This window comes from Oncorhynchus masou, chromosome 12 (genome assembly GCF_036934945.1).
Source record: "Oncorhynchus masou masou isolate Uvic2021 chromosome 12, UVic_Omas_1.1, whole genome shotgun sequence".
NCBI classification, from domain to species: Eukaryota; Metazoa; Chordata; class Actinopteri; order Salmoniformes; family Salmonidae; genus Oncorhynchus; species Oncorhynchus masou.
This window is the reverse complement of record NC_088223.1, coordinates 10,930,832-11,002,920: the sequence shown is the minus strand read 5'-3', so window position 1 is coordinate 11,002,920 and position 72,089 is coordinate 10,930,832. Positions and strand designations below refer to the sequence as shown.

General features: G+C 46.1%; 1 protein-coding gene across 1 annotated transcript; it reads left to right on the top strand.

Moving 5' to 3' along the window:
* Window positions 1-43,673: 43,673 nt before the first annotated feature.
* On the top strand, window positions 43,674-54,014 carry LOC135549535 (transcription factor Gibbin-like). The gene is given in 6 exon segments (XM_064979563.1): window positions 43,674-45,142; window positions 45,302-45,428; window positions 45,431-46,065; window positions 46,067-47,043; window positions 47,270-49,633; window positions 52,475-54,014. Coding segments are annotated over 5 exon segments (5,289 nt in total). The 5' UTR covers window positions 43,674-43,909; the 3' UTR covers window positions 49,587-49,633; window positions 52,475-54,014.
* Window positions 54,015-72,089: the final 18,075 nt, after the last annotated feature.

Sequence of the window (72,089 nt, the reverse complement as noted above, 5' to 3'; positions counted from 1 at the left end):
TCACTAGATATCACTAGCTATCACTAGCTATCACTAGCTATTACTAGCTATCACTAGCTATCATTAGCTATCACTAGCTATCGTTAGCTATTACTAGCTATCACTAGCTATCACTAGCTATCATTAGCTATTACTAGCTATCACTAGCTATCACTAGTTATTACTAGCTATTGCTAGCTATCACTAGCTATCATTAGCTATCACTAGCTATCACTTGCTATCACTGGCTATCACTTGCTATCACTAGCTATCACTAGCTATCACTAGCTATTACTAGCTATCATTAGCTATCACTAGCTATCACTAGCTATCACTAGCTATTACTAGCTATCACTAGCTATCACTAGCTATCATTTGCTATTACTAGCTATCACTAGCTATTACAAGCTATCACTAGCTATTACTAGCTATTACTAGCTATCACCAGCTATCACTTGCTATCACTAGCTATCACTAGCTATTACTAGCTATTACTAGCTGTCACTAGCTATCATTAGATATCAGTAGCTATCACTAGCTATTACTAGCTATCACTAGCTATCACTAGCTATCACTAGCTATCTCTAGCTATTACTAGCTATCACTAGCTATCATTACCTATCACTAGCTATCACTAGCTATTACTAGCTATCACTAGCTATTACTAGCTATCACTAGCTATTACTAGCTATCATTAGCTATTACTAGCTATCACTAGCTATCACTAGCTATTACTAGCTATCACTAGCTATCACTTGCTATCACTAGCTATTACCAGCTATTACTAGCTGTCACTAGCTATCACTAGCTATCATTAGCTATCACTAGCTATTACTAGCTATCACTAGCTATCACTAGCTATTACTAGCTATCACTAGATATCACTAGCTATCACTAGCTATTACTAGCTATCACTAGCTATCATTAGCTATTACTAGCTATCACTAGCTATCACCAGCTATTACTAGCTATCACTAGCTATCACTAGCTATTACTAGCTATCACTAGCTATTACTAGCTATCACTAGCTATTACTAGCTATTACTAGCTGTCACTAGCTATCACTAGCTATCATTAGCTATCACTAGCTATTACTAGCTATTACTAGCTATCATTAACTATTGCTAGCTATCACAAGCTATCACTAGCTATCACTAGCTATCTCTAGCTATTACTAGCTATCACTAGCTATCACTAGTTATTACTAGCTATCACTAGCTATCACTAGCTATCATTAGCTATTACTAGCTATCACTAGCTATCACTAGTTATTACTAGCTATCACTAGCTATTACTAGCTATCACTAGCTATCACTAGTTATCACTAGCTATTACTAGCTATCACTAGATATCACTAGCTATTACTAGCTATCACTAGCTATTACTAGCTATCACTAGCTATCATTAGCTATCACTAGCTATCGTTAGCTATTACTAGCTATCACTAGCTATCACTAGCTATCATTAGCTATTACTAGCTATCACTAGCTATCACTAGTTATTACTAGCTATTGCTAGCTATCACTAGCTATCATTAGCTATCACTAGCTATAACTTGCTATCACTGGCTATCACTTGCTATCACTAGCTATCACTAGCTATCACTAGCTATCACTAGCTATTACTAGCTATCATTAGCTATTACTAGCTATCACTAGCTATCACTAGCTATCACTAGCTATTACTAGCTATCACTAGCTATTACTAGCTATCATTTGCTATTACCAGCTATCACTAGCTATTACTAGCTATCATTAGCTATTACTAGCTATTACTAGCTATCACCAGCTATCACTTGCTATCACTAGCTATCACTAGCTATTACTAGCTATTACTAGCTGTCACTAGCTATCATTAGATATCAGTAGCTATCACTAGCTATTACTAGCTATCACTAGCTATCACTAGCTATCATTAGCTATTACTAGCTATCACTAGCTATCACTAGTTATTACTAGCTATCACTAGCTATTACTAGCTATCACTAGCTATCACTAGTTATCACTAGCTATTACTAGCTATCACTAGATATCACTAGCTATTACTAGCTATCACTAGCTATTACTAGCTATCACTAGCTATCATTAGCTATCACTAGCTATCGTTAGCTATTACTAGCTATCACTAGCTATCACTAGCTATCATTAGCTATTACTAGCTATCACTAGCTATCACTAGTTATTACTAGCTATTGCTAGCTATCACTAGCTATCATTAGCTATCACTAGCTATAACTTGCTATCACTGGCTATCACTTGCTATCACTAGCTATCACTAGCTATCACTAGCTATCACTAGCTATTACTAGCTATCATTAGCTATTACTAGCTATCACTAGCTATCACTAGCTATCACTAGCTATTACTAGCTATCACTAGCTATTACTAGCTATCATTTGCTATTACTAGCTATCACTAGCTATTACTAGCTATCATTAGCTATTACTAGCTATTACTAGCTATCACCAGCTATCACTTGCTATCACTAGCTATCACTAGCTATTACTAGCTATTACTAGCTGTCACTAGCTATCATTAGATATCAGTAGCTATCACTAGCTATTACTAGCTATCACTAGCTATCACTAGCTATCTCTAGCTATTACTAGCTATCACTAGCTATCATTAGCTATCACTAGCTATCACTAGCTATTACTAGCTATCACTAGCTATTACTAGCTATCACTAGCTATTACTAGCTATCATTAGCTATTACTAGCTATCACTAACTATCACTAGCTATTACTAGCTATCACTAGCTATCACTTGCTATCACTAGCTATTACCAGCTATTACTAGCTGTCACTAGCTATCACTAGCTATCATTAGCTATCACTAGCTATTACTAGCTATTACTAGCTATCATTAGCTATCACTAGCTATCTCTAGCTATTACTAGCTATCACTAGCTATCATTAGCTATCACTAGCTATCACTAGCTATTACTAGCTATCACTAGCTATTACTAGCTATCATTAGCTATCACTAGCTATCACTAGCTATTACTAGATATCACTAGCTATCACTAGCTATCTCTAGCTATCACTAGCTATCACTAGCTATCACTAGTTATTGCTAGCTATCACTAGCTATCACTAGCTATTACTAGCTATCACTAGCTATCACTAGCTATCACTAGCTATTACTAGCTATCACTAGCTATCACTAGCTATCACTAGCTATTACTAGCTATCACTAGCTATCACTAGCTATTACTAGCTATCACTAGCTATTACTAGCTATCACTAGCTATTACTAGCTATCACTAGTTATCACTAGCTATCACTAGCTATCACTAGCTATCACTAGCTATTACTAGCTATCACTTGCTATCACTAGCTATTGCTAGCTATCGCTAGCTATCGCTAGCTATCACTAGCTATCACTAGCTATTACTAGCTATCACTAGCTATTACTAGCTATCACTAGCTATCACTAGCTATTACTAGCTATCACTAGCTATTACTAGCTATCACTAGCTATCACTAGCTATCACTAGCTATTACTAGCTATCACTAGCTATTACTAGCTATCACTAGCTATCACTAGCTACCACTAACTAACAGGGAAGAAATCTGAGGTGCGAGCACGGAGCGTGACTGGGCCAAGCTGGAGCAGCTTGTGAAATTGTTGGAGCCGTTCGCAATCCACACCGACTTCAAACTGACAGCCGGTCACTGTCTGATGTGGTAGCGTGTCGTCTCAACCTCGAGACACACTTGCAGTCAACTACTGTTGCAAAACAGTTGGCACTGGTCCTCCTGAAGTCATTGCGTGAGCGCTTTGCATGCATACTGAATCCTCTGGCAGCCAACTTCCTTCCTCACTCTACAGCAGCTTGCTCAACATAGATGAAGCCACTGACAAGGGAAGCAGAGTCTTTTGTACTTCAGCAAATCAGAGAGTAGCGCCATGGAGCAGTAGGACCCCCAGCAAGATGTCAGCACGTTGAATCCAGCAAGCATCTCGACCACAGTTCTTCAGAAATATAGTTTCCTTGCAACGAGGATAGTCCAGCCGGAGGGTCAACCTGTCAGGGTATTCAGTACCCTGTGTGAGCTATGGAAATACCTGGAAGAGGTCAAGGTGGGCATGTCACATGACTTCCTTTGTTGTTTCTGTCACATAAAGGTACTTGATTCTTCTTCCATCTACTAGTAAAGTTATAAAATCATTAGATTGGTGTAAACATGGACAAGATAGTTTCCTTCCACCATATTTCTTGCACCAGTCTTAGGCACTTATCCTTTAAATCCAAGTCTAATTAGGATGGATTTATAATTTAAACTTTACCAAACATATTTCCTGGCCAGGGAGTTGTATAGAGTCCTCTAGTGACCAAAAGCCTGTGGCGGCGCCATTGAGGACATTAGCCATTTTGATTTAGTCTACTGGGTGGGATTTCCAATGTCATTGGCTGATCTCTCCTGATGACCCGGTTAGCATGACCTGATGACCCGGTTGGAGTCGTGACAAAATGTATTATTTCAAGATGGAGATGTCCTCAACGGTGCTGCCCATGTTTTCACAGACACCATCATGACACAGATACAAATCAAATCTAAGATTTGCTGTCTATCCAAGTCTATGGTCCTATCTCCTTATGTATTACTGCCCCCCAGTGGCAAGATGTGAAATCCCCTCAAAACGAACTATAGGCCTAAAACACATACAGTGGGGCAAAAAAAAGACAGAAAACGTTTGACCTCTGTCATTGCCAACAAAGGGTATATAACAAAGTATTGAGATAAACTTTTGTTATTGACCAAATACTTATTTTCCACCATAATTTGCAAATAACTAAATAAAAAATCCTACATTGTGATTTTCTGGATTTTTTTTCTTCTAATTTTGTTTGTCATAGTTGAAGTGTACCTATGATGAAAATTACAGGCCTCATCTTTTTAAGTGGGAGAACTTGCACAATTGGTGGCTGACTAAATACTTTTTTGCCCCACTGTACATGACTGCTCCCGCATAGGCTGCTTTCGTTTGATTTTTGTACAGTTTGTTTTGATGATTGTAACCTTCTGTTGTTTCAGATGTTTCTGACCTTCTGTTGTTTCAAATGTTTCTGACCTTCTGTTGTTTCAAATGTTTCTGACCTTCTCTCGTTTCAAATGTTTCTGACCTTCTGTTGTTTCAAATGTTTCTGACCTTCTGTTGTTTCAAATGTTTCTGACCTTCTGTTGTTTCAAATGTTTCTGACCTTCTGTTGTTTCAAATGTTTCTGACCTTCTGTTGTTTCAAATGTTTTTGACCTTCACTTGTTTCAAACGTTTTTGACCTTCTCTTGTTTCAGATGCTTATGGTAAAAGGCTATTCCACAATACCTGTGTGTCTCGATTCCATTGTTTCTAAGTGTAGCCTCCACACAGATTTGTATTTCTATACTCATAATCACACACACATTTTGACTGGTGTGGCCAGTCTACTACAAACTGGGTTCCTTCTGTGGTTTGGTCAGTTTGTCTGCAGTTTTATCTATGCCATCACTGTCCCTCATAACCATAGGGTTACAACTGGATAAGAGGTTTTAAGGGGTCTATTGGCATGGGAACCATATGTTAACATAGCCAAAGCAAGTGAAGTAGTTATCTCTCTCTCCCTCGCTGTCTCTTTCTCCATCTCAGTTCTTTCTCTGACGACTCTATCTACCCCCACCCCCATCGGCATTGCGTAACCCAGACAACAGGTTCTGATATAAGAAAAAAAAAGAAAAAAAAGAAATACACTTCCCAGAGTACTTATCGGTAGTACCGAGGCCAAATACGGGTCCCCGGATGGGACTGACAGCCAGGCACGTCTGGCGAGAAACGAGAGGCGAGATTGCAGTGTGAGAGACAGAGATAGAAAGGGGGATATCATATCGCGGGGAGAGAGAGAAACGGACGAAATATTTGGTTCTTTCCTCTGTTTTCTTCCAGGAACATCTGTCCCGCTACTGTCTGCCACAGGATCGTTCTAGCAGGGTTTGAGGAGTGTTCCTGTGTGTGCGTGTATGCAGAAGGGGTATCCGCCCCCCCCTGTCCGTTTCCCCTTCTCTCCAAATATTCTCATTTTTTTGTATTTTTCTCCGTTTTCTGGTCTCTACTGTTGATGTACACCAGCTTGTTTTTAGAGAAACGTTTTTTTTGTTGTGTCGGAGCCCTGTACACACACAGACAGATAGAAGTGCGAGGCACGGAGAGGAGACAGACAGACAACGACGTTAACTGGAGGAATGAACGGAAAATGCTGTGCGCCAGCGGTGGCAGCCGTGATATTACCGATACATTCGTGACCCGCGAGACGAGAGAGAGAAGACCCGCTGCAGCACCAAGCCTCTCCGGGTGAGTGCGCATGCATCGTCTGTCTGTATACACAACCCATATTTGCATACTGGGCTGTTCTAGCGCCGCTGCCAGAATCGCGCGGCACCGCTGCATTTTTTTTTATTGAAGGAATTTGTATTAACCTCGGCGGTGCCGTTATAACTCGCGCTGGGTCAGTCTGTCACTGATGTGGTGGACTTCCCTCTAATTACTGATGGCGATCACGCACGCACGCACGCACGCACGCACACACACACACACACACACACACACACACACACACACACACACACACACACACACACACACACACACACACAGATCCGTTACTGAGACAGACTGTCTCTCATCTGCATTCGCCGTGAATGGACGTGGTCGGTCTCGGAGCTCAATGGAACATTCGGTGCTGTGGCGCGCGCACCGACAGATGTTTACTCTAATTTACTTGGAGATAGAGAAAGCCCAGCTAGCACGTACCATTCTGAGAACAATATGTTTCTTCCAGCTCGGTGAGAGTGTGCTTGTCCTGCGTTTATCTTGTATACAACCTTCCTAGAACTTTCTGGGAATGGTGCAGGATCGTTGCTCGGTTTTGGAACATTCTCAGCACATTTAAGGAACTTGGCAAAAAAAAGCATTATTTTCTTGTCATTTCATTACTTTACATTTAATTGACATTTTGGTATTGTTCTAGGAACAATCTCTCCAACTGGTTTGACAATGGGAACATTCACAAATAGTTCAGAGAACGTTAAGAAAGCAACTTCTTCTGTGGGGATTTCAGTACTTCAGCATAACGTTTCCTACGTTTCCTCATGGTTCTATTTAAAACCATGTTTTCAAATGGTTCTGAGAACTTTCCATAAAAAAATGTACTTTAAGTAACGTTCAGAGAACGTTCTAAGGATATTATTTAAAAACATATACATTCTGTTCTCACCATCAATAAAACTCTATCTTGTAAAGTGTGTTCAGGTGTGTTGGCCTCGCCCACTAATTGGCCTCACCTGGTTTTATTGAGCGCTTGTTTCCTTTGAAATTGGGTCTGTTTGAATAGACGAAAAGGAACTGTTTTGTATGTGTAAACGAACAAAGCGTTTACGTTCCGTCCTGGTGGCGCAGTGGACGACTACCATGGATAAATAACAGATGATTGTAAATTCAAATCCCACTGTATCATTAATTCCTCTTTGTACTTGGAGTTCCAAATGAAGCTAGCAGTCTTAGTGAAAGTGTTAAGGAAGTCATTCAAAAACCTCCAAATAACCTTAATAAAACCTTTCAAGGAACCAGAGCAAAACGTTCTCAGGACCTCCCTGGAACCAGAGTAAAACATTCTCAGGACCTCCCTGGAACCAGAGTAAAACGCTCTCAGGACCTCCCTGGAACCGAAGTAAAACATTCTCAGGACCTCCCTGGAACCAGAGTAAAACGTTCTAAGGACCTCCCTGGAACCAGAGTAAAACGTTCTGAGGACCTCCCTGGAACTGAAGTAAAACGTTCTAAGGACCTCCCTGGAACTGAAGTAAAACGTTCTAAGGACCTCTCTGGAACCAGACTAAAATGTTCTCAGGACCTCCCTGGAACCGAAATAAAACGTTCTCAGGACCTCCCTGGAACCGAAGTAAAACATTCGCAGGACCTCCCTGGAACCAGAGTAAAACGTTCTGAAGACCTCCCTGGAACCGAAGTAAAACGTTCTCAGGACCTCCCTGGAGCCAAAGTAAAACATTCTCAGGACCTCCCTGGAACCAGAGTAAAACGTTCTCAGGACCTCCCTGGAACCAGAGTAAAACGTTCTCAGGACCTCCCTGGAACCGAAGTAAAACGTTCTCAGGACCCCCCTGGAACATAAAAATAAACTTTCCCAGAACAGACAACATTTTCACTTCTGTTCTTAGAAGTCAGGAAAGGTATGGCTCCTGAGTGGCGCAGCGGTCTAAGGCACTGCATCCCAGTGCTAGAGGCATCACTACAGACCCTGGTTTGATTCCTGGCTGTATTACAACCCGCCGTGATTGGGAGTACCATAGGGGGGACGGCGCACAATTGGCCCAGCGTCATCCGGGTAGGGTTAGGTCGTCATTGTAAATGAGAGAAAGAGAAAGATAGCCTAGGGGCCAGTGTAGGTGTGTCCTGACGGTGTATTTTATTTAGGGCCCTTATTGACATGCACAACTCGTGCACGTGATGCAGAATGATATGTCTTAAAGGGAGAGTCGTCTCGGTGTGGGTATGTACGTCTCTATGGGTGTGGGTTTGTACGTCTGTATGGGTGTGGGTATGTACGTCTGTATGGGTGTGGGTTTGTACGTCTGTATGGGTGTGGGTATGTACGTCTGTATGGGTGTGGGTTTGTACGTCTGTATGGGTGTGGGTATGTACGTCTGTATGGGTGTGGGTTTGTACGTCTGTATGGGTGTGGGTATGTACGTCTGTATGGGTGTGGGTTTGTACGTCTGTATGGGTGTGGGTATGTACGTCTGTATGGGTGTGGGTATGTACGTCTGTATGGGTGTGGGTTTGTACGTCTGTATGGGTGTGGGTATGTACGTCTGTATGGGTGTGGGTATGTACGTCTGTATGGGTGTGGGTATGTACGTCTGTATGGGTGTGGGTATGTACGTCTGTATTTGCGGTGGTGTGTGTAGGCGTGTATAGGTGTGTGTGTGTGTGTGTAGGTTTGTGCCATTTGAGGATATATAATAGCGTAGACCTATTGTGTACCTGTGTGCTCGGTGGTGGTAGTCATAGAAACAGCCTTGTATCGCCACGGATGTTCTCGCTGTCCTTATCGGCCAGGTCAGCAGTCAACATACACATCTATACAGAAACGTTGAGTGTTTGTCCTGGATTGCTTCATGTATGTATTTGTTTGGCTGGAGTTTGTGTCTCTCTCTCTCTCTCTGTGTGTGTGTGTGTGTGTATCGGGGTGTCACACACCCTTTCTAACTGAAGGTCATGACCCTGACACTTAGAGTTGTGGTTACAGTTTTATTTCAGCTAGTTTTGGTTCTAGTTCAGTTCTGGTTCTAGTCCAGTTATTTCTAGTTCTGGTTCTAGTCCAGTTATTTCTAGTTCTGGTTCTAGTCCAGTTATTTCTAGTTCTGGTTCTAGTCCAGTTATTTCTAGTTCTGGTTCTAGTCCAGTTATTTTTAGTTCTGGTTCGAGGCCAGTTATTTCTAGTTCTGGTTCTAGTCCAGTTATTTTTAGTTCTGGTTCTAGTCCAGTTATTTCTAGTTCTGGTTCTAGTCCTGTTATTTCTAGTTCTGGTTCTAGTCCAGTTATTTCTAGTTCTGGTTCAAGTCCAGTTATTTCTAGTTCTGGTTCTAGTCCAGTTATTTCTAGTTCTGGTTCTAGTCCAGTTATTTCTAGTTCTGGTTCAAGTCCAGTTATTTCTAGTTCTGGTTCTAGTCCAGTTATTTCTGGTTCTAGTCCAGTTCTTTCTGGTTCTCTGGTTCTAGTCCAGCTAGTTCTGGTTCTATTACAACTTGTCCAGGTTCTAGTTCTGGTTCTATTCCAGTTATTTCTGGTTCTATTCCGGCTAGTTCTGGTTCTAGTTCTATTCCAGTTAGTGTCTGTGTGTGTGTGTATATTCCAACACAATGCATTCACATTGGCACAGCAACACAATGAGACCCAACCCGAAACATGAGAAAACAAAAAGAATTACTTGAATCATTGGAAAGAATTTACAAAAAAACAGAGCAAACTAGAATGCTATTTTGCCCTAAACAGAGAGTACACCGTGGCAGAATACCTGACCACTGTGACTGACCCAAACTTAAGGAAAGCTTTGACTATGTACAGACTCAGCGAGCATAGCCTTGCTATTGAGAAAGGCCGCCGTAGGCAGACATGGCTCTCAAGAGAAGGCAGGCTATGTGCTCACTGCCCACAAAATGAGGTGGAAACTGAGCTGCACTTCCTAACCTCCTGCCAAATGCATGACCATATTAGAGACACATATTTCCCTCAGATTACACAGACCCACAAATAATTTGAAAACAAAACCAATTTTGATAAACTCCCATAGCTACTGGGTGAAATATCAGTGTGACATCACCGCAAGATTTATGACCTGTTGCCACAAGAAAAAGGCAACCAGTGAAGAGCAAACACTTTTGTAAATACAACCCATATTTATGCTTATTTATTTTCCTTTTTGTACTTATTTGCACATCATTACAACACTGTATATTTACATAATATGACATTTGAAATGTCTTAATTCTTTTGAAATTTTGTGAGAATTTCTCTCTCTCTCTCTCTCTCTCTCTCTCTCTCCAGTATACATGTCTGTCTGTCTGTCTGTCTGTCTGTCTGTCTGTCTGTCTGTCTGTCTGTCTGTCTGTCTGTCTGTCTGCCTGCCTGCCTGCCTGTTTGTCTGTCTGCCTGTCTGTCTGCCTGCCTGTCTGTCTGTCTGTCTGCCTGCCTGCCTGTCTCTCTCACAGCAGCTGGTTTAACATAACCTCTGACTAGAGGGGAGGAGGCGGTGGAGAGAGAACATGATGGAGAGAGGAGAGAGAAACGATAGAGGGAGAGAACGTTTGTGTCTAGCTCACTAACAAGCTGGAAAGAATCAGCTCAATTATTAAAGAGGAGAGAGAGGAGAAACTCTCTCCCATACCTACACACACACACACACACACACACACACACACACACACGCATTCTCTTGCCCTCTCTCATACACACACCTGCACACATAACTCTTCTCTCTCTCTCGCGCTCTCTCAATACACACACATACACACACACACTCTAACAGTGTCTCATTTGCGTATTGATTAGACACTGGAAGTCTGAAAAGAGATGTGTTACAGTGTTTGTGTGTGGGTGTGTGTGTGTGTGTGTGTGTGTGTGTGTGTGTGTGTGTGTGTGTGTGTGTGTGTGTGGGTGTGGGTGTGTGTGTGTGTGTTCACAGAGCAAAAGATGACGCAGATGATCAGACAGGTGACAGATTCTAAAACATTTATAAGTGGTTTATAAGATGTTCATTTGCCATTCCTCTAACATTGTCGCATCATTAACAGAACAGTTAAAGGTTCTGATCCTCGTTAACACAACAGTTAAAGATTCTGCTCATGAATTAACACAACAGTTAAAGGTTCTGCTCATGAATTAACACAACAGTTAAAGGTTCTGATCATGAATTAACACAACAGTTAAAGGTTCTGCTCCTCGTTAACATGACAGTTAAAGGTTCTGCTCCTCCTTAACACAACAGTTAAAGGTTCTGCTCCTCATTAACACAACAGTTAAAGGTTCTGCTCCTTAACACAACAGTTAAAGGTTCTGCTCCTTAACACAACAGTTAAAGGTTCTGCTCCTCATTAACACAACAGTTAAAGGTTCTGCTCCTCGTTAACATGACAGTTAAAGGTTCTGCTCCTCCTTAACACAACAGTTAAAGGTTCTGCTCCTCATTAACACAACAGTTAAAGGTTCTGCTCCTTAACACAACAGTTAAAGGTTCTGCTCCTTAACACAACAGTTAAAGGTTCTGCTCATGAATTAACACAACAGTTAAAGGTTCTGCTCCTCGTTAACACAACAGTTAAAGGTTCTGCTCCTCGTTAACACAACAGTTAAAGGTTCTGCTCCTCGTTAACATGACAGTTAAAGGTTCTGCTCCTCCTTAACACAACAGTTAAAGGTTCTGCTCCTTAACACAACAGTTAAAGGTTCTGCTCCTTAACACAACAGTTAAAGGTTCTGCTCATTAATTAACACAACAGTTAAAGGTTCTGCTCATCGTTAACATGACAGTTAAAGGTTCTGCTCCTCATTAACACAACAGTTAAAGGTTCTGCTCCTCGTTAACATGACAGTTAAAGGTTCTGCTCCTCCTTAACACAACAGTTAAAGGTTCTGCTCCTTAACACAACAGTTAAAGGTTCTGCTCCTTAACACAACAGTTAAAGGTACTGCTCATGAATTAACACAACAGTTAAAGGTTCTGCTCCTCGTTAACACAACAGTTAAAGGTTCTGCTCCTCGTTAACACAACAGTTAAAGGTTCTGCTCCTCGTTAACACAACAGTTAAAGGTTCTGCTCCTCCTTAACACAACAGTTAAAGGTTCTGCTCCTCCTTAACACAACAGTTAAAGGTTCTGCTCCTCCTTAACACAACAGTTAAAGGTTCTGTTCTAGGAGTTGTAATGATGAATAGTTTTTCTTTTCTCTCCCACTCCTTCTCTTCCTCCCTCTCTTTATTCCTTTCTCTCCCCTGCCTCTTCACCCCCTCTTCCTCATGTCTCTCACCCCCTCTTCCTCATGTCTATCACCCCCTCTTCCTCATGTCTCTCACTCCCTCTTCCTCTCCGCTGGAAGGTAGTGTCTGCTGGATCACACATTTCATGAGAGGGAGAGAGAAAGAGAGAGAGAAAGAGAGAGAGAAAGGGAGAAAGGGAGCGAGAGAAAGAGAGAGAGAAAAAGAGAGAAAGGGAGAGAAAGAGAAAGGGAGAAAAAAGAGAGAAAGAGAGAGAGAGAAAGCATTTCCTCAGCGTGAGCTATAGTGAGATAAGACTGTGAGGGGAGAGATAAGGGCGGAAGACGGGAGGAGGAGAGGGGGAATGGGGGAAGATTGATGAATGCACTGCACACTCAGGCACCTGGAGCGAGGGGGAGGGGGGGGGGCAGACAGGGAGGAGGACGGGTGGAGAAAGAGAAGAGAGAGAGAGACGGGAGAAAGAGAGAGAGAGACAGTAGAGAGAGAGAGAGAGAGAGAGAGACAGTAGAGAGAGAGAGAGAGAGAGAGAGAGAGACAGTAGAGAGAGAGAGAGAGAGAGACAGTAGAGAGAGAGAGAGAGAGAGAGAGAGAGACAGTAGAGAGAGAGAGAGAGACAGTAGAGAGAGAGAGAGAGAGAGAGAGAGAGACAGTAGAGAGAGAGAGAGACAGTAGAGAGAGAGAGAGAGAGAGAGAGAGAGAGAGTAGAGAGAGAGAGAGAGAGAGAGACAGTAGAGAGAGAGAGAGAGAGAGACAGTAGAGAGAGAGAGAGAGAGACAGTAGAGAGAGAGAGTGAGAGACAGTAGAGAGAGAGAGAGAGAGAGAGAGAGAGAGACAGTAGAGAGAGAGAGACAGTAGAGAGAGAGAGAGAGAGAGAGAGACAGTAGAGAGAGAGAGAGAGAGAGAGAGAGAGATAGAGAGAGAGACAGTAGAGAGAGAGAGAGAGAGAGAGAGAGAGAGAGATATAGAGAGAGAGAGAGAGAGAGAGAGAGATAGAGAGAGAGACAGTAGAGAGAGAGAGAGAGAGACAGTAGAGAGAGAGAGAGAGAGACAGTAGAGAGCGAGAGATAGAGAGAGAGGTAGAGAGAGAGAGAGAGAGAGAGAGAGAGAGACAGTAGAGAGAGAGAGAGAGAGAGAGACAGTAGAGAGAGAGAGAGAGAGACAGTAGAGAGCGAGAGATAGAGAGAGAGGTAGAGAGAGAGAGAGAGAGAGAGAGAGAGAGAGAGAGAGAGAGACAGTAGAGAGAGAGAGAGAGAGAGAGAGAGAGAGAGAGAGAGAGAGAGAGAGAGAGAGAGAGAGAGAGAGAGAGAGAGAGAGAGAGAGAGAGAGAGAGAGAGAGGAGAGAGAGAGAGAGAGAGAGAGAGAGAGAGAGAGAGAGAGAGAGAGAGAGAGAGAGAGAGAGAGAGAGAGAGAGAGAGAGAGAGAGAGAGAGAGAGAGAGAGAGAGAGAGAGAGAGAGAGAGAGAGAGAGAGAGAGATGGGGTAGAGAGAGAGAGAGAGAGACAGTAGAGAGAGACAGTAGAGAGAGAGAGAGAGAGAGAGAGAGAGAGAGAGAGAGAGAGAGAGAGAGAGAGAGGTAGAGAGAGAGAGAGAGAGAGAGAGAGAGAGAGAGAGACAGAGAGTAGAGAGAGAGAGAGAGAGAGAGAGAGAGAGAGAGAGAGAGAGAGAGAGAGAGAGAGAGAGAGAGAGAGAGAGAGAGAGAGAGAGAGAGACAGTAGAGAGAGAGAGAGAGAGAGAGAGACAGTAGAGAGAGAGAGAGAGAGAGAGAGAGAGAGAGAGAGAGAGAGAGAGAGAGAGACAGTAGAGAGAGAGAGAGAGAGAGAGAGAGAGAGACAGTAGAGAGAGAGAGAGAGAGAGAGAGAGAGAGAGATGGGGTAGAGATGGATTGAGAAAGAGGCTGATTGAGTGGCAAGGAGAAGAAGGGCTGTTCTTATCCTTTCAACAAAGTAATAATCTGAGGGACAGTACATGTGTGTGTGTGTGTGTTTGTGTGTGTGTGTGTAAATGTAGTTGGTTGGTTGGTTGGAGGAGTTATTTACAGTGCCTAGTGAAAATCGAAACACCCCTTGCACAGCCTTCACATTTGGCTGCCTTAAAATGTAATCTAAATAGTGATTACATTCGACCCCCCCCCCGCACATATCTACACAACCAACTCCACAAAATCAACTAAGATGTCTTGATTGCGTACGTTTGGCAGCCATATGTGAATCATTTTGAATAATATTTTACAGTACCAACTTTGTTCAACTCTGGACAACTCTGTTCAACAATGGACAACTCTTACTGTTGTCCTCAATGTCAGTACATTTGGTTGGGAAAAATTAATGAACAGCAATATTCAAACCTTGTCTCTGATTTTCAAGTAAATTGAAGTCAGGATTTTGAGACTAGAGCACTCAGGAACAGCATATTTTGGAAAGCCATTCTGTAATTTAAACTCTATCCCATGGTTAGGTTTTCAGAAGACTGAGGTGGGGTTTCTGGGTGACAGTTTAATTCTAAAATGGATGAAGTTGTTTTTCCCCTTTCCAAACAATACTTTCTGAATGCATGTAAATGATGTGTACAGCCAGTATTTTACCTTTATTTATCTAGGCAAGGCAGTTAATAAGAACACAGTCTTGTTTTTAATGACAGTGGGTTAACTGCCTGTTCAAGGGCAGAACAGATGTTGTATCTTGTCGGCTCGGAGATGTGATCTTGCAACCTTTCGGTTCCTAGTCCAACGCTCTAACCACTAGACTACGCTGGACAGTATGTATATGGTAGTAGTTAAATAGGATGATGAATAACTACAATACAGGCTGTATATATATACAGTGTCTTCAGAAACTACTCTGACTAACCACTAGACTACGCTGGACAGTATGTATATGGTAGTAGTTAAATAGGATGATGAATAACTACAATACAGGCTGTATATATATACAGTGCCTTCAGAACCTACTCAGACTAACCACTAGACTACGCTGGACAGTATGTATATGGTAGTAGTTAAATAGGATGATGAATAACTACAATACAGGCTGTATATATATACAGTGTCTTCAGAAACTACTCAGACCCCTTTGACTTTTCCACATTGTGTTACATTACAGCCTTATTCTAAAACGGATTCAAATCAAACAAGTTCCTTGCTCGGAACATGAGAACATGTGAAAGCTGGTGGTTCCTTTTAACATGAGTCTTCAATATTCCCAGGTAAGAAGTTTTAGGTTGTAGTTATTATAGGAATTATAGGACTATTTCCCTCTATGCCATTTGTATTTCATTAACCTTTGACTATTGGATGTTCTTATAGGCACTTTAGTATTGCCAGTGTAACAGTATAGCTTCCGTCCCTCTCCTCGCTCCTCCCTGGGCTCGAACCAGCAACTCAACGATAACAGCCACGATCGAATCAGCGTTACCAATGCAGAGGAAGGGGAACAACATCTAGAAGGCTCAGAGCGAGTGACGTTTGAAATGCTATTAGCGCGAGCTAACTAGCTAGCCATTTCACTTAGGTTACAACAGCCTAATCTCGGGAGTTGATAGGCTTGAAGTCATAAACAGCTCAATGCTTGACGAAAAATGAAGAGCTTCTGGCAAAACGCACGAAAGTGCTGTTTGAATGAATGTTTACGCGCCTGCTTCTGCCTACCACCGCTCAGTCAGATACTTAGAATCTTGTATGCTCAGTCAGATTATATGCAACGCAGGACACGCTAGATAATATCTAGTAATATCATCAACCATCAACTAGTGATTATGATTGATTGTTTTTTATAAGATAAGTTTAATGCTCGCTAGCAACTTACCTTGGCTTACTGCATTCGTGTAAGCCAAGGTCTCCTTGTGGAGTGCAACGAGAGAGAGGCAGGTCGTTATTGCGTTGGACTAGTTAACTGTAAGGATGCAAGATTGGAACCCCCGAGCTGACAAGGTGAAAATCTGTTGTTCTGCCCCTGAACAAGGCAGTTCACCCACCGTTCCAAGGCCGTCATTGAAAATAAGAAGCTGTTCTTAACTGACTTGCCTAGTTAAATAAAGGTATATAAAAAATAAAAAGATTTCCGATTGTTATGAAAACTTGAAATCGGCCATAATTAATCGGCCATTCCGATTAATCGGTCGACCTCTAGTCTATATTAGGTCCCACAGTTGACAGTGCATGTCAGAGCAAAATCCAAGCCATGAGGTTGAAGGAATTGTCCGTAGAGCTCCGAGAAACATTTATGCAGCATTGAAGGTCCCTAAGAACACAGTGGCCTTCTACATTCTTAAATGGAAGAAGTTTGGAACCAGTTTGGACTCTTCCTAGAGCTGGCCGCCTGGCTAAACTGAGCAATCGAGGGAGAAGGGCCTTGTTCAGGGAGGTGATCAATAACCCGATGGTCACTCTGACAGAGCTCTAGAGTTCCTCTGTGGAGATGGGAGAACCTTCCAGAAGGACAACCATCTCTGCAGCACTCCACCAATTAGGCCTTTATGATAGATTGGCCGGATGTAAGCCTCTCCTCATTAAAAGGCAGCCTACTTGAAGTTTACCAAAAGGCACTTAAAGGACTCTCAGACAATAAGAAACACGATTCTCTGGTCTGTTTGAAAACAAGATTAAACTCTTTGTCCTGAATGCCAAACGTCACTTCTGGAGGAAACCTGGCACCATCCCTACGGTGAAGCATGACCGGTGTTCAGCGGCAGGGGCTAGGAAATTAGTCAGGATCGAAGCAAAGATGAACGGAGCAAAGTACAGAGAGATCCTTAATGAAAACCTGCTCCAGAGCACTCAGGACCTCAGACTGGGCCGAAGATTCACCTTCCAACAGGACAACGACCCTGAGTACACAGACAAGACAACATAGGAGTGGCTTCGGGACAAGTCTCTGAATGTCCTTGACTGGCCCAGCCAGAGCCCGGACTTGAACCCGATCAAACATCTCTGGAGAGACCTGAAAATATCTGTGCAGCAATGCTCCCCATCCAACCTGATAGAGCTTGAGAGGATCTGCAGAGAAGCATGGGAGAAACTCCCCAAATACAGGCGTGCCAAGCTTGTAGCGTCATTCCCAAGAAGACTTGAGGCCGTACTCGCTGCCAAAGGTGCTTCAATAAAGTACTGAGTAAAGGGTCTGAATACTTATGTAAATGTAATATTTCAGTTTTTTATTTTGACTAAATTTACAAACATTTCTTAAAACCATTTTTTGTTTTGTCATTATGGGGTATTGTGTGTAGATTGATGAGGGAATCATTTAAAAAAAACATTTTTTGAATAAGGCTGTAACGTAACAAAATGTGGAAAAAGTCAAGGGGTCTGAATACTTTCTGAAGGCACTGTATTAAGAGGATAAGACAGTAGGTAAACATTATTAACGTGACCAGCGTTCAGCAGCCTCTAAAGCCAGGTGTACACTACATGATTTTAGCCCTGATTTCGCTGTCGCAGACAAGTTTTTGAGATCGGAGACAAAATCCCCACGTCGTTGCTGCCGTCACCGACACTCGTTTAATGTGAGCAGGTCACCTGACCTGGGGCTACCGATCTCGTCTTTAAGCAGTCCCAGACATGTTTGATTTTTTTCAGCACAAAATCTGCAATGCTCTTGTAGTATGAGATGTGCAACCACAAGTTTTGAGAAAGGTCAACAATAGCCAATAAGAGCCAAAGATGAGATGATGACGTTGTTTCGCATCACCCAGAATGTGTAGAAAATTCAATTACATTTTGGAGCAGGAGCGATGACTACTACTAGTGTGCGTCTGTACTTGCCTTTAACCAAAGCCAAAGAGTCAAATCATTACAGCTCTGAAGTGCAAAAGCAGTGTTATTCAAAGTGTTGGCTAGACATTTCAACTCTGTATGGCAAGTGTGAATGTCTGACTGAGAATGTTTGATGTGCGGGAAGCAAGTTCAGGGAGTGAGCATTTTAATACATAAACGTAACATAATCCAAAACAACAAGAACAACGCACAGACAAGACACAGGAACAGAAACTATGACGACTGGGGAAGGGAGTGACATATATAGGCATATATAGGGCAGGTAATCAAGGAGGTGATGGAGTCCAGGTGAGTGTCATAATGCTCAGATGCACTTAACGATGGTGACTGGTGACCTGGAGGCCGGAGAGGGACACGTGACACCTTTACCATCAGTCCTATTAGCCAACGCGCAATCATTGGATGATAAAATGGATGAGCTTCGATTGAGATTATCCTACCAACGGGACATTAAAAACGGTAATATCTTATGTTTCACTGAGTCGTGGCTGAATTATGACATGGATAACATACAGCTGTCTGGGTTTTCTGTCCAACGGCAAGACAAGGGGTGGAGGTCTGTGTTTATTTGTAAACAGTTGGAGCACGAAATCTAATATTAAGGAAGTCTCAAGGTTTTTCCTCGCCTGAGTTAGAGTATCTCATGATAAGCTGTTGACCACACTATTTACCAAGAGAGTTTTCATCTATATTTTTCGTAGATGTCTATTTACCACCACAAACCGATGCTGGCACTAAGACGGCACTCAACGAGCTGCATAAGGCCATAAGCAAATAAGAAAATGCTCATCCACAGGCAGCACTCCTAGTGGCCGGGGACTGTATTGCAGGGAAACTTAAATCAGTTTTACCTCATTTCTGCCAGCATGTTACATGTGCAACCAGAGGTATAAAAAACCTCAAGATCCCTTTTACTCTACACACATAGACGCGTACAAAGCTCTCCATCGCCCTCCATTTGCCAAATCTGACCATAACTCCTGATTCCTGCTTACAAGCAAAAACTGAAGCGGAAAGTGACTCAGTCAATAAAGAAGTGGTCAAATGACGCAGATCCTAAGCTACAGGACTGTTTAGCGAGTACAGACTGGAAAATGTTCCGGGATTCTTCTGATGGCATTGAGGAGGACACCACATCAGTCACTGACTTGATCAATAAGTTCATCGATGACGCCTTCCCCACAGTGACCGTACGTACATACCCCAAACAGAAGCCATGGATTACAGGCAACATCTGCACTGAACTAAAGGGTAGAGCTTCTGCTTTCAAGGTGCTGGACTCTAACCCGTACGATTATAATAAATCCCGCTATGCCCTGCGATGAACAATCAAACAGGCAAAGTGTCAATACAGGACTAAGATTGAATCGTACTACACCGGCTCTGATGCTCGTCGAATATGGCAGGACTTAAATATTACGGACTACAAAGGGAAGCACAGCTGCCCAGTGACACGAGCCTGCCAGATGAGCTAAATAACTTCTATGCTCGCTTCGAGGCAAGCAACACTGAAGCATGCATGAGCGCATCAGCTGTCACACTCTCTGTAGCCGATTTGAGTAAGACCTTTAACTTGTTATGGCTGCAATCCCGATATCGGGATAAGTGTCATCAACAACCGCTGAATAGCATAGCGCTATATACTATAAATATTTATATTCTTGAAATCACAAGTGCAATATAGGAAAACACAGCTTCGCCTTTTGTTAATCCACCTGTCGTGAAATTGAAATTATGCTTTACAGCGAAAGCAATCCAAGCGTTTGTGTAAGTTTATCGATCGCACGATAAAACATTAAGTACACTTAGCATCATGTAGCTCGGTCACGAAAATCAGAAAAGCAATCAAATTAATCATTTACCTTTGATGATCTTCGGATGTTTTCACTCACGAGACTCCCAGTTACACAACAAATGTTCCTTTTGGTCCATTAAGATTCTTTTTAGATCCAAAATACCTCCGTTTTTTTGTCGCGTTATGTTCAGAAATCCACAGGAAATAGCGGTCACGACAACGCAGACAAATTCCAAATAGCTTCCATAATGTCCACAGAAACATGTCAAACGTTTTTTATAATCAATCCTCCGGTTGTTTTTAAAATATATAATCGATAATATATCAACCGTAAATGTCTTTCACAGTAGGAGAGGGAAAAGCAATACCTATCCAAACTCTGTTGCGCGAGCAAAGCTCATGTGACCACTTGACACGATGTTATAGTTTGGCTCATTTTTCAAAATAAAAGCCTGAAACTATGTCTGAAGACTGTTGACACCTTGAGGAAGCGATAGGAAAAGGAATCTGGTTCATATCCCTTTAAATGGAGCAAAGGGAGGCTATGGAACATGAAGTTTTCAAAATAGAAGCCACTTCCTGCTTTGATTTTCCTCAGGGTTTCGCCTGCAATATCAGTTCTGTTATACTCACAGACAATATTTTGACAGTTTTGGAAACTTTAGAGTGTTTTCTATCCAATACTAATAATAATATGCATATATTAGCAACTGAGACTGAGGAGCTGGCCGTTTACAATGGGCACCTTTTCATCCAAGATACTCAATATTGCCCCTGCAGCCATAAAAAGCCATAATTTATGTCCAAATAGCTACTTTTGTGAGTGCGTTTTGTAAACAAATCCAAAGTCACGAAGCGCGTTCACTAGGAGCAGACAAAATGTCAAAAAGTTCCGTTACAGTCCATAGAAACATGTCAAAAGATGTATAGAATCAATCTTTAGGATGTTTTGAACATAAATCTTCAATAATGTTCCAACCGGAGAATTCCTTTGTCTTCAGAAATACAATGGAATGGGAGCTAACTCTCACGTGAACGAGCATCACGAGTTTGTGGCACTCTGCCAGAGCACTGACTCAAAGAGCCCTTATGAGCCCCTCCTTAACAGTAGAAGCCTCAAACAAGTTTCTAAAAACGGTTGACATCTAGTGGAAGCCTTAGGAAGTGCAACATGACCAATATCCCACTGTATCTTCAATAGGGAATGAGTTGAAAATCGACCAACCTCAGATTTCCCACTTCCTGGTTGGATTTTATCAGGTTTTTGCCTACCATATGAGTTCTGTTATACTCACAGATATCATTCAAACAGTTTTAGAAACTTCAGAGTGTCTTCTATCCAAATATAATAATAATATGCATATATTAGCAACTGGGAGTGAGTAGCAGGCAGTTTACTCTGGGCACCTCTGGGCACCTTATTCATCCAAGCTATTCAATACTGCCCCCAGCCATAAGAAGTTAACTACAGCTCAGCGTTCAACACCATAGTGCCCTCAAAGTGCATCACTAAGCTAAGGACCCTGGGACTAAACACCTCCCTCTGCAACTGGATCCTGGACTTCTTGACGGGCCACCCCAGGTGGTAAAAGTAACAAGACATCTGCTACACTGATCCTTAACACGGTGGCCTCTCAGGGGTGCCTGCTCAGTCCTCAGTATTTTCCTGGCACCACTTTGCCAGGGGCTCTCACCTCCTCCCTGTGGGCTGTTTCGTCGTTGTTGGTAACCAGGCCTACCACTGTTGTGTCATCAGCAAACTTGATGATTGAGTTGGACACGTAGTCATGGGTGAACTGAGTTGGAGGCGAGCGTGGCCACACAGTCGTGGGTGAACAGGGAGTACAGGAGGGGGCTGAGCACGCATCCTTGTGGAGCCCCCGTGTTTAGGATCAGCGTGAGGTGGTGTTGTTTTCTACCTTCACCACCTGGGAGCGGCCCATCAGGAAGTCCAGGAACCAGTTGCAGAGGGAGGGGTTCAGTCCCAGGGTCCTGAGCTTGGTGATGAGCTTGGAGGGAACTATGGTGTTGAAGGCTGAGCTGTAGTCGATGAACAGCATTCTTACATAGGTATTCCTCTTGTCCAGATGAGATAGGGCAGTGTGCAGTGTGATAGTGATTGCGTCTTCCGTGGACCTATTGGGGCGGTAAGAAAATTGGAGTGGGTCTAGGGTGACAGGTAAGGTAGAGGTGATATGATCCTTAACAAGCCTCTCAAAGCATGTCATGATGACAGAAGTGAGTGCTACAGGGCGATAGTCATTTAGTTCAGTTACCTTCGCTTTCTTGAGTACAGGAACAATGGTCGACATCTTGAAGCATGTGGGGACAGCAGACTGGGATAGGGAGAGATCACGTGGTTAAATCTTGCTGTGTGTGTTCTTGAGTGGGTGTGTGTTCTCTGATGAGTGTGTGTGTGTGTGTGTGTGTGTGTGTGTGTGTGTGTGTGTGTGTGTGTGTGTGTGTGTGTGTGTGTGTGTGTGTGTGTGTGTGTGTGTGTGTGTGTGTGTGTGACTGGCTGTCAGTACCTACAGTTGAAATGTTCACAAGACGGCCATTGTTGTTCAAACAGACAGCAGCCTTCTCCTTGGCAACCGGAGCTGCAGCAGTAACCCACGGCAACTGTGGAACAGGGGGAGGAGTCAGGAAGTCATGCCGCAGCACAGAGGCCCCTCTCCAAAACACTGGCCTCAAGGTCTGTGTATAGTGTGTGTGTGTGTGTGTGTGTGTGTGTGTGTGTATGTGTGTGTGTATGTGTGTGTGTGTGTGCGACTGTTCATGTATGTGCATTGTGTGTGTTTGTACTGTGCGTGTGCGTTCATGCGTGTGTGCACTCCTGGTTGCTCCCAGCTGTCGCTGTTGGTCACATGACCTGACTGAGGGGTGGCCATCAGCAGAGCCAGGAAACTGCCTTGAAGAGAGAGAGAGAAAGAGGAAGGAGAAGAGGTGGGGGAAGGAAAAAAGGGTCAGGCAAAAGAGGAGAGGGAGGGAGGGAGGGAGGGAGGGAGGGGGAGGGAGGGAGGGAGGGAGGGAGGGAGGGAGGGAGGGAGGGAGGGAGGGGAAGGAGGAGATGGGGAGATGGAGGGAGAGGGAGGGGTGTTGGGGGATGAGGGGAAATGGCTGGTGGTGGGGGAGAAGGAGAAGAAGGGAGAGAGGTAGTGAGGAAGTGAGGTAGAGAGGTAGAGGGAGAGAGGTAGTGAGGTAGAGAGGTAGAGGGAGAGGGAGAGGGGTAGTGATGAAGTCAGGTAGAGAGGTAGTGAGGTAGAGAGGAAGTGAGTTAGAGAGGTAGTGAGGTAGTGAGGGAGAGGTAGAGAGGTAGTGAGGTAGAGAGGTAGAGGGAGAGAGGTAGTAATGAAGTCAGGTAGTGAGGTAGAGAGGTAGAGGGAGAGAGGTTGTGATGAAGTCAGGTAGAGAGGTAGTGAGGGAAAGGTAGAGAGGTAGTGATGTAGTGAGGTAGTGATGTAGTGAGGTAGAGAGGTAGTGAGGTAGAGAGGAAGTGAGGAAGTGAGTTAGTGAGGTAGAGGTAGAGGGAGAGAGGTAGTGATGAAGTCAGGTAGAGAAGTAGTGAGGTAGAGAGGAAGTGAGGAAGTGGTAGAGAGGTAGTGAGGTAGAGAGGTAGAGAGAGAGAGGTAGTGATGAAGTCAGGTAGAGAGGTAGAGGGAGAGAGGTAGTGATGAAGTGAGTTAGAGAGGTAGTGGGGTAGAGAGGTAGTGAGGTAGAGAGGTAGTGAGGGAGAGAGGTAGAGAGGTAGTGAGGGAGAGAGGTAGTGGGGTAGAGAGGTAGTGAGGTAGAGAGGTAGTGAGGGAGAGAGGTAGAGAGGTAGTGAGGGAGAGAGGTAGTGAGGGGGAGAGGTAGAGAGGTAGTGAGGGAGAGAGGTAGTGAGGGAGAGAGGTAGTGAGGTAGTGAGGGAGAGAGGTAGTGAGGTAGTGAGGGAGAGAGGTAGTGAGGTAGTGAGGGAGAGAGGTAGTATATTCGGTTATTCTTGTCTTCATTTAACTACACCCTAGCCCCTAGCTTTTATATACTTCCCCCTAGCCCCTACACCCTAGCCCCTAGCTTTTATATACTTCCCCCTAGCCCCTACACCCTAGCCCCTAGCTTTTATATACTTCCCCCCTAGCCCCTACACCCTACCACCTAGCTTTTATATACTTCCCCCTAGCCCCTACACCCTACCCCCTAGCTTTTATATACTTCCCCCCTAGCCCCTACACCCTAGCCCCTAGCTTTTATATACTTCCCCCCTAGCCCCTACACCCTAGCCCCTAGCTTTTATATACATCCCCCCTAGCCCCTACACCCTACCCCCTAGCTTTTATATACTTCCCCCTAGCCCCTACACCCTAGCCCCTAGCTTTTATATACTTCCCCCCTAGCCCCTACACCCTAGCCCCTAGCTTTTATATACTTCCCCCCTAGCCCCTACACCCTACCCCAAGCTTTTATATACTTCCCCCTAGCCCCTACACCCTACCCCTAGCTTTTATATACTTCCCCCTAGCCCCTACACCCTACCACCTAGCTTTTATATACTTCCCCCTAGCCCCTACACCCTAGCCCCTAGCTTTTATATACTTCCCCCTAGCCCCTACACCCTACCCCCTAGCTTTTATATACTTCCCCCTAGCCCCTACACCCTACCCCCTAGCTTTTATATACTTCCCCCTAGCCCCTACACCCTACCCCCTAGCTTTTATATACTTCCCCCCTAGCCCCTACACCCTAGCCCCTAGCTTTTATATACTTCCCCCTAGCCCCTACACCCTACACCCTAGCCCCTACACCCTACCCCTAGCTTTTATATACTTCCCCCTAGCCCCTACACCCTAGCCCCTAGCTTTTATTTACTTCCCCCTAGCCCCTACACCCTACACCCTAGCACCTAGCTTTTATATACTTCCCCCCTAGCCCCTACACCCTACCCCCTAGCTTTTATATACTTCCCCCCTAGCCCCTACACCCTAGCCCCTAGCTTTTATATACTTCCCCCCTAGCCCCTACACCCTAGCCCCTAGCTTTTATATACTTCCCCCTAGCCCCTACACCCTAGCCCCTAGCTTTTATATACTTCCCCCCTAGCCCCTACACCCTACCCCCTAGCTGTTATACACTTCCCCCCTAGCCCCTACACCCTACCCCCTAGCTTTTATATACTTCCCCCCTAGCCCCTACACCCTAGCCCCTAGCTTTTATATACTTCCCCCTAGCCCCTACACCCTACCCCCTAGCTTTTATATACTTCCCCGCTAGCCCCTACACCCTAGCCCCTAGCTTTTATATACTTCCCCCTAGCCCCTACACCCTACCCCCTAGCTTTTATATACTTCCCCCTAGCCCCTACACCCTAGCCCCTAGCTTTTATATACTTCCCCCCTAGCCCCTACACCCTAGCCCCTAGCTTTTATATACTTCCCCCTAGCCCCTACACCCTAGCCCCTAGCTTTTATATACTTCCCCCCTAGCCCCTACACCCCTAGCTTTTATATACTTCCCCCCTAGCCCCTACACCCTACCCCCTAGCTTTTATATACTTCCCCCCTAGCTCCTACACCCTAGCCCCTAGCTTTTATATACTTCCCCCCTAGCCCCTACACCCTAGCCCCTAGCTTTTATATACTTCCCCCATAGCCCCTACACCCTAGCCCTTAGCTTTTATATAGTCACACCTTTGTAGTGCTCCACCAGCTGTTGCACAGTGTCAAACTGTGCGCGTGTTGTGATGTAATATCCTCCACTGTCCAGCTTCCTGATCTTATAATGCTTGACATGGTCACCTTTACGATCATCCCAGTCACAGATAGACAGAGAGTAGGCACCTGGAGATAGGGGAGAGGGGAGGGAGAGAGAGGGGCAGGAGAGGGGAGGGAGAGAGAGTGAGGGGGAGAGGGAGAGAGAAAGAGGGGGAGAGGGAGAGAGAAAGAGAGGGAGAGGGAGATAGAGGGAGGGGGGAGAGGGAGAGGGGAGAGGGGGAGAGGGAGCGAGAGTGAGGGGGAGAGGGAGAGAGAAAGAGAGGGAGAGGGAGATAGAAAGAGAGGGAGAGGGGGGGGAGGGAGAGGGGGAGAGGGAGAGAGAAAGAGGGGGAGAGGGAGAAAGGGGGAGAGAGAGAGAGAGAGAATAAGAGGGAGAGAGAGAGGGGGGGAGAGGAAGAGAGAGAGAGAGTGAGGGGGAGAGGGAGAGACATTGTTAAAACACTGTATATATATAATATGACATGTGTAATGTCTTTATTGTTTTGAAACTTCTGTATGTGTGATGTCTACTGTTAATTTGTATTGTTTATTTCACATTATATATTGACTTTATATATTATCTTCCTCACTTGCTTTGGCAATGTTAAAACATGTTTCCCATGCCAATAAAGCCCTTGAATTGAATTGAGAGAAAGAGGGGGAGAGGGAGAGAGAGAGGGGGAGAGAGAGGGAGAGAGGGAGAGAGGGGGAGAGAGAGAGAGAGAGAGAGAGGTGAGAGATAGAGGGAGGGGGAGAGAGAGAGACAGAAACAGAGACAAAGACAGACAGACCGACCGACTTTAGCCCCACCCTCTTCAACATATATATCAACGAATTGGTGAGGGCACTAGAACAGTCTGCAGCATCCAGCCTCACTCTACTAGAATCCGAAGTCAAATGTCTACTGTTTGCTGATGATCTGGTGGTTCTGTCACCAATCAAGGAGGGCCTACAGCAGCACCTAGATATTCTGCAGAGATTCTGTCAGACCTGGGCCCTGACAGTAAATCTCAGTAAGGACCACAAATACAAATTCCATCTAGACACCATTTGCCTAGAGCACACAAAAAACTATACATACCTCGGCCTAAACGTCAGCGCCACGGGTAACTTCCACAAAGCTGTGAACGATCTGAGAAACTAGACAAGAAGGGCCTTCTATTCCATCAAAAGGAACATAAAATTTGACATACCAATTAGGATTTGGCTAAAAATACTTGAATCAGTCATAGAGCCCATTTCCCTTTATGGTTGTGAGGTCTGGGTTCCGCTCACCAACCAAGATTTCGCAAAATGGGACAAACACCAAATTGAGACTTCGCATGCTGAATTCTGCAAAAATATCCTCTGTGTACAACGTAAAACATTGAATAATGCATGCAGAGCAGAATTAGGCCGATACCCACTAATGATGAAAATCCAGAAAAGAGCCGTTAAATTCTACAACCACCTAAAAGGAAGCGATTCCCAAACCTTCCATAACAAAGCCATCACCTTCAGAGAGATGAACCTGGAGAAGAGTCCCCTAAGCAAGCTGGTCCTGGGTCTCTGTCCACAAACACAAACACACCCTACAGAGCCCCAGGACAGCAGCACAATTAGACCCAACCAAATCATGAGAAAACAAAAAGATAATTACTTGACTCAATGGAAAGAATTTACAAAAGAACAGAGCAAACTAGAATGCTACTTGGCCCTACACAGAGAGTACACAGCGGCAGAAGACCTGACCACTGTGACTGATTCAAACAGAACAGAGCAAACTAGAATGCTATTTGGCCCTAAACAGAGAGTACGCAGTGGCAGAAGACCTGACCAGTGTGACTGACCCAAACTTAAGGAAAGCTTTGACAATGTACAGACTTAGTGAACATAGCCTTGCTACTGAGAAAGGCCGCCGTAGGCAGACATGGCTCTCAAGAGAAGACAGGCTATGTGCTCACTGCCCACAAAATGAGGTGGAAACTGAGCTGCACTTCCTAACCTCCTGCCAAATGTATGACCATATTAGAGACACATGTTTCCCCTCAGATTACACAGATCCACAAAGAATTCTAAAAACAAACCCAATTTTGATAAACTCCCATATCTATTGGGTGAAATACCACAGTGTGCCTTCACAGCAGCACGATTTGTGACCTGTTGCCACAAGAAAAGGGCAACCAGTGAAGAACAAACACCATTGTAAATACCACCCATATTTATGTTGATTTATTTTCCCTTTTGTACTTTAACTATTTGCACAAAATATGACGTGTGTGTGTGTGTGTGTGTGTGTGTGTGTGTGTGTGTGTGTGTGTGTGTGTGTGTGTGTGTGTGTGTGTGCTCTCATCACAGACTGATGATGAAGATCATTAGACATTTCCTGCAGCTGGGGATGAGAGAGGAGGAGGAAGAGAGGAAGAGAGGAAGAGAGGAAAGGGAACGAGAGGGAAACATATAGCTGAGGGAGAGAGGTGAAAGAGTGAGGCTAGGGAGAGAAAGAGAGAGCATTTAGTGAAGGAGTGGTGTGGGGTCGGAGTTGAGTGGGTGGCTAGACGGGGGTGGTAGAGGGCAAGGGGTGACTGCGGGATTAGAATATTAATCTGGTTCCTTAGTGATGGTTGTCGTAAACTGTAGTTCCTTAGTGATGGTTGTAGTAAACTGTAGTTCCTTAGTGATGGTTGTAGTAAACTGTAGTTCCTTAGAGATGGTTGTAGTAAACTGTAGTTCCTTAGTGATGGTTGTCGTAAACTGTAGTTCCTTAGTGATGGTTGTAGTAAACTGTAGTCCATCACTTCCCTCTCTCCCCTTCTCCCTCTCTCTGTCTCCCTCTCTCCCCTTCTCCCTCTCTCCCCTTCTCTCTCTCCCCTTCTCCCTCTCTCCCCTTCTCCCTCTCTCTGTCTCCCTCTCTCCCCTTCTCTCTCTCTCTGTCTCCCTCTCTCCCCTTATCTCTCTCTCTGTCTCCCTCTCTCCCCTTCTCCCTCTCTCTGTCTCCCTCTCTCCCCTTCTCCCTCTCTCTGTCTCCCTCTCTCCCCTTCTCCCTCTCTCCCCTTCTCCCTCTCTCCCCTTCTCTCTCTCCCCTTCTCCCTCTCTCCCCTTCTCCCTCTCTCCCCTTCTCACTCTCTCTGTCTCCCTCTCTCCCCTTCTCCCTCTCTCTGTCTCCCTCTCTCCCCTTCTCCCTCTCTCCCCTTCTCCCTCTCTCCCCTTCTCTCTCTCCCCTTCTCCCTCTCTCCCCTTCTCCCTCTCTCTGTCTCCCCTCTCCCCTTCTCTCTCTCTCCCCTTCTCCCTCTCTCCCCTTCTCACTCTCTCTGTCTCCCTCTCTCCCCTTCTCTCTCTCTCTGTCTCCCTCTCTCCCCTTCTCTCTCTCCCCTTCTCCCTCTCTCCCCTTCTCCCTCTCTCTGTCTCCCTCTCTCCCCTTCTCTCTCTCTCTGTCTCCCTCTCTCCCTCTCTCTCTCCCCTTCTCCCTCTCTCCCCTTCTCCCTCTCTCTGTCTCCCTCTCTCCCCTTCTCTCTCTCTCTTTCTCCCTCTTTCCGCTTCTCTCTCTCTCTGTCTCCCTCTCTCCCCTTCTGTCTCTCTCTGTCTCCCTCTCTCCCCTTCTCTCTCTCTCTTTCTCCCTCTTTCCCCTTCTCTCTCTCTCTGTCTCCCTCTCTCCCCTTCTGTCTCTCTCTGTCTCCCTCTCTCCCCTTCTCTCTCTCTCTGTCTCCCTCTCTCCGCCTCTCTCTCTCTGTCTCCCTCTCTCCCCTTCTCTCTCTCTCTGTCTCCCTCTCTCCCCTTCTCCCTCTCTCTGTCTCCCTCTCTCCACTTCTCTCTCTCTGTCTCCCTCTCTCCCCTTCTCTCTCTCTCTGTCTCCCTCTCTCCCCTTCTCTCTCTGTCTCCCTCTCTCCCCTTCTCCCTCTGTCTCCCTCTCTCCCCCTCTCTCTCTCTCTGTCTCCCTCTCTCCCCTTCTCTCTCTCTCTGTCTCCCTCTCTCCCCTTCTCTCTCTCTCTGTCTCCCTCTCTCCCCTTCTCTCTCTGTCTCCCTCTCTCCCCTTCTCCCTCTGTCTCCCTCTCTCCCCTTCTCTCTCTCTCTGCCTCCCTCTCTCCCCTTCTCTCTCTCTCTGTCTCCCTCTCTCCCCTTCTGTCTCTCTCTGTCTCCCTCTCTCCCCTTCTGTCTCTCTCTGTCTCCCTCTCTCCCCTTCTCTCTCTCTGTCTCCCTCTCTCCCTTTCTCTCTCTCTGTCTCCCCCTCTCCCCTTCTCTCTCTCTCTGTCTCCCTCTCTCCCCTTCTCTCTCTCTCTGTCTCCCCTCTCCCCTCTCTCTCTCTCTCTCTGTCTCCCTCTCTCCCTTCTCTCTCTCTCTCTCTGTCTCCCTCTCTCCCCTTCTCCCTCTCTCTGTCTCCCTCTCTCCCCTTCTCCCTCTCTCTGTCTCCCTCTCTCCCCTTCTCCCTCTCTCCCCTTCTCTCTCTCTCTGTCTCCCTCTCTCCCCTTCTCTCTCTCTGTCTCCCTCTCTCCCCCTCTCTCTCTCTCTCTGTCTCCCTCTCTCCCCTTCTCTCTCTCTCTGTCTCCCTCTCTCCCCTTCTCCCTCTCTCTGTCTCCCTCTCTCCCCTTCTCTCTCTCCCCTTCTCTCTCTCTCTGTCTCCCTCTCTCCCCTTCTCTCTCTCTGTCTCCCCCTCTCCCCTTCTCCCTCTCTCTGTCTCCCTCTCTCCCCTTCTCTCTCTCCCCTTCTCTCTCTCTCTGTCTCCCTTTCCCTTCTCTCTCTCTCTCTCTCTCTCTCTCTGTCTCTCTCTCTCTCTCTCTGTCTCCCTCTCTCTGTCTCCCTCTCTCCCCTTCTCTCTCTCTCTGTCTCCCTTTCCCTCCTCTCTCTCTCTCTCTCTCTCTCTCTCTCTCTCTCCCTCTCTCATTCTGCTTGTTCCTTCCTTCATCTCTTTCATTCTCTCAAACTCACTCACCCTGACTTTCTGTCTCTCTTTCTCCACCCCCTCTCCTTTCCCTGTCTAGCTCTCTCTCTCTGGCTCGCTCATCTTATCTCTCTATGTCAACCTCTCTCTTTTTCTCTCTCTCTAAACTCATTCAGCCACTCTCTCCCTTTCCCCAATGACTTTCCCTATCCACCCCCCCCTGTCTCTGTTGTTTCTAACTCTTACTGTTTCTCTCTCTTGCTCTCTCTCGCTGTCTCTCTGTGTCAGTGCTGCTGCCTGTCTCTTAGCAACAACTGCACACCCGTTAAAGCTTTTCCACACACATCCATAGACACACACACGCACGCACGCACGCACACACACACACACACACACACACACACACACACACACACACACACACACACACACACACACTCAGACACGCACACACTCAAACACTCAGACATGCGCACACACAAACACACACACACACAGGCAGTATCTGGATATCTCCTCTGAGTGTGTGTGACATAGAGGCAGATGATTACATATACAATGACTAGAACTGTTAACTCCTCCCACTTGGATAAATTAATATCTCTACAGTCAAGCTCATTAACTGCAGACTTCTATTCAATCCTATGGTACCAATGACACGTGAGTGGTCAAGTGCGCTTGTGGGTTCGATTCCCGCTGGGGACACCCATACAGGAAATTGTGTGTGTGACTGTCTTCTTGGATAAAAGTGTCTGCTAACAATGTTATGCTATGGAAGGCAGATTCATTATTCTCCAGTCATCTCGTCCTGGTGTCTGAAATCAGAAATGGTTTAGAGATCTGATGCTCTGTCTCACTCAGACTGACCATCAACAAGTTGTTTCCTATCCCAGTAGTATGGGCCCCAAGCCGTGGTACACCTGTCTCATCTGATGCTCTGTCTCTCTCAGACTGACCATCAACAAGTTGTTTCCTAACCCAGTAGTATGGGCCCCAAGCCGTGGTACACCTGTCTCATCTGATGCTCTGTCTCTCTCAGACTGACCATCAACAAGTTGTTTCCTAACCCAGTAGTATGGGCCCCAAGCCGTGGTACACCTGTCTCATCTGATGCTCTGTCTCTCTCAGACTGACCATCAACAAGTTGTTTCCTAACCCAGTAGTATGGGCCCCAAGCCGTGGTACACCTGTCTCATCTAAAGAGCTTCAGACAATGTTCACACCACCTGAACTCATCTGAGTTGATGTTTTGGTGTGTGTGTGCGTGTGCGTGTGCGTGCACTTGCGTGTGTAATTAAACTTGTGTCCTGAGGTTATAGTCCTTCCTGTCTCCGTTCGGATAGAATCTTAATGAATTAATATGTTAATTAGAGAGAGAGGGGAGGGACACAGACAGAGAAAAAGATAGATAGAGAGAGAGAGGGGGAAGGAGGGAGGGAGAGACAGCGAGAGAGAGGGAAGGAAGGAGGGAGAGGGAAGGAGGGAGGGAAATTCATAAAAAATCCTACAATGTGATTTTCTGGATTTTTTTTCTCATTTTGTCTGTCATAGTTGAAGTGTCCCTATGATGAAAATGACAGGCCTCTCTCATCTTTTTAAGTGTTAGAACTTGCACAATTGGTGGTTGACTAAATACTTTTTTGCCCCACTGTAAAAGTCTCCAACTTCAGCGATTTTGCAATTCATTCCAGTCACAGGCAGCAGAGAACTGGAAGGAAAGGCGAGAAAATTTGAGACTCTGCATGCAGAAATCTGCAAAAATATCCTTTATTTTATTTTTTATTTCACCTTTATTTAACCAGGTAGGCTAGTTGAGAACAAGTTCTCATTTGCAACTGCGACCTGGCCAAGATAAAGCTTAGCAGTGTGAACAGACAACACAGAGTTACACATGGACTAAACAATTAACAAGTCAATAACACAGTACAAAAAAAGGGGGGTCTATATACATTGTGTGCAAAAGGCATGAGGAGGTAGGCGAATAATTACAATTTTGCAGATTAGCACTGGAGTGATAAATGATCAGATGGTCATGTACAGGTAGAGATACTGGTGTGCAAAAGAGCAGAAAAGTAAATAAATAAAAACAGTGTGGGGATGAGGTAGGTGAAAAAAGGTGGGCTATTTACCAATAGACTATGTACAGCTGCAGCGATTGGTTAGCTGCTCAGATAGCACATGTTTGAAGTTGGTGAGGGAGATAAAAGTCTCCAACTTCAGGGATTTTTGCAATTCGTTCCAGTCACAGGCAGCAGAGTACTGGAACGAAAGGCGGCCAAATGAGGTGTTGGCTTTAGGGATGATCAGTGAGATACACCTGCTGGAGCGCGTGCTACGGATGGGTGTTGCCATCGTGACCAGTGAACTGAGATAAGGCGGAGCTTTACCTAGCATGGACTTGTAGATGACCTGGAGCCAGTGGGTCTGGCGACGAATATGTAGAGAGGGCCAGCCGACTAGAGCATACAAGTCGCAGTGGTGGGTGGTATAAGGTGCTTTAGTGACAAAACGGATGGCACTGTGATAAACTGCATCCAGTTTGCTGAGTAGAGTATTGGAAGCTATTTTGTAGATGACATCGCCGAAGTCGAGGATCGGTAGGATAGTCTGTTTTACTAGGGTAAGTTTGGCGGCGTGAGTGAAGGAGGCTTTGTTGCGGAATAGAAAGCCGACTCTAGATTTGATTTTCGATTGGAGATGTTTGATATGAGTCTGGAAGGAGAGTTTACAGTCTAGCCAGACACCTAGGTACTTATAGGTGTCCACATATTCAAGGTCGGAACCATCCAGGGTGGTGATACTCGTCGGGCATGCGGGTGCAGGCAGCGATCGGTTGAAAAGCATGCATTTGGTTTTACTAGCGTTTAAGAGCAGTTGGAAGCCACGGAAGGAGTGTTGTATGGCATTGAAGCTCGTTTGGAGGTTAGATAGCACAGTGTCCAAGGACGGGCCGGAAGTATATAGAATGGTGTCGTCTGCGTAGAGGTGGATCAGGGAATCGCCCGCAGCAAGAGCAACATCATTGATATATACAGAGAAAAGAGTCGGCCCGAGAATTGAACCCTGTGGCACCCCCATAGAGACTGCCAGAGGACCGGACAGCATGCCCTCCGATTTGACACACTGAACTCTGTCTGCAAAGTAATTGGTGAACCAGGCAAGGCAGTCATCCGAAAAACCGAGGCTACTGAGTCTGCCGATGATAATATGGTGATTGACAGAGTCGAAAGCCTTGGCAAGGTCGATGAAGACGGCTGCACAGTACTGTCTTTTATCGATGGCGGTTATGATATCGTTTAGTACCTTGAGTGTGGCTGAGGTGCACCCGTGACCGGCTCGGAAACCAGATTGCATAGCGGAGAAGGTACGGTGGGATTCGAGATGGTCAGTGACCTGTTTGTTGACTTGGCTTTCGAAGACCTTAGATAGGCAGGGCAGGATGTATATAGGTCTGTAACAGTTTGGGTCCAGGGTGTCTCCCCCTTTGAAGAGGGGGATGACTGCGGCAGCTTTCCAATCCTTGGGGATCTCAGACGATATGAAAGAGAGGTTGAACAGGCTGGTAATAGGGGTTGCGACAATGGCGGCGGATAGTTTCAGAAATAGAGGGACCAGATTGTCAAGCCCAGCTGATTTGTACGGGTCCAGGTTTTGCAGCTCTTTCAGAACATCTGCTATCTGGATTTGGGTAAAGGAGAACCTGGAGAGGCTTGGGCTAGAAGCTGCAGTGGGGGCGGAGCTGTTGGCTGAGGTTGGAGTAGCCAGGCGGAAGGCATGGCCAGCCGTTGAGAAATGCTTGTTGAAGTTTTCGATAATCATGGATTTATCGGTGGTGACCGTGTTACCTAGCCTCAGTGCAGTGGGCAGCTGGGAGGAGGTGCTCTTGTTCTCCATGGACTTCACAGTGTCCCAGAACTTTTTGGAGTTGGAGCTACAGGATGCAAACTTCTGCCTGAAGAAGCTGGCCTTAGCTTTCCTGACTGACTGCGTGTATTGGTTCCTGACTTCCCTGAACAGTTGCATATCGCGGGGACTATTCGATGCTATTGCAGTCCGCCACCAGTCCTCAGTGTACAACGTAAAAAAACAAAAAATGCACTCAGAGCAGAATTAGGCCGATACCCGCTAATTATCAAAATCCAGAAGAGCCGTTAAATTCTACAACCACCTAAAAGGAAGCGATTCCCAAACCTTCCATAAGGAGGCCATCAACTACAGAGAAATTAACCTGGAGAAGAGTCCCCTAAGCAAGCTGGTCCTGGGGCTCTGTTCACAAAAACAAACAGACCCCACAGAGCCCCAGGACAGCAACACAATTAGAACCAACCAAATCATGAGTAAACAAAAAGATAATTACTTGACACATTTGAAGGAATTTACAAAAGAACAGAGCAAACGAGAATGCTACTTGGCCCTAAACAGAGAGTACACAGTGGAAGAATACCTGACCACTGTGACTGACCTAAACTTAAGGAAAGCTTTGACTATGTACAGACTCAGTGAGCCTTGCTATTGAGAAAGGCCGCCGTAGGCAGACATGGCTCCCAAGAGAAGACAGGCTTTGTGCTCACTGCCCACAAAATGAGGTGGAAACTGAGCTGCACTTCCTAACCTCCTGTCCAATGTATGACCATATTAGAGACACATATTTCACTCAGATTACACAGACCCACAAAGAATTCGAAAACAAACCCAATTTTGATAAACTCCCATATCTACTCGGTGAAATACCACAGTGTGACATCACAGCAGCAAGATTTGTGACCTGTTGCCACAAGAAAAGGGCAACCAGTGAAGAACAAACACCATTGTAAATACCACCCATATTTATGCTTATTTATTTTCCCTTTTGTACTTTAACCATTTGTACATCGTTACAACACTGTATATATACATAATATGACATTTGAAATGTATTGTGGAACTTCTTTGAGTGTAATGTTTACTGTTAATTTTTTATTGTTTATTTCACTTTTGTTTACTATCTACTTCACTTGCTTCTGGCAATGTAAACATATGTTTCCCCTGCCATTAATGCCCCTTGAATTGAACTGAAAGGGAGAGAGAGAATGCTGCGAGAGACAGTGAGAGAGGGAGACAGGGAGAATGCTGTGAGAGACAGTGAGAGAGGGAGACAGGGAGAGAGGGAGAGAGAGAGAATGCTGTGAGAGACAGTGAGAGAGGGAGACAGGGAGAGAGAGAATGCTGTGAGAGACAGTGAGAGAGGGAGACAGGGAGAGAGAGAATGCTGTGAGAGACAGTGAGAGAGGGAGAGAGAGAGAATGCTGTGAGAGACAGTGAGAGAGGGAGACAGGGAGAGAGAGAATGCTGTGAGAGACAGTGAGAGAGGGAGACAGGGAGAGAGAGAATGCTGTGAGAGACAGTGAGAGAGGGAGACAGGGAGAGAGAGAATGCTGTGAGAGACAGTGAGAGAGGGAGACAGGGAGAGAGAGAATGCTGTGAGAGACAGTGAGAGAGGGAGACAGGGAGAGAGAGAATGCTGTGAGAGACAGTGAGAGAGGGAGACAGGGAGAGAGAGAATGCTGTGAGAGACAGTGAGAGAGGGAGACAGGGAGAGAGAGAATGCTGTGATAGACAGTGAGAGAGGGAGACAGGGAGAGAGAGAATGCTGTGAGAGACAGTGAGAGAGGGAGACAGGGAGAGAGAGAATGCTGTGAGAGACGGTGAGAGAGGGAGACAGGGAGAGAGAGAATGCTGTGAGAGACAGTGAGAGAGGGAGACAGGGAGAGAGAGAATGCTGTGAGAGACAGTGAGAGAGGGAGACAGGGAGAGAGAGAATGCTGTGAGAGACAGTGAGAGAGGGAGAGAGAGAGAATGCTGTGAGAGACAGTGAGAGAGGGAGACAGGGAGAGAGAGAATGCTGTGAGAGACAGTGAGAGAGGGAGACAGGGAGAGAGAGAATGCTGTGAGAGACAGTGAGAGAGGGAGACAGGGAGAGAGAGAATGCTGTGAGAGACAGTGAGAGAGGGAGACAGGGAGAGAGAGAATGCTGTGAGAGACAGTGAGAGAGGGAGACAGGGAGAGAGAGAATGCTGTGAGAGACAGTGAGAGAGGGAGACAGGGAGAGAGAGAATGCTGTGAGAGACAGTGAGAGAGGGAGACAGGGAGAGAGAGAATGCTGTGATAGACAGTGAGAGAGGGAGACAGGGAGAGAGAGAATGCTGTGAGAGACAGTGAGAGAGGGAGACAGGGAGAGAGAGAATGCTGTGAGAGACGGTGAGAGAGGGAGACAGGGAGAGAGAGAATTCTGTGAGAGACAGTGAGAGAGGGAGACAGGAAGAGAGAGAGAATGCTGTGAGAGACAGTGAGAGAGGGAGACAGGGAGAGAGAGAATGCTGTGAGAGACAGTGAGAGAGGGAGACAGGGAGAGAGAGAATGCTGTGAGAGACAGTGAGAGAGGGAGACAGGGAGAGAGAATGCTGTGAGAGACAGTGAGAGAGGGAGACAGGGAGAGAGAGAATGCTGTGAGAGACAGTGAGAGAGGGAGACAGGGAGATAGAGAATGCTGTGAGAGACAGTGAGAGAGGGAGACAGAGAGAGAGAATGCTGTGAGAGACAGTGAGAGAGGGAGACAGGGAGAGAGAGAATGCTGTGAGAGACAGTGAGAGAGGGAGACAGGGAGAGAGAATGCTGTGAGAGACGGTGAGAGAGGGAGACAGGGAGAGAGAGAATGCTGTGAGAGACAGTGAGAGAGGGAGACAGGGAGAGGGGGAATGCTGTGAGAGACAGTGAGAGAGGGAGACAGGGAGAGAGAGAGAATGCTGTGAGAGACAGTGAGAGAGGGAGACAGGGAGAGAGAGAGAATGCTGTGAGAGACAGTGAGAGAGTGAGACAGGGAGAGAGAGAATGCTGTTAGAGACAGTGAGAGAGGGAGACAGGGAGAGAGAGAATGCTTTGAGAGACAGTGAGAGAGGGAGACAGGGAGAGAGAGAATGCTGTGAGAGACAGTGAGAGAGGGAGACAGGGAGAGAGAGAATGCTGTGAGAGACAGTGAGAGAGGGAGACAGGGAGAGAGAGAGAATGCTGTGAGAGACAGTGGGAGAGGGAGACAGGAGAGAGAGAATGCTGTGAGAGACAGTGAGAGAGGGAGACAGGGAGAGAGAGAATGCTGTGAGAGACAGTGAGAGAGGGAGACAGGGAGAGAGAGAATTCTGTGAGAGACAGTGAGAGAGGGAGACAGGGAGAGAGAGAATGCTGTGAGAGACAGTGAGAGAGGGAGACAGGGAGAGAGAGAATGCTGTGAGAGACAGTGAGAGAGGGAGACAGGGAGAGAGAGAATGCTGTGAGAGACAGTGAGAGAGGGAGACAGGGAGAGAGAGAGAATGCTGTGAGAGACGGTGAGAGAGGGAGACAGGGAGAGAGAGAATTCTGTGAGAGACAGTGAGAGAGGGAGACAGGAAGAGAGAGAGAATGCTGTGAGAGACAGTGAGAGAGGGAGACAGGGAGAGAGAGAATGCTGTGAGAGACAGTGAGAGAGGGAGACAGGGAGAGAGAGAATGCTGTGAGAGACAGTGAGAGAGGGAGACAGGGAGAGAGAATGCTGTGAGAGACAGTGAGAGAGGGAGACAGGGAGAGAGAGAATGCTGTGAGAGACAGTGAGAGAGGGAGACAGGGAGATAGAGAATGCTGTGAGAGACAGTGAGAGAGGGAGACAGAGAGAGAGAATGCTGTGAGAGACAGTGAGAGAGGGAGACAGGGAGAGAGAGAATGCTGTGAGAGACAGTGAGAGAGGGAGACAGGGAGAGAGAATGCTGTGAGAGACGGTGAGAGAGGGAGACAGGGAGAGAGAGAATGCTGTGAGAGACAGTGAGAGAGGGAGACAGGGAGAGGGGGAATGCTGTGAGAGACAGTGAGAGAGGGAGACAGGGAGAGAGAGAGAATGCTGTGAGAGACAGTGAGAGAGGGAGACAGGGAGAGAGAGAGAATGCTGTGAGAGACAGTGAGAGAGTGAGACAGGGAGAGAGAGAATGCTGTTAGAGACAGTGAGAGAGGGAGACAGGGAGAGAGAGAATGCTGTGAGAGACAGTGAGAGAGGGAGACAGGGAGAGAGAGAATGCTGTGAGAGACAGTGAGAGAGGGAGACAGGGAGAGAGAGAATGCTGTGAGAGACAGTGAGAGAGGGAGACAGGGAGAGAGAGAGAATGCTGTGAGAGACAGTGGGAGAGGGAGACAGGGAGAGAGAGAATGCTGTGAGAGACAGTGAGAGAGGGAGACAGGGAGAGAGAGAATGCTGTGAGAGACAGTGAGAGAGGGAGACAGGGAGAGAGAGAATTCTGTGAGAGACAGTGAGAGAGGGAGACAGGGAGAGAGAGAATGCTGTGAGAGACAGTGAGAGAGGGAGACAGGGAGAGAGAGAATGCTGTGAGAGACAGTGAGAGAGGGAGACAGGGAGAGAGAGAATGCTGTGAGAGACAGTGAGAGAGGGAGACAGGGAGAGAGAGAGAATGCTGTGAGAGACGGTGAGAGAGGGAGACAGGGAGAGAGAGAATTCTGTGTGAGACAGTGAGAGAGGGAGACAGGAGAGAGAGAGAATGCTGTGAGAGACAGTGAGAGAGGGAGACAGGGAGAGAGAGAATGCTGTGAGAGACAGTGAGAGAGGGAGACAGGGAGAGAGAGAATGCTGTGAGAGACAGTGAGAGAGGGAGACAGGGAGAGAGAGAGAATGCTGTGAGAGACAGTGGGAGAGAGGGACAGGGAGAGAGAGAATGCTGTGAGAGACAGTGAGAGAGGGAGACAGGGAGAGAGAGAATGCTGTGAGAGACAGTGAGAGAGGGAGACAGGGAGAGAGAATGCTGTGAGAGACAGTGAGAGAGGGAGACAGGGAGAGAGAGAATGCTGTGAGAGACAGTGAGAGAGGGAGACAGGGAGATAGAGAATGCTGTGAGAGACAGTGAGAGAGGGAGACAGAGAGAGAGAATGCTGTGAGAGACAGTGAGAGAGGGAGACAGGGAGAGAGAGAATGCTGTGAGAGACAGTGAGAGAGGGAGACAGGGAGAGAGAGAATGCTGTGAGAGACGGTGAGAGAGGGAGACAGGGAGAGAGAGAATGCTGTGAGAGACAGTGAGAGAGGGAGACAGGGAGAGGGGGAATGCTGTGAGAGACAGTGAGAGAGGGAGACAGGGAGAGAGAGAGAATGCTGTGAGAGACAGTGAGAGAGGGAGACAGGGAGAGAGAGAGAATGCTGTGAGAGACAGTGAGAGAGTGAGACAGGGAGAGAGAGAATGCTGTTAGAGACAGTGAGAGAGGGAGACAGGGAGAGAGAGAATGCTGTGAGAGACAGTGAGAGAGGGAGACAGGGAGAGAGAGAATGCTGTGAGAGACAGTGAGAGAGGGAGACAGGGAGAGAGAGAATGCTGTGAGAGACAGTGAGAGAGGGAGACAGGGAGAGAGAGAGAATGCTGTGAGAGACAGTGGGAGAGGGAGACAGGGAGAGAGAGAATGCTGTGAGAGACAGTGAGAGAGGGAGACAGGGAGAGAGAGAATGCTGTGAGAGACAGTGAGAGAGGGAGACAGGGAGAGAGAGAATGCTGTGAGAGACAGTGAGAGAGGGAGACTGGGAGAGAGAGAATGCTGTGAGAGACAGTGAGAGAGGGAGACAGGGAGAGAGAGAATGCTGTGAGAGACAGTGAGAGAGGGAGACAGGGAGAGAGAGAATGCTGTGAGAGACAGTGAGAGAGGGAGACAGGGAGAGAGAGAGAATGCTGTGAGAGACGGTGAGAGAGGGAGACAGGGAGAGAGAGAATTCTGTGAGAGACAGTGAGAGAGGGAGACAGGAAGAGAGAGAGAATGCTGTGAGAGACAGTGAGAGAGGGAGACAGGGAGAGAGAGAATGCTGTGAGAGACAGTGAGAGAGGGAGACAGGGAGAGAGAGAATGCTGTGAGAGACAGTGAGAGAGGGAGACAGGGAGAGAGAGAGAATGCTGTGAGAGACAGTGAGAGAGGGAGACAGGGAGAGAGAGAATGCTGTGAGAGACAGTGAGAGAGGGAGACAGGGAGAGAGAGAATGCTGTGAGAGACAGTGAGAGAGGGAGACAGGGAGAGAGAATGCTGTGAGAGACAGTGAGAGAGGGAGACAGGGAGAGAGAGAATGCTGTGAGAGACAGTGAGAGAGGGAGACAGGGAGATAGAGAATGCTGTGAGAGACAGTGAGAGAGGGAGACAGAGAGAGAGAATGCTGTGAGAGACAGTGAGAGAGGGAGACAGGGAGAGAGAGAATGCTGTGAGAGACAGTGAGAGAGGGAGACAGGGAGAGAGAGAATGCTGTGAGAGACAGTGAGAGAGGGAGACAGGGAGAGAGAGAATGCTGTGAGAGACAGTGAGAGAGGGAGACAGGGAGAGGGGGAATGCTGTGAGAGACAGTGAGAGAGGGAGACAGGGAGAGAGAGAATGCTGTGAGAGACAGTGAGAGAGGGAGACAGGGAGAGAGAGAATGCTGTGAGAGACAGTGAGAGAGGGAGACAGGGAGAGAGAGAATGCTGTTAGAGACAGTGAGAGAGGGAGACAGGGAGAGAGAGAATGCTGTGAGAGACAGTGAGAGAGGGAGACAGGGAGAGAGAGAATGCTGTGAGAGACAGTGAGAGAGGGAGACAGAGAGAGAATGCTGTGAGAGAGGGAGACAGGGAGAGAGAGAATGCTGTGAGAGACAGTGGGAGAGGGAGACAGGGAGAGAGAATGCTGTGAGAGACAGTGAGAGAGGGAGACAGGGAGAGAGAGAATGCTGTGAGAGACAGTCAGAGAGGGAGACAGGGAGAGAGAGAGAATGCTGTGAGAGACAGTGGGAGAGGGAGACAGGGAGAGAGAGAATGCTGTGAGAGACAGTGAGAGAGGGAGACAGGGAGAGAGAGAATGCTGTGAGAGACAGTGCGAGAGGGAGACAGGGAGAGAGAGAATGCTGTGAGAGACAGTGAGAGAGGGAGACAGAGAGAGAGAGAATGCTGTGAGAGACAGTGAGAGAGGGAGACAGAGAGAGAGAGAATTCTGTGAGAGACAGTGAGAGAGGGAGACAGGGAGAGAGAGAATGCTGTGAGAGAGGGAGACAGAGAGAGAGAGAATACTGTGAGAGACATTGAGAGAGGGAGACAGGGAGAGAGAATGCTGTGAGAGACGGTGAGAGAGGGAGACAGGGAGAGAGAGACTGCTGTGAGAGAGGGAGACAGGGAGAGGGAGAATGCTGTGAGAGACAGTGAGAGAGGGAGACAGGGAGAGAGAGAATGCTGTGAGAGACAGTGAGAGAGGGAGACAGGGAGAGAGAGAATGACAGAGTGAATTGAATGGAGTGAAAGATCGAAGGTCTGTAGGTGTTATTGATTATGTGTGTATGTGTCTAGGCGAAGTTGTGTGTCCCCAGTTGTATCATTAAGCACAGGAATGTAGAGGTTTCTCCTTGTATGCAACCTCTATCTCCACCCTCCTCTCTCTCTGACCCCTCCCCCTCTCTCTCTCTGACCCCTCCCCCTCTCTCTCTCTGACCCCTCCCCCTCTCTCTCTCTGATCCCCCCCCCTCTCTCTCTCTCTCTGCTATAATCAGAGACATATGTTGAAGAGGAAGGCTGGCTGATGATGGACAGGATTGTGTTTAGTGTGTGTTTGGTATAGGGGTGTTTAAGCTACCATTCCATTCTCATTTCCCTTTAAAAAAAGGTATCTATCTATATACTGTATATATCTATCTTTCTCTCTCTGTTTATCCCTCTATCTATCTGTCTCTCTCTCTGTCTATCCCTCTATCTCTCCCTTATCTCTCCATCCCTCCACCAATCAGAATGTGAGTTCTATTCATCATTTCTCTGCTTCCCTCTGCTGGGGAATATGTGTGTGTGTGTGTGTGCGCTCATCTAGTCAAACATCACGGCTATCCTGTTAATATCTCTCGCTCGCTCGCTCGCTCTCTCTCTCTCTCTCTCTCTCTCCCTCTCTCTCTTTCCCTCTCTTTCTCTCTCTCTCCCTCTCTCTCTCTCTCTCCCTCTCTCTCTTTCCCTCTCTTTCTCTCTCTCTCCCTCTTTCTCTCTCTCTCTCTCTCCTTCCTACTCTCCTACTCTCCCTCTGTCTGTCTGTCTGTCTGTCTGTCTGTCTGTCTGTCTGTCTGTCTGTCTGTCTGTCTGTCTGTCTGTCTGTCTGTCTGTCTGTCTGTCTGTCTGTCCGTCCGTCCGTCCGTCTCTACTCTCTCCCCCCCCTCTCTCTCCCCCGCCTCCCCCCTCTCTCTCCTCTCTCCTTATTTCTCACAGCTGAGAGAAAGCGTAGAGTGTATAGTGTGTGCATTTACACTACTGCGGAACTGACGACCCAATGAACTGCAGACAGCCAGCCAGACCACAGGATATAAAACACTATCGACCATATAGCTCAGGAGTTGATTGTTAAATGCCAGCATTGGGATGTTATGTTGTATCAATGTTTCTTCTAGGTTACAGTAGAAGAATAGTTTCTCCCCCAAATTCAAGTATGTTACCTCAAAGTTACTGGATCTGTTACGTTAAAGTAATTGTGGTCCAAAATTAATGTTTCCAAACTATCCCAATCCTAAATGAATGTTTCCAAACTATCCCAATCCTAAATGAATGACAATGATTGGTATCATCTAATTCCATCTTCTCCCTTTAAATTGAATCTCTGTTAGAATCTACTGTTTGGAGTGTGTTGAATGTCTGTATTCCTCTCTCCTCAGCTCCCTAAATTCTCTGGATAGAGGCATGTGACTTCAGCAGACCACACATAAACAGACGGAGAGAGAGACGGAGAGAGAGACGTAGAGAGAGACGGAGAGAGAGAGACAGAGAGAGACAGAGAGAGAGACAGAGAGAGAGAGCTCACTGGGCCTCAACACTCTCTGACATCACCATCCCCTCTGTGACATCACTTTGACATCATCATCACCTTCGCCCTCTGTGGATGAGCCGCCTGTCTGGACGCCTGCGGTCAGGTGGAGGTGGGGGGGTGGGGCGTGACGGTGGGGCTTTGGCGGAGGAGCAGGGGTGTGAAGGGGAGCTGGCGACATGGGGGAGGGAGGTGGCAGCAGGGGTACAGGAGAGGGTCATAGTGGAACCCAGTGCTGAGGCTGGAGCTCAAGGGACCCTTGACCTTTCACCATCACCCTCGCCCCCCTCCCTGGCCAACGGAGTTCACCTGCACAGGAGGCCTGGCCTTGGAACACGCCGACGCCGGCAGACAGAGACACACACCGGTGCTTTGACACCGGGACAGACAGGAGTCACAGACATGCGGATGCACACGGATCTCCAAATGCACACACCTGCGGACACTCACACACACCTAGCCGCTAACACACACCTAGCCGCTAACACACACCTAGCCGCTAACACACACCTAGCCGCTAACACACACCTAGCCGCTAACACACACATGGACGCTCACACACACCTAGCCGCTAACACACACCTAGCCGCTAACACACACCTAGCCGCTAACACACACATGGACACTCACACACACCTAGCCGCTAACACACACATGGACGCTCACACACACCTAGCCGCTAACACACACATGGACGCTCACACACACTCGGACTCTGCCGGGCCAGAGCAGCCCAGAACTGTTTCATCACCAGAGACTCACACCAGATCACCTCAGCGACCGGTCCTCTTGCCTGTCACTCATTCAGCCTGCACCAATCAGCAAGTTGCTCCCTCTCCCTGCAGCCCGCTTCCTCCACCCTCTGCAAACAGAGACAGGCCCCCGGCCATTAGCACTGCCCATATTGGACCAACACCTCTAGATCTCTCTAAACCCAAAAGAGCTATTGGCCCAAATCCTACAGGCCCTTCTCTTATTGGACCATCCGGTTCAAACCCTTCTACTATTGGCCCAGACCCTATAGATCCCTCCACTGTATCTGTCGAAGGAGAGAGGAAGTATGCGCTCCGTAGCTCCGGTCGACCTCGCTTCCCCTGCCAGCTTCGAAAGTCCTCCCGCATCCGCCGATGCACCGAGGATGGAGAGAGGAGGGGAGGGAGGGAGAGCGAGAGGGAGGAGGAGATGGCAGAGGAGGAAGAAGAGGATGAGAAAGAGAGGGTGAGTGTACATGTAAAGGTAGAGCGCCCCACAGTGGAGGAGGGTTTACCTGCAACCTCAAAGCCTGCTGACTCAGCTGTACCTGTAGCACCACGCCCTTCACCACACCCTTCAACACGCCCCTCACCACGCCCTACACCACACCCCACCTCTCACTACGCCCCCCGGCCAGCGCCCAAACCCAGAACTTCAACCAAACCCCAACCTAGACCTTCAACCAACGCCAAACCAAAAGCCCAACCCAGACCATCGATGAAAGCCTCGCCCAAATCCTCACCCAGAGCAGCAACCAATCCCAGACCAGCAACCAATCTTTCGCCTTGTCCATCGATCAATACCGTGCCACAGCCGACAGTGAAGAAGGAGGTGCCTGACGATCTCGTTCCTCCCACTAAACAGAAACGGCGGTTCGTTGGTGTGAGTTCAAGTTTCAGCATATTGTTACCCACAAAGCAGTCAAAACAACCCAGAAGCCATGTTGTTATTTTGTTGTCTGACATCAACCAGATTTTAACCAGGAAAATAAGGGTTATAAAATAATGTTTTTTATTGTGTTTGTTTTTGTCTGTTTCCCAGGTGAGGCGTATCGTGGTGAAGGTGGCTCGTATCCCGGTGAACCTCAGCCGACGCCAAAAGAGCTACAAGATTTCCTCCATGGAGACCGTTGTCGGACCGGAGAGGGGCGGGGCCAGTGGCGAGGGGGGTTGGAGGGAGCAGAGGGGGTGACATCGGTGGTACGAGAGCCAACTGCGCTCCTTCGCATGAAGAACAATGGGAAGAATGTGATGGTCATGTTCCCGCCTGGAGAACTCCCGGTGATCCTGAAACGCAGACGTGGCCGACCTCCCAAACAGGTTGTACCGGGAATGCCAGATAAAACAGGTGGGAATTTTGTCGCTGCCAGTGGGAACGGCGAGCCCAAGAAACCTCGTCGGCGCCGGCGGGCCAAGCTCCCATCTCCGCAACCGTCGTACGTGAACGACACCAACGACGTCAAGACAGAGTACGGAGACGTTCTGTCCAAACTGGCGTTCCTAAACCACCAAACGCCTGCCACCGGCCGCTGCTCCCCACCACGCTGCTGGACACCCAGCGAACCAGATAGCTTTCACACGCCGTCCAACAACCCTGGGATCTCCGCCCTGCTCCACCGACTCACAGGGTTCAGACGCAGGGGAGGGAGGGGTGGTGGCGTAGGGGGCAGGGGAGGAGGAGCAGGAGGGGCTGGGTGTGAGAGCTTCAAGAGCTCCTTCAGTGACTTCTTCGAGACGATCGGGAAGAAAAGGAAAGTGACCCCTGCTCTGTCAGAACCAGGGTTACCCAAGAAACGAGGGAAGGGTGGGGGGGGCAGGGGAGGAGGGGTTGCAGGGGGAGATGGGGGCTGGAGGTGAGGGGTGGAAGCCGATGAGAAAACGACGCTTGTGCAAGAATGGGGTTCTGAAAGGGGAGGCAGGAGGTCAGCTGGAGCAAGACTGGTCTAATGGTGGAGGTGTCTGGGAGGATGACCGGGGAGGGGAGAGGGAGAGAGGGCCGAGGGCGTACCAGGCCTGTGGCTCCCTGAGGGGGGACTTCCTGCCCTGTGAGGGGGGAAGAGCAGGTGCATACGGCAGCCCTGGGGGCAGCAGAGAAGGTGGAGGTGGTGATGAAGTGCAGGGTTTGTTCGCTGGATATTTTCGCTCCCTGCTCGACTCAGACGACTCCTCCGACCTCCTGGATATCTCCTCCTCTCGGCCTGACCCCAGGAAACCTCCTCCCACCCCGGGCTACGACTCCTCCAGCACTGCCCCCGGCCCAGGTTCTCGCTGGTCCCCAGCCTTCCCCAAGCGCAGCCCCAAAGGAGAGGCAAGGGAGAACCAAACCCAGGTCTCTTCGTCCTCCTCTTCCAGACCTCCTTACAGCTACTACCTTTCCCAGAACTCCCCCACCACTTCCTCCTTCCCCAAGTCCACCCCTCCCTCCCTCTCTCTGCCTCGCTCTCCCAGTTCCCCCCATCCCTCCTCCTACGGTCACTACCCGTCTGGCTATTCCTCCTCCTCTCCTGCGGGGGGCAGTGCAGCACCACAGAGACCCACAGACTGCAGCTTTGCAGCCTACGGGGCAGCTGGGCTGGATAAGGCCTCCACAGTCCCCCCCGTGGGCCAGGGTCAGATGGGCTATTCCAATTTTTCCAAGCGTGGATATGGGGGCTACCCTGGGCAGGTTGGACCATCCTCTCCAGGGGGTGCGGGGTATATGGCCATGGCCAAGAACAACCCCTTCCATTCCTCATCATCTCCAGAGGGTTACAGACACTACCCCTCCAACCAGTGGAACTGCAAGTAAGTAGCTTCAGGTCTAAATTGTCTGGCACCACGGAGTTTGGATTAGAGTACAATCCTACCCTAACTTCTTCTATAGTTGCATGTGTTTGGGATACATAACACCATAACACTAAATCCCTGATCTATAAATCACTTTTGGTCCTAAATAAGTACTTCTTAAAGCCCTTCACCAACTGTGCAGTTTTAAGTAAATAGAGTGAATAAAATGTGCTGTGTGTTGCAGGCAGGGCTCCAGTGGCTGGGCGTGGGACAGTCTGGCTCATCATTACCCAGGAGGCTACAGTGACTACGTCACCCCAGGCCCCAGCGAGCCCAAAGACATCCTGGACATCTCTAACTACACCCCACAAAAGGCCAAGCGACAACCCTTCCTCGAGAGCCTATCAGAGTCCTCCTCTGACTCATCCCACCTGGGGGTTACTGGGTCAGGAGGCGGGGTCAGTACCGGAGGTGGGGGCGGAGGCTCTGGTTCAGGTTCCGGAGGTGGGGCTTACAGGCAGGGTGGAGGCAGGGAGTCTCTTCCTATTGGTGGAGAGGGAGGTCAAGGCCAGTCAAGCCTATCAAGTCTGGAGAAGTTAATGATGGATTGGCATGAGAGCGCCTCAGGCCCCTCTTACAACTGGAGCCAGAACGTTCTCTTCCAGGGGCAGGGAAAGCCCGGGCGGGGGCGCAGGAAACGGAATGCTGCCGAACCCCAAATGGAAAAGGAGGGGGGTGGTGGACCAGGACCGGAGCCCCCCCCAGACTCTCCCACCAGCCCCCCAGCCCAGACACAGTCTCACACCTCAACCCAGGGCTCTGGTGCCAAACGCAGTGGGATTGGGGGGCGGCAGGGCAGGGGGGCGAGGGGAGGCAGGGGACGGCTGTGCCCGTCCCCAAGAGAACGCCCCCCAGGGGGGAAGAAGGGTAAGGCTGCTGGGGTTGGGGATGGAGGAGGAGGGGGTACTGCTCAGGGGGGGTTGTTCCAGGAAGGCCTTGACTACTTCAGTGGAGACAGCTGCAGCCTCTCCCCCCTCCCTACCCCTGCCCTACACCTTGGTTACCCCCCCGAGCCCTGTGAGTACCCCTCCCCAACTCCTTACTCCGCCCACCCCTCCACCCCGTCCTCAGAGGAGCGTTACCCAACCCTCTTCCCTGGCGAGGCCTCATCCTCCTCTCTCTCCCCTGGAATGACTTCCACATCCTCCTCCTATCCTCCCAAACTATCCCCCACCCCCCAGCCCTACCACCCCCCTCTCACCCCTGCTCCTCCCCCCTCCTCCTTCTCCCCGTCCTGCTCCCAATCGCCACGGTTACTGGCCCACTGTGGAACAGCGCTGAGCCCCCCCTATCGTAACCCGGCAACCATCTCCAAGGACCATTTCACCTCCCAGTATGATTCTCCCAGCTGCTGTAGCTCCCCTTGTTGGTACAGCGGGGCATCGCTCAGTGGCAGCACCAGCCCTCACACTAACACACACAACGCTACACACACACACACTAACACACACGACAACGCACACGTACACGCTAATGTGAACCCTCACGCTAGCCCTAACAATCATCCTGATCCTAACGCTTCTGCACACCCACACACCAACACACACCCACACACCAACACACACCCACACACCAACACACACCCACACACCAACACACACCCACACACCAACACACACCCACACACCAACACACACCCACACACCAACACACACCCACACACCAACACACCGACACACACCAACACACACCCACACACCAACACACCGACACACACCAACACACACCCAAACCCCAACCCTCACGCAAACATGAGCCCACACACACACTCCAACCCCAACACCAACCCTCACACGCACAACAACCCCCATAGCAACAAACACCCGCACACCAAAACACACCACCTTCATTCAAACCACAACCAACATCTTCACCCCCACACTCACACTCATCCTAACATGTATACAAAGCCCACCCTACACACTAGCCCCCACCCCCACCCCAACCCTAACCTCTCCCCCCACTCCCACCCCAACCCTAACCTCTCCCCTCTCCCTCACCCCCACCCCAACCCTAACCTCTCCCCTCACCCCAACACTAACCTCTCAACACACCCCCACCCCAACCCTAATCTCTCCCCTCTCCCTCACCCCCACCCCAACTCTAACCTCTCCCCTCTCCCTCACCCCCACCCCAACCCTAACCTCTCCCCTCTCCCTCACCCCCACCCCAACCCTAACCTCTCCCCTCACCCCAACCCTAACCTCTCCCCTCACTCCCACCCCAACCCCCTGCTTTACGAGGAGCGGCCCTCTCACAACACAATGCCCCCCCATGGACCCCCCCACCCCCACAAACGGGACCTGCCTCCCCACCTCACCTCGGGGCTAAGGTCAGCCCCCCTGCAGCTTTCCCCGTACCCCTCCCCCCACCACAAGCCCCCCCAGGCCTCCTTGCCCCATTCTGAGGACATGGGCTACCCCCGTGCCCTGGGATACACCCTCTCTACCCCCCACAGCCCCCACCTCGAGGAGGAGGAGGAGTGCTCTGTCAGCTTCTAGACACCCCCAGCGATGACAGCTTCAGTGTCACCAGCCTGTAGGCACAGGTAAGACACTAGATGTCTCTATTAAAGGGTTAGATCCACCTATTTTCACATTTATAAACATCTGTTAAGGTAATTAAGGTAGTCTAACAATCAAATCATAATTCCAGTTTCTCTCTCTCTCTGTCTGTCTCTCTGTCTCTCTCTCTCTCTGTCTCTGTCTCTCTCTCTCTTTGTCTCTCTGTCTCTCTCTCTCTCTCTCTCTCTCTCTTTGTCTCTCTCTTTCTGTGTCTCTCTCTCTCTTTGTCTCTCTGTCTCTCTCTCTGTCTCTCTCTGTCTCTCTCTCTCTCTGTCTCTCTCTCTCTTTGTCTCTCTGTCTCTCTCTCTCTCTTTGTCTCTCTCTTTCTGTGTCTCTCTCTCTCTCTGTCTCTCTCAATTCAATTCAATTCAAGGGGCTTTATTGGCATGGGTAACATGTGTTAACATTGCCAAAGCAAGTGAGGTAGATAATATATAAAGTGAAATAAACAATAAAAATTAACAGTAGACATCACACATACAGAAGTTTCAAAACAATAAAGACATTACAAGTGTTTTTACAATGCACAAATGGTTAAGGACACAGGATAAAATAAATAAGCATAGATATGGGTTGTATTTACAATGGTGCGTGTTCTTCACTGGTTGCCCTTTTCTCGTGGCAACAGGTCACAAATCTTGCTGCTCTGATGGCACACTGTGGATTTTCACCCAGTAGATATGGGAGTTTTTCAAAATTGGATTTGTTTTCGAATTCTTTGTGGATCTGTGTAATCTGAGGGAAATATGTCTCTCTAATATGGTCATACATTGGGCAGGAGGTTAGGAAGTGCAGCTCAGTTTCCACCTCATTTTGTGGGCAGTGAGCACATAGCCTGTCTTCTCTTGAGAGCCATGTCTGCCTTCGGCGGCCTTTCTCAATAGCAAGGCTATGCTCGCTGAGTCTGTACATAGTCAAAGCTTTCCTTAATTTTGGGTCAGTCACAGTGGTCAGGTATTCTGCCGCTGTGTACTCTCTGTGTAGGGCCAAGTAGCATTCTAGTTTGCTCTATTTTTTTGTTAATTCTTTCCAATGTGTCAAGTAATTATCTTTTTGTTTTCTCATGATTTGGTTGGGTCTAATTGTGCTGCTGTCCTGGGGCTCTGTAGGGTGTGTTTGTGTTTGTGAACAGAGCCCCAGGACCAGCTTGCTTAGGGGACTCTTCTCCAGGTTCATCTCTCTGTAGGTGATGGCTTTGTTGTGGAAGGTTTGGGAATCGCTTCCTTTTCGGTGGTTATAGAATTTAACGGCTCTTTTCTGGATTTTGATAATTAGTGGGTATCGGCCTAATTCTGCTCTGCATGCATTATTTGGTGTTCTACGTTGTACACGGAGGATATTTTTGCAGAATTCTGCGTGCAGAGTCTGAATTTGGTGTTTGTCCCATTTTGTGAAGTCTTGGTTGGTGAGCGGACCCCAGACCTCACAACCATAAAGGGCAATGGGCTCTATGACTGATTCAAGTATTTTTAGCCAAATCCTAATTGGTATGTTGAGATTTATGTTCCTTTTGATGGCATAGAATGCCCTTCTTGCCTTGTCTCTCAGATCATTCACACCTTTGTGGAAGTTACCTGTGGCGCTGATGTTTAGGCCAAGGTATGTATAGTTTTTTGTGTGCTCTAGGGCAACAGTGTCTAGATGGAATTTGTATGTGTGGTCCTGGTGACTGGACCTTTTTTGGAACCCCATTATTTTTGTCTTACTGAGATTTACTGTCAGGGCCCAGGTCTGTCTCGGCCCAGGTCTGTCTCGGCCCAGATCTGTCAGGGCCCAGGTCTGTCAGGGCCCAGGTCTGTCAGGGCCCAGGTCTGACAGAATCTGTGCATAAGATCTAGGTGCTGCTGTAGGCCCTCCTTGGTTGGTGACAGAAGCACCAGATCATCAGCAAACAGCAGACATTTGACTTCAGATTCTAGTAGGGTGAGGCCGGGTGCTGCAGACTGTTCTAGGGCCCGCGCCAGTTCGTTGATATATATGTTGAAGAGGGTGGGGCTTAAGCTGCATCCCTGTCTAACCCCACGACCCTGTGTGAAGAAATTTGTGTTTTTTGCCAATTTTAACCGCACACTTGTTGTTTGTGTACATGGATTTTATGATGTTGTATGTTTTACCCCCAACACCACTTTCCATCAGTTTGTATAGCAGACCCTCATGCCAAATTGAGTCGAAGGCTTTTTTGAAATCAACAAAGCATGAGAAGACTTTGCCTTTGTTTTGGTTTGTTTGGTTGTCAATCAGGGTGTGCAGGGTGAATACATGGTCTGTTGTACGGTAATTTGGTAAAAAGCCAATTTGACATTTGCTCAGTACATTGTTTTCATTGAGGAAGTGTACGAGTCTGCTGTTAATGATAATGCAGAGGATTTTCCCAAGGTTACTGTTGACGCATATTCCACGGTAGTTATTGGGGTCAAATTTGTCTCCATTTTTGTGGATTGGGTGATCAGTCCTTGGTTCCAAATATTGGGGAAGATGCCAGAGCTAAGGATGATGTTAAAGAGTTTTAGTATAGCCAATTGGAATTTGTTGTCTGTATATTTGATCATTTCATTAAGGATACCATCAACACCACAGGCCTTTTTGGGTTGGAGGGTTTTTATTTTGTCCTGTAACTCATTCAATCTCTCTCTTGTATCTCTCTCTCCCCGCCTCTCTCTCTCTCTCTCCCTCCTCTCGTCCCTCCTCTCTCTCTCTCTCCTTCCTCTCTATCTCCCTCATTCTCTTTCTCCCTCTCTCCTTCCTTCTCTCCTCCTCTCTCTCTCTCTCTCTCTCTCTCTCTCTCTCTCTCTCTCTCTCTCTCTCTCTCTCTCTCTCTCTTACAGGTGTATTAAATCTCAACCCTTTTCAGATTTCTACACTTTTTTTAAGGAGAGACTTTCAGAACAAGATAAAGGACGATCATTTATCAGCTCTGGAGAGTAGAGCTTTAGTTCTCCAGCTATGACAATCACACACACACACACACACACACACACACACACACACACACACACACACACACACACACACACACACACACACACACACACACACACACACACACACACACACACACACAGCTGGAAAGAGGGAGTGACAGAGGCTGAGCCTTTCCCTACACCCTAAACCCTACACCCTACACCCTAAACCCTACACCCTGCGCTCTGTGTGTTCTGTCGGAGGGATGTGAACTACGGCATCAGCTCTTGAATTACCAGCATCTGTACAAAGACTCCAACTCACAGACCCATAATCTCACCACAACAATGAAACAATGGCAGGACAACGTTACTAACGTTCCATCAACAACGCTACGACAACGCTACGACAACGTTCCATCAGCTTTCTCTGTCGTTCTGCCATGGTTTCTGCTCCGATGGAAGGACTGCAGTATGGAGACTACATCCTGTGTTCTGATGGAAGGACTGCAGTATGGTGACTACATCCTGTGTTCTGATGGAAGGACTGCAGTATGGAGACTACATCCTGTGTTCTGATGGAAGGACTGCAGTATGGAGACTACATCCTGTGTTCTGATAGAAGGACTGCAGTATGGAGACTACATCCTGTGTTCTGATGGAAGGACTGCAGTATGGAGACTACATCCTGTGTTCTGATGGAAGGACTGCAGTATGGTGACTACATCCTGTGTTCTGATAGAAGGACTGCAGTATGGAGACTACATCCTGTGTTCTGATGGAAGGACTGCAGTATGGAGACTACATCCTGTGTTCTGATGGAAGGACTGCAGTATGGAGACTACATCCTGTGTTCTGATAGAAGGACTGCAGTATGGAGACTACATCCTGTGTTCTGATGGAAGGACTGCAGTATGGAGACTACATCCTGTGTTCTGATAGAAGGACTGCAGTATGGAGACTACATCCTGTGTTCTGATGGAAGGACTGCAGTATGGAGACTACATCCTGTGTTCTGATGGAAGGACTGCAGTATGGTGACTACATCCTGTGTTCTGATAGAAGGACTGCAGTATGGAGACTACATCCTGTGTTCCACTGTTTTTACTACGAAGGAAAGAGACCCGAGACACTCTGACCCCAAAAAGACTGGCACGTGTGTGTATTTGTGTATGTGTGTGTGTGACCACGAGGATGGACTTCTTTGTGTGTGTGTGTGTTTGTTTGGGGTCTAAAGGGGTGGAGCTCTGAATCTGATAGGGTGGTATGATTGAACAGAGCTTCTCTCCTTTCATTTACTCTCTCCCTTATTTTTTCTGTGGTCTCGTGTTGTTTGGTGGTTTTGTGATGAACAGTTGTGTATCTGTCTGTTAAAATCATGATGTATCTATGGTGCCAATATTGAAATACACTCTGATCTGGCCATTGGTAAACCTGCCTGGACTCATGATGCTTTATAGGGCAGGGGGAAGTGTGTGTGTGTGTGTGTGTGTGTGTGTGTGTGTGTGTGTGTGTGTGTGTGTGTGTGTGTGTGTGTGTGTGTGTGTGTGTGTGTGTGTGTGTGTGTGTGTGTGTGTGTGTGTGTGTGTGTGTGTGTGAGCTCCAGACAGTCTGCCAATGTGTGTGTGTGTGTGTGTGCAACTGTGTGTGTGTGAGCTCCTTGGTATTCAGCGCTGTAGCAGAAAGAGAGTTCAGATAGGGACATGGCTGGGGGAAAGATGGCGAGAGAGAGAGAGAGAGAGAGAGAGAGAGAGAGAGGAGGAGAGAAGGAAGGAGAGAGGGAGAAAGAGAATGAGGGAGATAGAGAGGAAGGAGAGAGAGAGAGGAGGGAGAGAGAGAGAGGAGGGAGAAAGGGAGGGAGTGAGAGAGGAAGGAAGGAAGAGAGGGGAGGGAGAGAGAAGGAGGGAGGGAGAGCAAGAGGGAGAGCGAGAAGGAGGGACATAGAGAGGGGGGAGAAGGAGGGAGCGAGGGACAAAAAGAGAAGGAGGAACAGAGAGAGAGAAGCAAGGACAGAGAGAGGGGGAGAGAGAAGGAGGGACAGAGAGAGGGGGGAGAAGGAGGGAGCGAGGGACAAAAAGAGAAGGAGGAACAGAGAGAGAGAAGCAAGGACAGAGAGAGGGGGAGAGAGAAGGAGGGACAGAGAGAGAAGGATGGATGGAGAGAGGGGGAGAGAGGGAGGGAACGAGAAGGAGGGGGAGAGAGAGAGAGAGAGAGAGAGAGAGAGAGAGAGAAGGATGGACGGAGAGAGGGAGGGACAAAGAGAGAAAGGGAGGGACAGAGAGAGAGAAGGATGGATGGAGAGAGGGGGAGAGAGAGGGGGAAAGAGAAGGAGGGAGAGAGAGAGAGAGAAGGATGGACAGAGAGAGGGGGAGAGAGTGAGGGACAAAGAGAGGGAGAGACAGAGAGAGAAGGATGGATGGAGAGACGGGGAGGGAGATAGAGAGAGAGAAGGATGGATGGAAAGAGGGGGAGAGAGGGAGGGACAAAGAGAGGGAGAGACAGAGAGAGAAGGATGGATGGAGAGAGGGGGAGGGAGATAGAGAGAGAGAAGGATGGACGGAAAGAGGGGGAGAGAGGGAGGGACACAGAGAGAGAAGGAGGGACAGAGAGGGGGGAGAGATGAAGGGAGAGAGAGAGGGGGGGAGAGAGGAAGGGAGAGAGAGAGAAAAGGAGGTAGAGATAGGACAGGATAACAGAAGCTTGACAGGAGTGAAAGAGAGAAAATAAATGTAAAGGCTACATTGTTCATGAGTTATAATCGGTGTAAAATAAATCCTGAGGGGTCCTTTAAACCCCGCGGGAAGTCACGCTTCCCCTCCCCAGAACATAGGCTGCCAATGTGTGTGTGTGTGTGTGTGTGTGTGTGTGTGTGTGTGTGTGTGTGTGTGTGTGTGTGTGTGTGCAACTGTTCAGTGATGGGAAAGTGTCTGTGGCGTGTCAATGTTAACTAGCATGTAGCCATAGCCAATATCTCAGTGCGTCTTAATTTAACCAGTTCATTTACTAGAGAGTCTTCCTCCGACACAGTAAATCAAGAAGAGTTAAACTCACAGGGTTTTTAGGGTTCAATTATTGGAGTTTACTGTGTTTCCTTTTACCTCTTTTTCTCCCCAATTTCCTGGCATCTAATTGGTTGTTACAGTCTTGTCTCATCGCTGCAACTCCCGTACGGACTCGAGAGAGGAGAGGTCCGAGAGCAGTGCGTCCTTTGAAACGCGACCCAACCAAGCCGCACTGCTTCTTGACACAATGCCCACTTAAACCGGAAGCCGGCCGCACCCAATGTGTCGGAGGAAACACCGTACACCTGGCGACCGTGCCAGCGTGCTTGCGCCCGGCCCGGGACACCCCTGCCGGCCAAACCCTCCCTGAACCCGGATGATGCCGCCCCATGGGTCTCCTCCTTTAAAGTGACCAGAGACAGGAGAGTCAAATCTCCTCAGATGTTGGAGGGGGGCCTCATTGTCATATTTCCCAGGATGCTCTGTTTTTTTTTAGATTATTTAAAACATTTTAACATTTTTGCATGTGCATTGATTTTGATCTTATGCGACACAAATATCTAATTTAATTTGTAAGTGGTAGTATTTATTGCTTAAATTTACTTAAATGTTGCTCCAGTTTCCATGATGAAGGTTAGTTCATGTCGTTGTTTTCTTCCCTGCTCTAACAACCATTTTGAATGCAAGTTGTAAGTGTAATGAGGTCCTCCACACTGTGATGAAATTATGTATGTCAGATATTACACCTGTTTTACTCTTCGAATGTCGTAAATGACAGAGAACACATTTACACTGATGGAGTCGATTGTTAAATCAAAACAACACAGAAACGTGTAAAAAAATGTCAATAGTCCAGGCGATATGTGAAAATTACGTTGTGCTTTTTAAAATAAAAGCATGAACTTTGGTACACGTGTACAGTTTGGCACCCTGAACATTTTCAGATATGGAGCCATCGCAAAAACTCCTCCTGGTAGACGTGGTGGCCATTTTGCTATTCCGTCCATTACTGGACAATGTATTTTCCATCATATCTTCTAAACCAAACATAATAACAGAGAAGGTGATGTCTACCCCTGTTTCCACGGTCAAGGATTACAATGGTGCCATGCACAACATCAAAAATACCCCCGTGGCGGCCCCCTGCACCGGGTGGTAGTCCTGTGTGCATAGAATCATTGAACACTGGTCACGTTAATAATGTTTAAAACTGTTTTACCCACTTCATATGTATATACTGTATTCTAGTCAGGGCTCATCCTATATAACTACTGTATACACACTTCATATGTATATACTGTATTCTAGTCAGGGCTCATCCTATATAACTACTGTATACACACTTCATATGTATATACTGTATTCTAGTTCATCCTATATAACTACTGTTGTCCACTTCATATGTATATACTGTATTCTAGTTCATCCTATATAACTACTGTTGTCCACTTCATATGTATATACTGTATTCTAGTTCATCCTATATTACTACTGTATACACACTTCATATGTATATACTGTATTCTAGTCAGAGCTCATCCTATATAACTACTGTTGTCCACTTCATATGTATATACTGTATTCTAGTCATGGTTCATCCTAAATAACTACTGTTGTCCACTTCATATGTATATACTGTATTCTAGTCAGGGCTCATCCTATATAACTACTGTTGTCCACTTCATATGTATATACTGTATTCTAGTCAAGGCTCATCCTATATAACTACTGTTGTCCACTTCATATGTATATACTGTATTCTAGTCAAGGCTCATCCTATATAATTACTGTATACACACTTCATATGTATATACTGTATTCTAGTCAGGGCTCATCCTATATAACTACTGTTGTCCACTTCATATGTATATACTGTATTCTAGTCAGGGCTCATCCTATATAACTACTGTTGTCCACTTCATATGTATATACTGTATTCTAGTCAAGGCTCATCCTATATAACTACTGTATACACACTTCATATGTATATACTGTATTCTAGTCAGAGCTCATCCTATATAACTACTGTTGTCCACTTCATATGTATATACTGTATTCTAGTCAGGGCTCATCCTATATAACTACTGTTGTCCACTTCATATGTATATACTGTATTCTAGTCTAGGCTCATCCTATATAACTACTGTATACACACTTCATATGTATATACTGTATTCTAGTCAAGGCTCATCCTATATAACTACTGTTGTCCACTTCATATGTATATACTGTATTCTAGTCAAGGATCATCCTATGTAATTACTGCTGTCCACTCCTTTTCTATTCACATACCGTCTATATACACTATTCACATACTGTCTATAAACACTATTCACATACCGTCTATATACACTATTCACATACCGTCTATATACACTATTCACATACCGTCTATATACACTATTCACATACTGTCTATATACACTATTCACATACCGTCTATATACACTATTCACATACTGTCTATATACACTATTCACATACTGTCTATATACACTATTCACATACTGTCTATACACACTATTCACATACTGTCTATATACACTATTCACATACTGTCTATATACACTATTCACATACTGTCTATATACACTATTCACATACTGTCTATATACACTATTCACATACTGTCTATATACACTATTCACATACCGTCTATATACACACTATTCACATACTGTCTATAAACACTATTCATATACTGTCTATATACACTATTCACATACTGTCTATATACACTATTCACATACCGTCTATATACACACTATTCACATACTGTCTATAAACACTATTCATATACTGTCTATACACACTATTCACATACTGTCTATATACACTATTCACATACTGTCTATAAACACTATTCACATACTGTCTATATACACTATTCACATACTGTCTATAAACACTATTCACATACTGTCTATAAACACTATTCACATACCGTCTATATACACACTATTCACATACTGTCTATAAACACTATTCACATACTGTCTATAAACACTATTCACATACTGTCTATACACACTATTCACATACTGTCTATATACACTATTCACATACTGTCTATATACACTATTCACATACTGTCTATAAACACTATTCACATACCGTCTATAAACACTATTCACATACTGTCTATAAACACTATTCACATACTGTCTATACACACTATTCACATACTGTCTATAAACACTATTCATATACTGTCTATAAACACTATTCACATACTGTCTATATACACTATTCACATACTGTCTATATACACTATTCACATACTGTCTATATACACTATTCACATACTGTCTATATACACTATTCACATACTGTCTATAAACACTATTCACATACTGTCTATATACACTATTCACATACTGTCTATATACACTATTCACATACTGTCTATATACACTATTCACATACTGTCTATAAACACTATTCACATACTGTCTATATACACTATTCACATACCGTCTATATACACTATTCACATACTGTCTATAAACACTATTCACATACCGTCTATATACACTATTCACATACTGTCTATAAACACTATTCACATACTGTCTATAAACACTATTCACATACTGTCTATAAACACTATTCACATACTGTCTATAAACACTATTCACATACTGTCTATAAACACTATTCACATACTGTCTATATACACTATTCACATACTGTCTATAAACACTATTCACATACTGTCTATAAACACTATTCACATACTGTCTATACACACTATTCACATACTGTCTATATACACTATTCACATACTGTCTATAAACACTATTCATATACTGTCTATAAACACTATTCACATACTGTCTATAAACACTATTCACATACTGTCTATAAACACTATTCACATACCGTCTATAAACACTATTCACATACCATCTATATACACTATTCACATACTGTCTATAAACACTATTCACATACCATCTATATACACTATTCACATACTGTCTATATACACTATTCACATACTGTCTATAAACACTATTCACATACTGTCTATAAACACTATTCACATACCATCTATATACACTATTCACATACTGTCTATATACACTATTCACATACCATCTATATACACTATTCACATACTGTCTATATACACTATTCACATACCATCTATATACACTATTCACATACCATCTATATACACTATTCACATACTGTCTATAAACACTATTCACATACCATCTATATACACTATTCACATACTGTCTATATACACTATTCACATACCATCTATATACACTATTCACATACTGTCTATATACACTATTCACATACCATCTATATACACTATTCACATACTGTCTATAAACACTATTCACATACCATCTATATACACTATTCACATACTGTCTATATACACTATTCACATACTGTCTATAAACACTATTCACATACTGTCTATAAACACTATTCACATACTGCAAATCTCTCCATTTTGCCATGGGGTTTATACTGTGTATTTAACCTAAGACATGGACTTGTTGCTAGGATTTAATGTCAGGAATTGTGAAATACTGAGTTTAAATGTATTTGGCTAAGGTGTATGTAAACTTCCAACTTAAACTGTACCTAATATTATATTGTGTACATTGTCAGAGTTGGGAATTTCATTAGATCTTATTCCATGGCTTAGCATGGCAGTCCACCATTAAATAATCATCTGTTTGTGGGTTTCTGATGTACAGGGCACCATGGTAATGACTGACCATCAAAACATATATGTGTAGACATCACCTTTTCTGTGCTATCGTGTTTGGTTCAGCAGATATGACTAAATGCATTTTCCGGTTATGGCGGAATAGCAAAATGGCCACCGCGTCTACCAGGAGTCTTTCTTGTGATGGCCTCATATCTGAAAATGTTCAGGGCCATAAACTATACACGTGTACCAAGTTTCAAGCTTTTATAAAAAAGTTAACATATCACTTCAAATTTGGAAAATAGACTACAAGGGAGTTGATAAAAAAAACGAGTTAAAACATTGTCAACACTAAGAAAAGTGAGTCCAGTTTACTCCTAATCAAGTGTTATGTTTTACACTGTAAGTGTTCCGTATTACTCTACAGTAGAGCTATGCAAACAGCACAATTGAGTTCATTTGAACACTTTAAGAGTGGGGAACACTGCAGCAGAGTTAAATCTTTATCGCCAGTACAATGGGACTCATATCAAATCAAATGTATTTATAAAACCCTTTTTACATCAGCTGATGTCACAAAGTGCTGTATAGAAACCCAGCCTAAAACCCCAAACAGCAAGCAATGCAGATGTAGAAGCACGGTGACAAGGGAAAACTCCCTAGAAAGGCAAGAACCGAGGAAGAAAGCTAGAGAGGAACCAGGCTCTGAGGGGTGAGCCAGTCCTATTATTAATAATGTACATTTGACCCTTTCCAAGTTAAATGTACACTGTTGATTTTTCTGTGAGGGAGAGGTAGCCTCATCTATTCAGTAGGCAGCCAGGATTACCTTTCTGTTCCCTAATCCTTTTATCAGAAAGTCAGTGTGAAAATAAAAGGCCCTATTTGGGGGTTTTGTCTGTTTTTCTGTGAGAAACAAACAGGTTGAGAATAAGGCTAGATTATGTCATCCAACCGGCCTCCCCCCACATGTCAATACCACTTACATTTGGAACACACCTACAGTGTCATTGCATTTTGGTACCTCAGAATTACATTCATTTCCAATGAAACGCTACGTTTGCGGTTGCAGTGCGTTCGGTGTGGTGCATAAATTGGATTTATTGAACGTATGCGTCAAACTGTAAAACTGTATGCATAGATGGCTTGACAGAAACGGTAGCAGAAGGTGAATGTTGAACTGTTGTTGCACACATATCCAGATGAGGCTGCGCACTATTTGCTCAACGGCACTACTATTTGCGCGAGAGCACTGTCAGTGTGTTCGAAGCGTTAGCCTGGATTGTGCTTCGTCACTGCTCTGCCCGTACAGATCACAGAGCAGGTCTGTGTAGCCCACCGGCTGTAAAGAGGCCAAGAGAAAGGGAAGAGTAAGGGAGGACGAAAAGACGGGGTGGGGAGTTCTTGGAAGCTTTACGCTTTTGTCTAGCTCCGATGAGACTCCGGTCCTGTTTGGAAGGAGGACAGAGGCATGAGATGTTCACTGGTTTCCCGGAGGAGGCATGTCAGGCGGTGACGGTCTGCAGCACGTGTTGCTGCTAATTATGCCGCAATTGCTACTCGATGCACTCCTGCTACGGCTCCTGGTCGAGCTCCGGTTGCTGTCTGCGTAGGTAGCTCTGTGGCCTTCAAAAGGGGTCGCCTTCACCGTGATCAGCATAGAACCGGAGAGGCATAGCCACGGGAAGTAGGGGGACTGAGGATGCTGCAGCACACCATTTAAAAATCTGAATTAAATAAATATATACATTTTAAAAATGAGGCACAAAAGTAGTGCACTGGGCCTTTACTAGTATTAGCGGACTGATATAGACGTCTGAACCTCGGGCAACAACAAAAAAATCAGCATCTCCACTTTTAATTTCATTAAGAAAAGTATCTTGCATTATTCAAAAGTTGGAATTGTAAGAGTTGTCATTCTAATGGAATCCAGAAAGAAGTAAACCCTGTCCTCAAACATGTACATCAAAAGGTGTACACAAAACATCCGCATCACATTCAATATCTATTATTATTTTTTTATTTTTTTTGGGGGGGTCAAATAACATGGAAAACATACACTTTTTATGCAGTATTAATTTACCATCTTTACAAACCACTCAATGTAAATGTACATTACTGTATTGTACAATGGCTGGTCATCTACACCGAGCAAAAATAAAAACGCAACATGAAACAATTTAAAAGATTTTACTGAGTTACAGTTCATATAAAAATAAATTCAATTTAAATTAATTAATTTAGGCCCTAATCTATGGATTTCATAGGCCTAGGAATACAAATATGCATATGTTGGTCACAGATGCCTTTAAAAAAAGGTAGGGGTGTAGATCAGAAATTATCTCCTTCGTATAGATCTTGATCAGGCTGTTGATTGTGGCCTGCGGAATGTTGTCCCACTTGACGAGAACTGGAACACACTGTCGTACAGATCAATCCAGAGCATCCCAAACATGCTCAATGGGTGACATGTCTGGTGAGTATTTAGGCCATGGAAGAACTGGGACATTTTCAGCTTCCAGGAATTGTGGACAGATGCTTGCGAAATGGGGCCGTGCGTTACCATGGTGGAACACGAGGTCAGGTCAAGACCCTCGTGAGGACGACGAGCACGCAGATAAGCTTCCCTGAGACGGTTTCTGACCGTTTGTGCAGAAATTCTTTGGTTGTACAAACCCACAGTTTCCTCAGCTGTCTGGTTGGCTGGTCTTAGACGATCCCACAGGTGAAGAAGCCATATCTTGAGGTCCTAGGCTGGCATGGTTACCTGTGGTACTGCTAAATTCTCTTAAACGGCGTTGGAGTCAGCTTATGGTAGAGAAATGAACATTCAATTATCTGGCAACAGCTCTGGTGGATATTCCTTCAGTCAGCATGGCAATTGCACGCTCCCTCAAAACTTGAGACATTGTGTTGTGTGACAAAACGGCATATTTTAGAGTGGCCTTTAATTGTCCCCAGCACAAGGTGCACCTGTGTAATGATCATGCTGTTTAATCAGCTTCATGATATGCCACACCTGTCAGGTGGATGGATTATCTTGGCAAAGGAGAAATGCTCTCTAACATGTATATAAACAAATTTGTGCACAAAACTGGAGAGAAATAAGCTTTTTTTGTTGCAGTATGGAACATTTCTGGGATCTTTTATTTCAGCTCATGAAACATAGGACCAACACTTTACATGTTGCGTTTACATCTTCAGCTCAGGCAATTTGTTTTATTTATACATTTTTTTTATTCTGTACTGTATGTGTGTGTGTGTGTGTGTGTGTGTGTGTGTGTGTGTGTGTGTGTGTGTGTGTGTGTGTGTGTGTGTGTGTGTGTCAGTGGTCAGGGAGGAACAAGAGGTTTCAGCTGCTCATCTTTGTTGGTATGTGAATACACCCCCCATCTCTCTTTTTCTCATCCAATGATCCCTCTATCATCTCTTGATCCCTCTCTCATCCGCTGATCCCTCTCTCATCCCCTGATCCCCCATCCCTCTCTCTCTCTCTCTCATCCCCTCTCTACTGTATGTCTCTCGCTCTGCCTTTGTGTGTCTCTCTCTCTCAGTTTCTCTGTCTTTGTTTCTCTCTCTCCTCCTAGGTTATCTCTTACTCAGTCAGTCAGCCTGGTGAGTCATCATCAACCCTTCCCCCTCCTCCTCCCGTGGTTGCCATGGTGACCACAGGGGTCTCTAGGTGTGGGGGGTGGGGCGGTGTGTGTGTGTATTAGTATGCCTCGGGAATGCTTGTCACCATCATGGCTGGGGTCAGGCCCCTTGACCTGTCTGTACTTCTCATACCTGAGGGGCCAACACACAAACAAACACACACACAGTTTGCAGTTCTCCCAGGAAAAGTTGGATGAAAGAGAATTGCAGCAAGATGATAAACTGTCCACGCGAGATGACATCGGCACCGTGTGTGAATCATTATTACAGATAACTGGGAAAACAGAGGGAGATCTATGAAATAACACATATGGAATCATGTAGTAACCAAAAAAGTATTCAACAAATCCAGGAGGAATAACATTGTTGTGGATGGCATGCCAGAGTCTCCACATGAAACCTGGACGGAGTCTGAGGAGAAAGTGAGGAAATGGATCAATCTGCAGGTGGATTATAGGAAGACTGAGGTGGAGCCACGCCCACACGTCTGGAAAACCAATAACCAGCCCAGGAGACCCAGGCCGATTAGTGGTCAGGTTCCCGAGGTTCAAGGACAAGGTTCTGGAGAGAGCCAAGAACTTGAGAGGAATGTCTTCCTCAATGAGGACTATCCTGAAGCTTTGTGCCAGAAAGAGGAAAGAACTGATCCCAGCCATGAAAGCTGACGGAGCGCGTGGGGACATTGCTTACATCTGCTATGACAAGCTCATTGTCCACCCTCTTTCCCAAAAGCCTGGAAGGGATGCGAGTGCCAAGCCTGTAGGTTAGTAGCTTCAACACTCACACACACACCACACACGCACGCACGCACACACACACACACACACACACACACACACACACACACACACACACACACACACACACACCACACACGCACGCACGCACAAACACACACACACACACACACACCACACACACAAACTGATTAATGGACTGCTGAATGTTTTTGCTTTGTTTGCTCTTTTCCATATAATGTCTATCTCTGATAAGCTACCCAGGAAATGGCTACAAATAGCTCATATACAACACCGTTCTGCCAGTCACATTCGGTTAAAGGTTCCCAAAGCACACACATCCCCGGGTCGCTTGTCTTTTCAGTTCGCTGCAGCTAGCGACTGGAACGAGCTGCAACAAACACTCAAACTGGACAGTTTCATCTCCATCTCTTTATTCAAAGACTCAATCATGGACACTCTTACTGACAGTTGTGGCTGCTTTGTGTGGTGTATTGTTGCCTCTACCTTCTTGCCCTTTGTGCTGTTGTCTGTGCCCAATAATGTGTGTACCATGTTTTGTGTTGCTACCATGTTGTGTTGCTACCATGTTTTGTTTTGCTACCATGTTGTTGTCATGTTGGGTTGCTACCATGCTGTGTTGTCATGTGTTGCTGCTTTGCTAGGTTGTTGTGTTAGGTCTCTCTTTATGTAGTGTTGTCTCATTGTGATGTGTGTTTTGGCCTATATTTATATTTTATTGTATTGTTTTAGTCCCAGGCCCCCGTCCCCGCAGGAGGCCTTCTGGTAGGCCGTTTAATGTAAATAAGAATTTGTTCTTTACTGACTTGCCTCGTTAAATAAAGGTTAAATAAAAATAAATAAATACACATCTTAGAAATAAGGATCATGAAAACCTGCTAACAACGGATAACATTCATATAATGGCTCTGAAACTCACTTAGATCATTCCTTTGATGATACAGCAGTAGCAATACAAGGGTATAACATCAACAGAAGAGACAGGAATGCCTACGGGGGAGGTGTTGCGCCATTTTCCTGTAACACATAGAGGGGATGTCAAAGGAAGTTAAAGTGCTGTGGCTGCAAGTTCACCTGCCTCATATAAACCCTCTTCTTTTGGAGTGTTGCTATAGCTCACCAAATGCTAACAGTCAGTATTTGAATAATATGTTTGCAATGATTGATAGTGTGTATGTGATGTTAACAGTGATGTCTATTTTCTGGGTGACCTTACCATTGGCTGGTTAGCAACTAGCTGTCTTCTCAAGAGGAACTATTCACCAATGACAAATGGCTGTAATATAACCCAGGTTGTCACTCAACCAACTCGAGAGCATACCAATATTGTTGGATCTGTAACATACACTTGTATTGATCATATCTTCACTAATGCTGCAGAGCTTTGCTCAACAATATCAGTTCCCATTGGCTGTAGTGACCAGAACATTGTGACAATAACAAGGAAAACCAAAGTGCCAAATGTTGTGCCAAATTCATGAGATAATACTAAATGTTTTCTCAGGACTCTTGTTGAAGATTTTAAAACATGTGTTGGTCTGATGTGTCTGAGGAAGTGAATCCAGATGCAGCATTGAAAGTATTTGTAGAAATATTCCTGCTAATTGTTGACAAGGAAGCACCTGTTAATAAATTAACTGTGAACCGTTAGAGACTTCTGGCTTGATGACGCATAGAACAATGTTATGGTTCAAAGGCTGCTCAGCTGATTTGTTGACACACTAAATTGAAACATTTCGTGACTAAACTTAACAAAAAAAATACATTTCCAAACAGAGATAATGACATAAAACACAATGGAAAAAGACTTGAGTATCTTAAATATCATGAGCAGAAATCCCCAATTCATCTCCATCGTTCATTGAAATTGATGGGTTATGTATAACAAAACCTTTCGATATTGCCAATAATTTCAATTACTATTTCAGTCAAACAACTCAGAAGTGAAATGACAACATTGAATCACCAAATATTGAAAGGGAAAGATCGCTGTTTATAAGGGCACAGGGCGAGACCCAGATGCAGACACGGGAGGCAGATGGTTCGGGTCTCTGATATTTATTATAATCCAAGGGACAGGCAAGAGATCATAAACAAGGTCAGAGTCCAGGAGGTACAGAGTGGCAGGAAGGCTCAAGGGCAGGGCAGGCAGTATGGTCAGGCAAGCTAATAATGTAATAATGTATAATCTGAGGACCCATGCCAAATCTTTTCAGTCTCCTGAGGGGGGAAAGGCGGGGATCTTGCCTTCTTCACAACTGTCTTGGTGTGTTTGGAACATGATAGTTTGTTGGTGATGTGGACAGCAAGGAACTTGAAACTCTCGACCCGCTCCACTACAGCCCCGTCGATGTTAATGGGGCCCTGTTCGGCCCTTTTCCTGTAGGGCACGATCAGCTCCTTTGTCTTGCTCACATTGAGGAAGAGGGGTTGTTGTCCTGGCACCACACTGGTCTCTGACCTCCCTATTGGCTGTCTCATCGTTGTCGGTGATCAAGCCTGCCACCATTTTGTTGTCAGCAAACTTCATGATGGTGTTGGAGTCGTGCTTGGTCTCGCAGTTGTGGGTGAACAAGGAGTAGAGGAGGGGACTAAGCACACACGCCTGAGAGGGCCCTGTGTTGAGGGTCAGAGTGGCAGATGTGTTTTTGCCTACCCTTACCACCTGAGGGTGACCCATCAGGAAGTCCAGGATCCAGGTGCAGAGGGAGGTGTTTAGTCCCAGGGTTCTTAGTTTAGTGATGAACTTTGAGGACACTATGGTGTTGAACATTGAACTGTAGTCAATTAACAGCATTCTCTCATAGGTGTTCCTTTTGTCCAGGTGGGAAAGGGCAGTGTGGAGTGCGATAGAGATAGCGTCATCTGTGGATCTGTTGGGGCGGTATGTGAATTGGAGTGGGTCTAGGGTTTATGGGATGATGGCGTTGATGTGAGCCATGACCAGCCTTTCTATGCACTTCCTGCCTGCAGACGTGATTACAGCTACGGGTCGGTAGTCATTTAGGCAGGTCACCTTCGCTTTCTTGGGCACTTGAACTATGGTGGTCTGCTTGAAACATGTAGGTATTACGGACTCGGTCAGGGAGAGGTTGAAAATGTCAGTGAAGACACTTGCCAGTTGGTCCGTGCTCGGAGTACACGTCCTGGTAATCCGTCTGGCCCCGCGGCCTTATAAATGTTAACCTGTTTAAAAGGTCTCGCTCACATCGTTTATCGGAAGGCGTGATCACATGCATACTTCAGTGTTGCTTGCCTCAAAGTGAGCATATTGTTACATTTCAGTGCAGCCTTTGATGTTACTGATCATACATTGTTATTAAATAAACTCACATACTATGACTTTACATCACCTGATAGTCTAAACAAGGAGTTACAGTCAGTATCAGAATGGGTGATTAATAATAGATTGGTCTTAAATACATCGACAACTAAAAGCGTTGTGATTGGTTGAAAACATTCTCTAAGACCTAAACCTCCACTGTAGTTGTGTATAAAGGGTGTGACCATTCAACAAGTTCAGGAAGCTAAACTCCAAGGTATAACATTATATAGTCAATTATCATGGTCAAGTCATATTGACTAAGTTGTTGTGAAGATAGGGAGGGGTCTGTCTGTTATAAAAAGATGCTCTGTGTTTTTGAAACAAAAATCTACTGTACTAGTTGTTCAGACTCTGGTCTTGTCTCATCTTGATTACTGTCCAGTAATATGGTAAAGTGCAACAAAGAAAGACCTAACGAAGGTGGAGCTGACTCAGAACAGAGTAGCACACCTTGCCTGTCATCTACAACATGCATGTCAGTCTGTCCTGGTTGAGGGTTGAAGAGAGATTAACTGCTTCTCTTCTCGTTTTTATTACCGTGATTAAAATTCCAGATTGTCTGTATAATAAAATAATATTCAGCTCAGACACCCATACATACCCCACATGACATGTCACCAGGGGTCTCTTCAGACACCCATACATACCCCACATGACATGTCACCAGGGGTCTCTTCAGACACCCATACATACCCCACATGACATGTGATCATGGGTCTCTTCAGACACACATACATACCCCACATGACATGTCACCAGGGGTCTCTTCAGACACCCATACATACCCCACATGACATGTCACCAGGGGTCTCTTCAGACACCCATACATACCCCACATGACATGTCACCAGGGGTCTCTTCAGACACCCATACATACCCCACATGACATGTCACCAGGGGTCTCTTCAGACACCCATACATACCCCACATGACATGTGATCATGGGTCTCTTCAGACACACATACATACCCCACATGACATGTCACCAGGGGTCTCTTCAGACACCCATACATACCCCACATGACATGTCACCAGGGGTCTCTTCAGACACCCATACATACCCCACAGGACATGTCACCAGGGGTCTCTTCAGACACACATACATACCCCACAAGACATGTCACCAGGGGTCTCTTCAGACACACATACATACCCCACAAGACATGTCACCAGGGGTCTCTTCAGACACCCATACATACCCCACAATACATGTCACCAGGGGTCTCTTCAGACACCCATACATACCCCACAAGACATGTCATCAGGGGTCTCTTCACAGTCCCCAAGTCCAAAGTGAATTCACGGTAACGCACAGTATTATACAGAGCCATGATTGCGTGGAACTTCCATCTCCAATTACTCAAGCGAACAGCAAAAGTGCCTTTAACCTGTCTCCTCCTCTTCATCTACACTGATTGAAGTGGATTTAACAATGGACATCAACAAGGGATCATAGCCTATGTCACGGAAAGAGCAGGTTTTCCTAATGTTTTGTACACTCAATGTATATGTGAACCAAATATATCACTACCATCATTATACAATATCATAACATCACTGACATGCTCCCTCCCTAAACGATTTAATAATATAAAGCAGTATCTCTCTCTCTCTCACGCTCTCTCTCTGATGAGAGTAATACAGGGTTCCTCATCCACAGACTTGACCCCAGTGGTCACCATGGTGACAGGGCCAGCGGTGGTTACCGTAACCATGGTAACAATGTTCCGGAGGGTTCCGACAATTCTGGGTATCGGGTCCCAGACGCTCAAGGACATCATGGAGACTCTGGGACATCACATGGCAACACACACGTCACTCACACATCAACACGGTAACACATACAGTAAATCACTCTCATACACAACAGATATACACATGTAACATGCACAATACTCACAGACGGGCTGCTCACTCTCGTTTCCATGACAACAGGACTGAGAGCTGACCCTGGCTGCCATAGCAACAGTTAATCGTACCACTGCTGTAGTTACAAACTGCAACCACTGGAGGGAGGAAAACACACACTTTCCTTCTTTCTTCCTCCCAAATCGATCTGAAGAGAGGTAGATATATATAGATACTGTAGATAGGTAGATAGATATAGATACTGTAGATAGGTAGATAGATATAGATACTGTAGATTGGTAGATAGATATAGATACTGTAGATTGGTAGATAGATATAGATACTGTAGATAGGTAGATATATAGATTTATATACATACTGTAGATAAATATACATACTGTAGATAGATGTAGATACTGTAGATTGGTAGATAGCTATAGATACTGTAGATTGGTAGATAGCTATAGATACTCTAGATAGGTAGATAGGTCTAGATACTGTAGATCAAATCAAATTTATTTATATAGCCCTTCTTACATCAGTTGATATCTCAAAGTGCTGATATCTCAAAGTGCTGTACAGAAAGATAGATAGGTATAGATACTGTAGATAGGTATTTAGATATATATTCTTTAGATAGGTAGATAGATAGATATTCTGTAGATAGGTATATAGATATAAATTCTGTAGATACATAGATATATTAGATAATATAGATAGGTATATAGATATATTCTTTAGATACTGTAGATAGATATCGATACTGTAGATAGGTGTATATATATATTCTATAGATAGGTGTATATATACAGTGGGGCAAAAAAGTATTTAGTCAGCCAACAATTGTGCAAGTTCTCCCACTTAAAAAGACGAGAGAGGCCTGCAATTTTCATCATAGGTACACTTCAACTATGACAGACAAAATTTGAAAAAAAATCCAGACAATCACATTGTAGGATTTTTAATGAATTTATTTGCAAATTATGGTGGAAAATAAGTATTTGGTCACCTACAAACAAGCAAGATTTCTGGCTCTCACAGACCTGTAACTTCTTCTTTAAGAAGCTTCTCTGTCCTCCACTCGTTACCTGTATTAATGGCACCTGTTTGAACTTGTTATCAGTATAAAATACACCTGTCCACAACTTCAAACAGTCACACTCCAAACTCCACTATGGCCAAGACCAAAGAGCTGTCAAAGGACACCAGAAACAAAATTGTAGACCTGCACCAGGCTGGGAAGACTGAATCTGCAATAGGTAAGCAGCTTGGTTTGAAGAAATCAACTGTGGGAGCAATTATTAGGAAATGGAAGACATACAAGACCACTGATAATCTCCCTCGATCTGGGGCTCCACGCAAGATCTCACCTCGTGGGGTCAAAATTATCACAAGAACGGTAAGCAAAAATCCCAGAACCACACGGGAGGACCTAGTGAATCACCTGCAGAGAGCTGGGACCAAAGTAACAAAGCCTACCGTCAGAACTTTTTGGTAAAAACTCAACTCGTTGTGTTTGGAGGACAAAGAATGCTGAGTTGCATCCAAAGAACACCATACCTACTAGGAAGCATGGGGGTGGAAACATCATGCTTTGGGGCTGTTTTTCTGCAAAGGGACCAGGACGACTGATCCGTGTAAAGGACAGAATGAATGGGGCCATGTATCGTGAGATTTTGAGTGAGAACCTCCTTCCATCAGCAAGGGCATTGAAGATGAAACGTGGCTGGGTCTTTCAGCATGACAATGATCCCAAACACACCGCCCGGGCAACGAAGGAGTGGCTTCGTAAGAACCATTTCAAGGTCCTGGAGTGGCCTAGCCAGTCTCCAGATCTCAACCCCATAGAAAATCTTTGGAGGGAGTTGAAAGTCCGTGTTGCCCAGCAACAGCCCCAAAACATCACTGTTCTAGAGGAGATCTGCATGGAGGAATGGGCCAAAATACCAGCAACAGTGTGTGAAAACCTTGTGAAGACTTACAGAAAACGTTTGACCTCTGTCATTGCCAACAAAGGGTATTTAACAAAGTATTGAGATAAACTTATTGACCAAATACTTATTTTCCACCATAATTTGCAAATCAATTCATTAAAAATCCTACAATGTGATTTTCTGGATTTTTTTTCTCATTTTGTCTGTCATAGTTGAAGTGTACCTATGATGAAAATTACAGGCCTCTCTCATCTTTTTAAGTGGGAGAACTTGCACAATTGGTGGCTGACTAAATACTTTTTGCCCCACTGTAACTACTGGAGATGTAAGTGTAGAGAGAG